This window comes from Myodes glareolus, chromosome 9 (assembly GCF_982192425.1).
Source record: "Myodes glareolus chromosome 9, mMyoGla1.1, whole genome shotgun sequence".
NCBI classification, from domain to species: domain Eukaryota; kingdom Metazoa; phylum Chordata; class Mammalia; order Rodentia; family Cricetidae; genus Myodes; species Myodes glareolus.
Genome location: NC_142034.1, coordinates 40,267,862 through 40,323,140, shown reverse-complemented (window position 1 = coordinate 40,323,140; position 55,279 = coordinate 40,267,862). Strand labels below are relative to the sequence as shown.

Genomic DNA, 55,279 nt, shown 5'->3' with positions numbered 1-55,279 from the left:
GGGCGGGAAATGGTGGAGGCTGAGAGCGCCACCACGGTCCAGGCAACATCCCCTATTCTCCTGAGGTGGAAATCCCTCCTGTGGCCTTTCACACTTCACAACTAAAGTCTTGTCAACTTTAGTAGATCACTGAAGCTAAAACGCAAAGAAGTTGATAGGCCCACCTATCTCACAGGGGCGGGAAATGGTGGAGGCTGAGAGCGCCACCACGGTCCAGGCAACATCCCCTATTCTCCTGAGGTGGAAATCCAAACCAGGAAACTATTGGTTTGGGTTGAGGCGGAAATTTTATTTAATGATTGGTTTGTGTGTTTCTTTCTTTCTTTCCTTTTTTTTCTTTTTTCTTTTTTCCCCGAGACAGGGTTTCTCTGTAGCTTTAGAGCCTATCCTGGAACTAACTCTTGTAGACCAGGCTGGCCTCTAACTCACAGAGATCCGCCTGCCTCTGCCTCCCGAGTGCTGGGATTAAAGGTGTGCGCCACCACCGCCCGGCTTGGTTTGTGGTTTTTATTCCATTAATTAATTAATTAATTTACTTTTGAGATAGGCTTTGGGTGTGTAGCCTAAATCGTCCTTGAACTTCGTGATCCTCTTGCCCGTGTCTCCCAGGATGTTGGCATTACAGGATGGGCCACCATGCCCAGCTGTCTTGACATTTTTTTTTTTCTGAGCTCTTTCCAGGTGTGGCCCCATCCTGGATCCTTCCTTTTCTATAGGCAGTTTATTCTGTCTGGAACTGTGGTGGACGGAATTGAGTCTCCGTTCTGCTCATGCATAAGTTGAAAGAATACAGAGCTTATAAGAAACTAATAAAAGTTACAGGAGACCAGAAAGGGAGAGCCCCTAGCAGACGGAATCGCTGAAGGAAGAACCTCCAAAGGGCACACCTGGTCCTTCTGTTTTCCTCTTTATCTTCCCCTCAACTGGGCACACGCAGAGGAGGAGCCACATAAACCCAGAAGATGGCTGCCTGAAGAGCGGCCTCACCAGAAGCCCACACTGCCAGCACCTTGACCTTGTACTCTCAAGTCCAGAGCTGTGGGGAAGCACAGGTCTGTTATTTAAGTCTCTCTTTAAACTTGGGTATTGTTAGAGCCTCCACAGACCCGGTTAGAAACAGGTCCACAGAGTTCAGGTCTTATCTTAAACTATACTCATGCATGCCTACATCCACTCATCTGACAAAATGAGTTGAGTATCTCTTCTCTGCCAGAGAGTGTTCTAGAAACTTTGCATAGACTCACTCAATTGTCCTTTACTTTCCTTACTTAGGGAAGCCTTGCCTAGGACATTGTTTTTCTTGATGTGTGTTTTCCAAGCATTCTGGCATTCCGCATTATCAGTCATGTCCCCTGGTGTATAGGAGACCCAGAAAGAATGATTGTGGAATGAATTACTGAATCAGGAATTGAACGTAGGATCCCTTGGTCCAAAAGCTACAGAACCAAAGCCTCTCTGCCAGCAGCGAGGTCCTTTGTCACATTACCTCATTGTTTGGACCTCAAGCGAGAATCCAGGCTTGGGATCTCACGAGAGCAGGGAATCCATCTACCCACGCACACACCCATTTACCATTCAGAAAGTGTGTGCTAAGATGGACACGGTGACCCACAACTCAGTTCCAGCTGTTCAGGCAATGAATTGCCTAAGTCTCAGAGTTTGAGTCAGTCTGAAGCCAGCTTGGAAAACAAGGTGAGAGAAACACCAAACACATGCGTTAGGGCGGGGCCTTTCGTTCAACACGGTAAGACCTGTTCAAGGTCACATAGCTGTACGTCCACATTCTAAAACCACAGCTCTATTTGCAGAAGCTATCTTGTGTGCCCCCGTTTGTGGCTTTTCTTAGGTATCTTTCAGGTGTGTTTTGAGATGTATGGGAGGTGCTGGGAGAACAGAGGTAAGTGGAGCAGAGCCATGGCAATGGACATTCCTGAGCAGCATCCTTGTCCTCTGGGAGCAGACACTGAGGGACAGGAGAGTTCTGTCTCTAGGTGAGGATAGCCTTTTAAAGTTGGCTGCGGAGAATCAAGCAAGGCTGGCTCCCAGAGAGAGAGAGAGCCCTCCGCCATGGTGCTTGCTACTTTTGAAAAGGGAGCTTCCTCTTGTCCTGGGAGAGATCTGGATCAAAGGAAGGTGGGTGACAGTCCTTGAACCCAGGGAATTCCAGGTCTGACCTAGTCCTTGTCCCAGGAGAATGAGATCTGATGGAGAGGAGGAGAGCTCACATCCACGGGAGTCTCCCTAGATGGGGGACTGAATTTATTCATCAGCGCAGACAGGGAGGGACAATCACACTCAAACAGCAGCCCCCCCCTGCCCCCACTCACCAAGTCAGCAAGTCCTGCTGGGCTGTCCAAAAGCAGGCTCTTTGGAGCAAATGCAGGCGCTATGAACAACTATGAAGAGAAAGGATCGTCCTCCACTCTGTTCTCCTCCTCCCTCGGCAGAGACTTTTCTGGAAGTCTCCAGAGGGACCTGGGCAGCTGCTGTGTGTCCAAGCCTATCAACCCCTCAGCTGTCACTCTGCTCCCAAAATAGCTGTAGTGGGGGAGGGTTGTTTTTCTGGGATGGAGGTGGGGAAGGGGCGTCATAAGTTTGCCTAGGCAGGGCAGGGCTCTCAATTCCTGTCTCATCTGGATCTTTCTCCCACACTTTGAGGTGTGAGTCCAAAGTCTTGCAAGACTGCCCCTGAGTGGGGTGCTTAAGGGCCAGAGGGTAGTCAGTCCTTCCATGTGGCTAAGGATAGCCAGTCCAGGCAGGGGAAAGGCCCCGTATCAATGACAGCCTCCAGGAGCACCTGCCCCTGTGGCCAAATATAGTCTGGAGTCACTGGCTGGGGTGATAAAGCCTGCAGGGTGGGGGCTGGGAACAGCAGTCAGAAGCTGGCTGAGGTGAACTGCAGAACTCAGGAGCAGAACCTAGAAGGAGGCGTCCCCTGGAGACTGTGAGTTGGCTGGGAGACTGGGCAAGGAGAAGACCCTGAGGACCTTTAGGCCTGCAAGGAAGGTGGGTGACACCTTGAAAGAGAGTTGGGAAACAGGGACTCTGACAACCCTCTCAATGGAGGTCAAGCTCCAAGCTTGACCAATGTCCTTTGCGGCAGGGGTGGGAGAAGTCGGTGGATTTGGGGGTGCTGGAGTGGATCCCTTCCAGGCAGAATCCCCACCCTTCACTGTGGCGAGGGAAACCTGGGGCCCTGGCTATCCAGCAAGAGGCTGACCGCACGGGGCTGCCGGTATTCCCACAGATGGCAGAGGCGGAAGCGGCACAGCTGAAGGAGGAAGGGAACCAGCATTTCCAGCGGCAGGACTACAAGGCAGCCACCAAGAGCTACAGCCAGGCCCTGAAGCTGACGAAGGACAAGGCCCTGCTGGCCACACTCTACCGGAATCGGGCAGCCTGTGGCCTGAAAACGGTCTGGGGATGGGGCAGCTTGGGTGGGCTGAGAGCAGTTAAGGGGGGAGACAAGAGCGTGGTGGTCTGATAGAAAGGAGCCACCATCCTCTCACTGTGCCGTCTTGACCCCTTAAGTTGGAAACCGCGCCTCTGACTTCCCAGGCCACTGCTCTGGAGAAGCCGGAACCCACCACTCACAGTTGACCTAACACAGGTGTTTTTCATATGTTGTTGGGCCACTGCTTTTAGAACAATCCCGCGGCAGCCCTTGTTCTTATTCACATATTTCAGTCAAGAAACCCAAGGTTCAGAGAGCGTGAATAGCTTGGCCAAATTCTCCCAGGTAGTGGAGAAGCCAGCCTTTAAACCTGGGGTTGCCTGATGCCAAAGCCTGTATTTTTCTGTGTCAGTCAGGGAGTGTATCCTGGGCCTCTGATAACCTGTAGCTCCCCGGCTAACTTCTCCCCTCACCGAGGGGACACTGGTTGTCTCTGCCCTGGGCCCCCACTAATGGAGTCTCTCATTCTTGCTTCTCAGGAGAGCTATGCCCAGGCGGCTTCCGATGCTTCCAGAGGTGAGCTCCATACTTCCCCCTTAAACTTTCCCAGCGTGGCTGTGCAGGAGTGTGGATCTGGCTGCCATTGTTCGGAGCTGCTATGACAGTCTGTGGGTTCTGAAGGTCAAGGGCCCTCTGGAGAAGGGAATGAAATGTCTGACAATGTTTAGCCTAGGGAAGGCAGCCACCAGTGGGATAGAGAGGGTTTAGCTTCACCTCAGGGGCTCTAGGGCCAGACTTAAGATAAAAGGGCAAAAGAACAGAGAGGAGTTGGGGTAGGAATAGGGAAAGGTTTTGTGATGGAGTTGCCTGGCTGCCTCAGAAAGAAGTGGGGACACCCTAGTTCTGGAGATATACAGGCACCAGTCAGATGGACCCCTGATAGGAATCCTGTGCTAGAGGAAGCCTTGGGGATCAGATAGAAGTTGGGGTGCATGTGCTGGGAGAGGTGTGGGGAGAGAGGACTTTGAAGCTTTCTGTCAACCTCGAGATTCCATGAATCTTTCTCTCTATCAAAAAGATGGTATGAGCCAGCTAGTTCAGATGGGTACCTCTAAGGAAGACATCCTTCCTGGGCAGCGGAAGAGGGAGAGTAGTATGTAGCCCAGCCCCCTGAGGATCTGCCTGTCTCCCGTCTGTAGCCATTGATATCAACTCTGCTGACATCAAGGCCTTGTATCGGCGGTGCCAGGCACTCGAGCATCTGGGCAAATTGGACCAGGCGTTCAAGGATGTGCAGCGCTGTGCCACCCTCGAACCAAGGAATCAGAACTTCCAGGAGACACTGCGGAGGCTCAACACCAGCATCCAGGAGCAGGTAACCCAGGCTCTTCCAGAGAACGTTGGCTATTTCCATCCCATTTGTGGGGTGTAGGGGGATGAGCTAGGAAGGTTGAGACCTGAGTCAGCCCTGCCTCTTCAGCTGCAAGCTGGAGACGGCACGGAACATGGGCAGTGTCCGGGAAACAGCCAGGCAAGTACACCTATCTGTGAGAGGTGGAGAGGATCTGCGGTGCTGGGTGAGGGCGCAGTCTACTTAAAGCTACAGCTCTTTTAAATTTCAGACGGAAGCTTTAAAAGAGAATTACGGTCACCTAGTGAGTCTACACTGGGACTCTAGGGGGACAAAGATATTCTGGGATCCCTGGGAATCAGTGATACTGTTGCGGGACAGAGGGTCAGAGTCTGTGGGAGCCTGAGATCTTTGCTAGGAATATGGACAAGCCATGGAGAGCCTGAGCCAGAGGAGAGGAGCCCTGCATCCTCCCCTGGCTGACTTCTTTCTTACTGGCCACTTGGACAACTTGGCTTCCTTCTGTGAGATCAGGAGGACAATAGCTCATCCAGTCATCTTCTCCAAGACTCAGTGACTCCTGTGTGGCTGGACCGTGGCACACCGTCCAGAGTGCAGATTCAGTGCTGGGGAAATGGAAAGGAGGGGCAGATGAGAAAAGGGGTCGGTAAAGGAGGAGCCTGCCCAGGCGGGCAGGAGCGAGGAGCGGTAGCTCCCAGCCAGAGTGGGTGCAGAAGTAGCTGGCCGGGTGATCATTTAGGTCACATTACAAAAGATCCAGAGTGCCTAGGGTTGGATGTGTGAGGGTCTAGACCTCCAGACAGGATGGACTCCGCTTGCTTGGCGGGATGCTTGAAAGCCGCTCCTGTTTTATGAGCTTGGAGACAAAATCTCTACTGTAGCCTCCACTTAAACGTCTGGTAGCTGATTACCTATGAGATTCTAAAATTGGGCTGATGTCTACCAAGAATGTCGTGATGATTATACGTAATAATGACTGTAACTAATTGGACTGATAGCTTTCTGGGTCAAAGAATTGATTTTGTTCACTTTTCTTTCTTTCGTTTTTGGTTTTCTGAGACATGCTCTCTCTGTGTAGCTCTGGCTCTCCTGGAGCTCACTCTGTAGATCAGGCTGGCCTTGAGCTCACAGAGATCTGCCAGCCTCTGTCTCCTGAGTGCTGGGATTAAAGGCATGCACCACCATCCCAGCTCCTTGTGCACCTTTCTTTCCCTGAACAGTGCCTGGCATAAAGTGGTTATTCAACTAACGTTAAAATTATTGTTCACATCCTCGTTATTATTGCTGTTATTATGAGGGGGTGATGAGGCCAGAGGAGGTGGAGGTTGGCTATCCATCATTTTATGAGGGTTTTGCGGATCATCTCAGGTCTCCCTGCTTGCTCAGTAAACGCCGTTCCCAGCTGAGACATTTCGCTCAGTAAATAAATAAATGGATGTGCTGGGGTCCAGAGTAGACCTATTATTTTCTATGCTGAACATACGAAGAGTAGACAGAAATGATGTGGACCCGCTGCCTACCTCCCTCAGGACTCCTTCCTCTCTCCTCAGCTCCGTGTGCAGTTTTCCACAGACTCCAGGGTGCAGACGATGTTTGAAATTCTTCTGAATGAAAACAGTGAGGCTGATAAGAGGGAAAAGGTGAGTGGTGCCTCATGCTTGTCAGCAGAGGGCGCTCTCTGCACGCGGCTCCCGAAAAGTGCTGCTTGTGCTTGGAAGAGGGCGGTGTCCATGAGAATGGGGAAAAAAATTGGCTCCGAGTTAATCCCATTAGAAAGCGGCACTAACCATAAGAAGGACCAAGCTTGGGGTGAAGTCACTGAGGCGAGTCAAACTGCAGGATCGATGACATCTTTGTTTAAGATCAGATATTTTGCTCAATGTGCAACGTTTGACCTTTGATTTTGACTCAAAAGTATTTCATTAAGCCTTACTTGTCTAGATATTAGGCTTTTTGTTGCCTCCTTACATTTCGCACCCACTGGGAATATCTAACTTGCCTCACTATCGTTTTGGTCCCAAGAAACACTGGCACATTCGAATAATGCTTTGTCTCATTTAGAAACACAGCGAAGAGGTCATGCTGACATATTAAAAAAATATTGAAGTATTTACTGGTAAAAGTCATTTTTTTTTTTCAAGACAGGGTTTCTCTGTGTAACAGCTCTGGCTGTCCTGGAACTCGCTCTGTAGATCAGGCTGCCTTGAACTCACAGAGATCCGCCTGTGTCAGCCTCCCCAGTGCCTCTGCTGTCCGAGGGCTGGCATTAAAGGCGTGTGCCACCACGTCTGACTGGCAACAGTCATCTTAACCAACTCTTTTGCTCTTTCTCATGTTCCTTTTGGGTCCTCGAGTGAACATTTGAATGTCTTGCCCTTATTTATATAAGAATTTGGCCGATGGCGCCTGTGAGGAAAGATGGCATATTAGTTTTGTGGTCAGTGAATTCACACGATACAAAAATGTACTTTGCAATTTCTCTGAGGACCTAGTGAGTTGCCGTGGATAAAGTAGTTTTGTCTGGAGAAGCTCAAAGCCCTAAGCTGATAACAATGTTCAGTAGTGTTTACCTGACATTCGTTGCCTACCCCCGGCTCCCCATTTTTCTGTCTGCTTCTCCCTCCTGCTCTTTCCTCAGCTGTTGGTTCTCTGGCCCTTTTCCTCCCTGCCTGCATCAGGGCCTTTGGAGGTTCATAGAGCTCAAGCGGAAAGACATCCTAGTAACAAGAGCCTTGGTGGCTTCCTAATCCCTTACTCGACTGCCCCATTTCTTAAATGAAGTATCTGGGGCTCAGCAAGGTGCTGTGATGGGAGCCAGGCTCTGGGCAGGACCTGGGCTCTGACGCCGGGGCTTCTGCATTGCACTCTGTGGCCACATCTTCCACCTTCCCCAGAGCCCCACCACTTCAGATTCCCTTGAACAGATAACAGGAAAACAAAATGCGATAGCCATGTTCAAAGAAACGATTTTAACCTATGAAAAGCTTTCTTTCATGTTCCCATCTTTCCCAGTCCATCTCCATCCACAGTGGATGTAGTTTTATTTTTACAACACCAAGGGCCGAGGGCATCTGTGACCCCCATCCCACCTGTTAGCATTGGTCCATGTGGCTGTGCTGTATCTGTGGCCTCACTCCCTGGCTGTGGCATATTGCATCAAGTTGGTCCTTAGGCAAGTTGCTTTGATATTATTATTCCTATTATTTTTTTCTATGTTTCCAGGAGCAGGACTGTAAGATCTTGGACAGAATTTACCAGTGTCCTGAAGATGCAGTTGGTGTTCTACCCCTGCATCCCTGCACTAGGTTTATGACCAAGGCTTCCATCCGGTTTCCTGACAACCTTCATTGCTTCCCTCTCAGGCTGCCAACAACCTCATCGTCCTGGGCCGTGAAGAAGCAGGGGCCGAGAGGATCTTCCAGAGCAATGGGGTGGGCCTGCTGCTGCAGCTGCTGGACACTAAGAAGCCTGAGCTGGTGCTGGCTGCAGTGCGGACCTTGTCTGGCATGTGCAGTGGACACCGAGCGAGGGTGAGGGCTGGGGGATCGGGACAGATGGTGTGGGTGGCCGCGGGTCCAGGAGGCAGAGGGTGGCACACAGTCAGGGCGGTGATAGAGCCTCAAAGGTCCCCTGCCTTCCAGCCTGGGTAATATGAAGCTTGGCACAAGAGTGCTCTGGGCTCTTTCCCTGAGAGCTGGAAGCGGGCTTGACTGAGCAAAGGCATTGTTGGAAGTGGATTACAGGAAGAGCTGAATTCAAAAGCATTGTAATGTACGTTTCTTCATAGTCAGCCTTTGAGTTCAGTGTATCTTCTACACTTATATCTTGGTGAGATCTTACTGCATTCACAGATTTAATGCCTCCTGGACTCCATTATGGGGTGACATAGCTCAGAGTCCCCTGAAGCAGGTTTCCCAGCCTGTGAGCCCCACTTCCCTAAAGCATGAAGTGGATAGGACAGTCACCACACACCTCCTAACCCAGGTGCCAGGCAGGAGGGAGGAGCAAGGCTGCTGACTCTGTTCCTGCTGGGGTCTAGGCTACAGCGATCCTGCACACAGTTCGCATAGACAGAATCTGCAGCCTCATGGCCGTGGAGAATGAAGAGATGTCTCTGGCTGTCTGCAACCTGCTCCAGGCCATCATCGACTCCCTGTCTGGGGAGGACAAGAGAGAACATCGAGGGAAGGAGGAGGCCTTGGTTCTAGGTAGGAGATATTCTTCTGTTCTGGTTCATGTGGACTCCCAGGCGGAGTCAGTTCCCACCTCACGTTGGCATCTCCTGCAGAGGTGGCCTGGTTTGATTTTAGTGTGTGTGCTGGGGTTGTAATGGTGAAAGTGGTACACGATACTGGGTGTAGAACTGTCAGCGTGTCCATCTGGAAGGTGCTGTGGGTGGGTGGTGCCAATGGCTCATGTTAATGTGGCTGTGTTCAATGCCACTCAATTTTATACTTAAAAGTAGTAAAAATGGTAAATTTTAAGCTATGTTATATTCATCATAGTGTAATGGAAGCTCACTGGGGAGACTTGGAAAGATACAGAAATCTATAAGAAGGAAAAATACTCTCCCCAACAAAACCCGGACTCACTCAGATAATTCACTGGATCCCCTCTGTCTGTTCTTATCCATGTCAAAATATTTACGTAAATATCAATTAAAAATTGGAATTCTGCTCTAGGTCCTTTTAAATTGTCTTACTGAGCAAGGCCAGTGTTACATGCATTGTGGTTGGAATGTGAAATGAACCCCACAGGAACGTTTCTGGTTGTCAGGAGCTGTTTTGGGCAGTTAGGGAACCTTTAGGAGATGGGGGTCTCAGTGAAGGAAGTGGGGTCAGGGAGGTTGGGACTTGAGGTTTCCTGGATGTTTCTCTGTCCTTTCTCATCTGTGTGTCCCGATCCACTCAAAGGAACCCCATGTTTCCACTGCCATAGCTGTGAGCCACCTTATCAATGCCCTTCCCACCATGAGCCACCTCAAACCATTAACCAAAATATAACCCTTCTTCCCCAACTTTCTTTGCCAGCTGTTGCGACCCAGTTATGAGAAAAGTAATTGATAAGCACATAATTTAATGTTATTCTTTCTTTCTTTTCAAATAGGGTCTCTCTATGTAGTTCATACTGTCTTGAGTTCTCTGTCCTCCAACCTTAGCCTCCCAAGTACTGGTATTGTAGGTGTGTACCACCAAGCCCAGCCCATTTAATGTTCTTAAAATTATTTAGCTTCGAGCAGGCAAGGCAATCAACACAAAGTCCAGCAAGGCTGGGCTGTCACTCCTGTTGGGGCACTATTGCTTTTCTTGTTCGTAAGGAGGACTTGGGGGGTGGTGCAGTGCTGGGAACTGAACCTGGGGTCTTGTGTATACTAAGCAAGCTCTCCCTTCCTGAACTGCATACCTGGCCCCTGATGAGAGTTCACTCTCTTACTGAACTACATATCCAGCCCCTGCTGAGAATCCCTGTGTATTATTAATACTCACCTTTTAGGGGCCTGGTTTCTTTTTTTAAAAAAATTATTTATTTTTATCTTATATGCATTGAAATTTTGCCTACATGTATGTCTGTGTGAGGGTATTGGATCCCCTAGAATGGAAGTTACAGCAGACAGTAAACTGCCGTGTGGTTGCTGGGAATGGGACCCAGGTCCTCTGGAAGAGCAGTCAGAGCTCTTAACCTCTGAGCTATCTCTCCAGGCCTGGGTTCTTGATTGACCCTAACTTACTACAGTAATGGCCAAGGAGTTGCTTGTCTTTTCTGGGTCAGACTTTTTAGAAGGCCCAAGCTGGCTTCACTTGGATGGTTGCTGGTTAGCTGGAAAGGTTGCTCAGAAGCCTTGATATTCCTCCTCCACTGCCCCCCTACCCCCGTGATGTCTCTCATGGCTATCTTGGATTTCTATATGATATGATAGCTGGATTAGAAATGGGCCAGCTCAGGGTGTAAATGCGTTGCAAACTTGGTTGTACCCTCAAGCCACATGGCCAACTCAGAGCTAGTGTGGCAGAGGGACCATTTAAAACGAGAATGAGCCTGCTATTACAAGTCCTATCTATCTGCAAACTACAGTGTCAGCTTCGCCTCTCCTTCCCTGTGTGGCGCAGTCCTCTCCTCCCTGTTGCTGATCTGACATATTGTAGAGACCTTACTTCTTATCTGTCTTCATACTCCACTCTAGAACCTCTAACATCTCTCTAAGTTTCAGGAAATTCGTCAGAGCAGAGCTGGGAAAATGCTCTTGCTCTTTACCGTCCACCCCAGGCAGGGTTAGTCCTGGCATCATAGACAGAAGTCCCAGTCCCAGTCCCAGACCCTGTCCCCAGCATGTCTGAATCTGTATGAAGAAGTGTCTGAAGGGAGTATACATGTCCTTCCTATAAGACACTTTTTAGACTTGTTTTATTCTGTGTGTATGAATGCTTGGACTACATATATGTATGTGTACCTTGTGTGTGCCTGATGCCTGTGGGAATCGGAAGAGGGCATTGGATCCTCTGGAACCAGAATTAGAGATGACTGTGAGCCACCATGTGAAAGCAAACCCTGGGTTCCTCCTCAAGAGCAGCCAGTGCAGCTGGGCAGTGGTGGCATACACCTTTGATCCCAGCACTTGGGAGGCAGAGACAGGGGGATCTCTGCGAGTTCGAGGTCAGCCTGGTCTACAGAGAAAGTTCCTGGATAGCCAGGGCTACACAGAGAAACCCTGTCTTGAAATATCAAGCAGAAAAAAAAAGTTAATTAAAACCATACGAAGTGTCCTTGGATCTCTGCCAGTCATTGCCTGGAAGTAAGGGGTTTTCCAGGAACACGGACTCTTTGAAGACAAAGGGAATGTGGGAGGAGACAGTGGTCTGGGGCCAGAATTCCCTTGGGGGTGTTGCTTGAGGATGAGGATTTTTTTTTTTTTTTTTTGCTTTTTTGGGTAGGAGTGTGAGATGAACAACACTGTCTTGGGAAATTCACATGCTTACTGTACCGGAAAACAGTATGAGGAAAGATCTATTTTGCTCACACCCTCAGATGGCTTATTGGGTGTTTGCTTGGCACGTCATGCACTTGGCAGAGCATTGGTATCATGCTGTGATAGCAGGCATAGGAGGAAGCCTCCTCATGGTGGACAGGAAGAGGGGCGAGAGGGGCGGAAAGAGGAGGGGAAAGGGAAGAGGAAGAAGAAGAGGGGAGGAGGAGGAAGAGAAAGAAGGAAGGAAGGAAGGGAGGAGCGAGATGGGAGGCACCTCTTGGGTCAAGAAACAGCTGTCCAGGATCTGGCCCATCTTCAACCATACTCTACCTCCTCCTGTTTCCAGAACCCCTCCAAACAGTACCATCAGCAGACAGGCATTCCACATAGGAGCCTGTCAGGAGGATGCTTCAAATTCAAGGGGGTAACACTCAGAAAAATAGTGGGTTCAGGCCCTGCAGAATCCTTCTAGAAGTTTCTGCCCTCCTTAATCCTCTCTATGTGAAATTTTCTATCGTCTCTACTTGCTCTTTTCCTCTGCTCTTCAGACACCAAGAAAGACCTGAAGCAGATCACTAGCCACCTGCTGGACATGCTGGTCAGTAAGAAGGTCTCCGGGCAGGGCAGAGACCAGGCACTGAACCTGCTCAACAAGAACGTCCCCAGGAAGGACCTGGCCATTCATGACAACTCACGCACTATCTATGTCGTAGATAACGGTGAGATGGGGGATGGGCTTGAGATTCAGTCATACTGTTAGGGGCAGGATCAGGATACTTTTCCTTGTGTAGAGAGAGGAGATGTTGTTTGGAGAGTGTCTTCAGTCCCCACTGAAGTGGGTGGCAGGCATTAGTGTATCCCCTAGGGGTTGTTGACACAGGTAGAACAAAGCTCTGAATTAAGGGCAAGAACATATTCAGAAAGTAGTTAGCACCCCAAAACATTGGGTAGAGCCACCTAAAAGACAGGGCTAAGTGTTTGTTACAAACAGGACTTTACCAACCATTGGGGTAACATGCCTGAAGTCTCATGGCTGGTAAAACACTTAACAGGCCTTCCAAAGGGGGAGAAGATGATGTCACACGTACTTTATAGCAAGCAAAGTGAAACGGCTCTAGCAGTCAGTCACTCAATCTAAGTGTGAGTTGTCTTCCGAATCCTCCCCATCTGTGCAGGAGTCGCACCCGTGGCTTTAGAGTCTGCTGTGGTTAATTCTCCCACAGGTTTTGTGACACACAGCCTATGACTTGTTCTACAAGGCCCAAGTCAGCTTCCATTAGGTACTGTGCTCCCCAAGCACTAACCCAGCACAGGGTTGTGTTCCCCAAGCACCCACCCAACACAGTGCTGTGCTCCCCAAGCACCCACCCAACACAGTGCAAGCACTTAGATTTTAACACTTGACCCTAGTGTCCAAGGACCGTTGTCATGTTCCCCTACCCCAGCTGGCCTCTGCATATATTCTGAAAGCTGGCCAGCAACGGTGACCCCCTTCTCTGCACTAGGATCAAGTATGTGGTTTGTGGGATGAAATAGGTGGGGGAAACATTTTTTTATTTTCTTCTTTGATTTGAATGCTGGGATCCAGCCCATGGGCCTGCAGTAGAGGCCATCTCATGGGACTGAGCTCTCAGTCTGAGGGGTCTGTGCCCACCCCCTGGAGAGTCAGAGCTGAGTTGTAGATGGTGGGGGTTTTCCTTAAAGTTGTAAAATATACACAGTATAACATTGCTGCCAATCACTTTCGGTTCTCTGCCAGCACCCAGAACCTCAGGCTCCCGTATTTGCCTTTCTTTCTCTGACTGGGGTCACTGATATCTCTCCACCTCCAAGCTAGCTCTGACATTAGATGCCCCAGAGGCTTCATGGTGTGACAGTTCATACAGTGGGCTCGACACCAGGCATGAGGTGTCCTCTGTGTGTGTCACTTGTGATCTTGTCTGAACGATGGAACTGATTGCTAAGAAGTAGGGTGATTGATTGCTAGGCTCAGTGCAGGGAGCATGCACAAGCCCCTTGGCACCAAAGAAATGCTCGGAACAGTCTGCCACTCATCTTTTGGGGACACGGGAGTCAAATCGGGGCCTTTCATAGGCTAGGGAAGCACCCTCTGTCACCGAGCTCAGTCCTCCTCTCCATCTGTAGTTCTGCTGAAGCCAGCTGCCTCATCAGCATCGTTAGCTTTCAGTACCCGTAGGTTTACACACCCAGTTCTCACGCTGTGTTGAAGGTAGGGCAGGCAAGGGGCTTGGTTATTAATCTGCTTATTAAACATGTGATCTTGAATTTAGTCTGGTGGAGGAATCCATCAAAGGTTCTTCCATGAGGATGCGACAAGAGATAATGGTAATAACTACCAAAGTAACGGCAGATCTTTGAGGAGTGGGTTACGTCTCCGGGGGTGAGAGGCCATTTCTGTACATTATCTGACTGAGTAGTCAAGTCTATAAAAATAGGGTGTGCTTTTTAACCTTTGTAAATGAAGAAACTGAGGCCTGGGGGAAAGATACTGTGAACTCGTATATAAGGAAGTTCATACACAATCCAGAAACGGCAGCGCTGGTCTAGACCCCTGAGATCAACTAGTGTTGAGTTTAGTATGGTGGAGATAATGGCTATGCAACAGGGGGATGGCTCCACAGAGGCAGAGGCAGGAGAAAGGTCAGGGCCTCCTTGTCCACTCTCCAGTGCCCTAAACTCTGTTGAGGCCGTGTACTGTCTGAAGCCATAGCTGGTGGGGAGCCAGGGATGAGACGTTTTTTGAAGGGGACAGAGCCCCTCAGGAGTTTCAGACCTTTTCCTTTAGGTCTGAGGAAGATCCTGAAGGTGGTGGGGCAGGTTCCAGATCTGCCCTCCTGCCTGCCTCTGACGGACAACACCCGCATGCTGGCCTCCGTCCTCATCAACAAACTCTACGACGACCTGCGCTGTGACCCCGAGCGTGACCACTTCCGCAAGATCTGCGAGGAGTACATCACGTGAGTTCCCCGGAGGCATTAGCCACCTCTGGCTGTGTGGCCAGTCGCCCTCCACCTTCAGTAACTTACAGAAATAAAAGTAATTTATTACCCCTCAGTGGGATGGGAATTCGGGACCTGTGTAGCTAGCTTGAGACACAGTTACGTTGGCCGGGACCGCAGCCGTCTGATGGCTTGATGGCTTGACTAGGGTTGGAAGCTATCTCTAGGAAGCTGCGCTAACGTGGCTGCGCACTGGTGCTGGCGGGAAAACTGCAGTTACTTCGGTGTGGACCTCTCCGTGAACTGCTGAGGAGCCTCTCTCCTTACCTGTCCCCCACCACGAATTTGATGCTGTGGTTTACAGTTAATTCCAGTGATTCTCAAATCTGTACATGGTCCAGATTTCTGAGACACTGCCCATGCCTCAAAATCTGGGGTGTGGCTTAGGAAACTCCCCCTAGAGGGGCCCTAGGTGGGCAAAGAAATCACCTTCACTTTGGGTTCTTTCTTTCTTCCTAGGACAGCATACTTTTTTTTTTTTTTTTTTTTTTTTAAAATAGGGGCCAGGGAAGAGAGAGTTTAGATCTTGTAACACAAACACATACATCTGTTTTTTTTTTTTTTTGAAAAGGTCTTACTAGATAGTTCCTACTGACTTAGAACTCTCTGTGTAGATCAGGTTGGCCTCTTGGCCTCGAACTCATAGAGCTCAGTGCCTCTGTCTCCTGAGTGCTGGGATGAAAGGCGTGAGCCACCATGCCTGGCAAATTCATACATCGCTCTCACCTATGTATTTTTTTTTTGAAAAATAAAAGCCAAATGAAGAGCTATTCTGAGCTATCCTGAGCTATCCTGAGCTCTCAAGCAGGCCAACTCCCTCCCAGTCCTGTACCCCTGCTAACCCTGACCTTGGCTCTTAAAGCACCTGTGGTACTTGTCTGCCTGCCGGAGTTTCAGTCGGTCTTTCTCACCCTATGAGTCCTCCTGTCCTTGGAGCTTGAGTCTTGGTTCCATAATCCTTACAAAGAAGTCTGGTCCTAGCGGGCTACAGGCAAAGCTGCAAGGTCCAGCTAAATGGGAGATGAAGCTCTGATCGAGTTTTGGTCTTCCATGCACAAGAGGAATTCACCCTGGTAGAGTGTTTGGTCCTGATTGGTCCATATCCCTGAGCTCAGCAGAACCACCTTGGTGATAGGCTGGGGCTCCTGGGATGAGGCCCGTGTGAGGAGGCCACTCTGCTCACACCTGTGTCTGCAGATTGCATCTCTGTGGCTGTGCCTCTGGACTGTCCTTCCAGGTTGAGAGGACTGGAGCTGTTGGAGTCTCTCATTGGTCCTTACCTCAGCTGAGGGGGCTTCTCACCTTTTCCTGTGTAACCAGCAACTAATGACTTGTCAATCACCTCAATTTGAAATGACTTATTTTTAGGGTACCCCAGCTCAAACTCTTTTTTAAAAAGATTTATTTATTTATTATGTATATAACATTCCTTCCATGTATGCTTGCATGCCAGAAGAGGGCACCATATCTCATTATAGACGGCTGTGAATCACCATATGGTCGCTGGGAACTGAACTCAGGACCTCTGGAAGAGCAATCAGTGTTCTTAACCTCTGAGCCATCTCTCCAGCCCCTCAAACTCTTCAAGGAAGAAATTTTGGGGGTGACTGCATTGCAGGCCAGTGCCTTCCTCAGTGCTGCTTCCTCCTCTGACCAATAATTCAACTTCTTGCAGGTCAATTCTCAAGGTCAGAGTGTGCTGCCCCAGGGCCATACCCTGTGACCAGCTGTGATGTCATTTGTCCTTCAGAAATAACAGTACTATACTCTTTATCTATAGACTAAAAAGCTGAGATTCAGAAAGGTTCCGTGAACTGCCCAATGTCACACAGCTCAGGTGTAGGGCAAATTCAAGCCCCCCCCCCTTATTCTACTCTTTCCGTCCCTTTGGGCTGATTCTCTTGACCACCTTTGTCCTCTGCCTTAGGGGTAAGTTTGATCCCCAGGACATGGACAAGAATGTGAATGCCATCCAGACAGTGTCGGGCATCCTGCAGGGGCCCTTTGACCTGGGCAATCAGCTGCTGGGCATGAAAGGTGTGATGGAGATGATGGTGGCCCTGTGCGGCTCGGAGCGCGAGGTGGACCAGCTGGTGGCTGTGGAGGCGCTCATCCACGCCTCCACTAAACTCAGCCGGGCCACCTTCATCATCACCAATGGCGTGTCGCTTCTCAAGCAGATCTACAAGACCACCAAGAATGAGAAGATCAAAATCCGCACGCTGGTGGTGAGTGGCCGGGGTGCTGAGTGCCAGGGACACCAGGATGAAGGAGACATGGCCCCCAGCCTTGAGGGGGGGTGTCTTAGTTAGGGTTACCACTGCTGTGATGAAACACTGTGGCCGAAAAGCAAGCTGGGGAGGAAAGGGTTTACTCAGCTTACACTTCCATGTTACCGTTCATCATTGACGGAAGCCAGGATAGGAGCTCAAACAGGACAGGAGCCGGGAGGCAGGAGCCGAGACGAAGGTCATGGAGGAATGCTGCTTATTGGCTTGCTTCCCCTGTCTTGCTCAGCCTGCTTTCTTAACCCCAGGACCATCAGCCTAGGGATGGCACCACCCACAATGGGTGATCTAATTAAGAAAATACCTTACCACTGGATTTTGTGGAGATCTTTCCTCAATTGAGGCTCCTTCCTCTCTGATGACTCTAGCTTATGTGAAGTTGGCATAAAACCAGCCAGGACAAGGGGTCACGTACTAGGGACCCCTCAGGCCCATCTGTGTACCCCTGCAGACAGAGTGAAAGCCAGGGTTGTGGGAAGAGTCAGGAGGATGACCCCCGGTTAGCGCTAGGAAAGTGCCCTCTGTGCTGGGGAGACAAACACGGACACCGTCCAGGAAGTACTTTCAGAGCAGACGCCAACAATGTATTTATTTGAGCAGCTGCATGCAGCAGAATTAGGTTTTTCATTTTTACTGTTTCCACCTTTCAGAATTGTTCTCATTCTCCTTTCTTCACCTAACAAAAAATTACGGAGAAGATTTGATTTATTCACCTGGATCTTAATTCACATTTTTTGTTGTTCTGTTTTTCTTTTTAAAAAGATTTATTTATTCATGTATTTTATGTGTATGAGTCTTCTGACTTCATGCATACCAGAAGAAGGAGACTGATACCACTCCAGATGGTTGTGAGTCATCATGTGGTTGCTGGGACTTGAACTCAGGAAGAACAGTCAAGTGCTCTTAACTGCTGAGCCATCTCTCCAGCCCCCTTTGTTCTATTTTTTTTTTTACTTTTTTAAAAATTCTTTTTTCTTTTTTATTTTTTTTTATTAGGTGTGTTATGGAGGGGAAGGGAAAAGGGGAGAAGGGGAGGGAGAGAGAGAGAGAAGCCGGAAGGGGGGGGGGGAGAGGGGAGAAGTGGGAGAGGCAGAAGCTGCCTGTTCCCAAGAGAGGGATAGGAAGCTTCTATTTTTTTTTTAAAGATAGGTTTTATCTTATTGTGGTAATATGTCCCAAACTGACCTCAAATGTGTCATCCTCTTGAGTACTGGAGTTACAGGCTCTAGCTCCAGACTTTTTATTCTTTTGATTGATTGGGTCTTGCTATGGATCCCAGGCTGATCTCAAATATACTGTGTAGGCCAGTAGTCTGGTCTTCAACTCACGAGTCTCCTGCTCACTCTGAGCTGGGATTACAGGCCTGTATCACTATTCCTGGCTCATATAATTTTTAAAAATCTCTCTCTCCGTGTGTGTGTGTGTGTGTGTATGTGTGTGTGTGATTGTGCCATAGCACACATGTGGAGACCAGTGGACACCATGGGTGTTGAACCTTGATCTTTCACCTTGTTTGAGTCAGGTCTGTAGTTGTTTGCCATTGCATAGCCAGGCTGACTGGCCCATGTACTTCTCGAGATTCTCCCGTTTCTGTCCCCCCACCTCCCTGAAGGAACACATAGCATATAGGCCTGTGCTATGTCCAGCTTTATGTGTCCTGGGGATCTGAATCCAGGTCTTCATGTTTGCTTCCCTCAATGAGTCATCCCCTAGCCCCTCATGTCAGTCAGTTTTTTGTTTGTTTGTTTGCGTTTGAGACAGGATTTTACCATGTATGTAACCTTGAACGGCTTGGAGCTCGATATGGAGACCAAGCTGAACCCTAACTCACAGAGATCCCCCTGCTTCTGACCCCTGTGTGCTGTGATTAAAAGTGTATGCCAACATGCCAGGCCCTCATATCAATTTTTTAGAAACTTTTTTTGCCACAGACGTGATGGCCCTGCTGCTCCAGAAGGCATTGTTCTTTTCCTGGCAAGGGTCTGTTTTTCCTCCGAGCTAGATTTTGTATGTCTGAATTGGTTGCCCACATGGTGTGACTTTGCCATCTCACACCATCTCGAGGTTTCTCACGGTGGCTGTAGATATTTAGTATTCCCTTGTGCAGCATTTTCAAAACATCTACGAGATCAAAGTGGTGAGCATCCTCCCTAACATAGGGCATTGGATGGGGCATCTCAGAAGAGGTAGAAGGGCGCAGAGGTATATTAAGCAGAGAAAAGGGGACAGTGCTGACCACAGGGCTACAGGACCTGACTTAGGCTTCAGTGTTGCTAACCCTTCCATATCCCTCTCCGCAGGGCCTCTGTAAACTTGGCTCAGCTGGGGGCTCAGATTATGGGCTCAGACAGTTTGCTGAAGGGTCAACGGAGAAGCTGGCTAAGCAGTGTCGAAAGTAAGAGACTGGACTCTCTGCTTCCTCATGGGCCTCTGGGGGGAGGGGGAGTTCCTGGAGTGTGTTTCAGTGACATTGGGTGAGAAAAGACCCCCCTCACTGGCCACCTGCTACCCAGAACCTGGGTCACTCTTGGCCAGACAGAGCCCTGGCTCCTTCTGCAGCAGTTTCTCCTCTCCTCCACTTCTAGGTGGCTATGCAACACTGCCATAGACACTCGGACGCGGCGCTGGGCAGTGGAGGGCCTGGCCTACCTCACGCTGGATGCTGATGTGAAGGACGACTTTGTCCAGGACATCCCTGCTCTACAGGCCATGTTCGAGTTGGCCAAGGCAAGAATAGTCCTGATCTCTGACCTCAGGAAAGGGTGCCTGGCCCTGGTCCTCAGGGCTCAGCTGGCTGTGGGCTCATCCTGGCTCCACCCTCCCTGGTGAAGCTGGATTGGCAGTTTCATTGGATGGCCCTCATCTTGCCTGGTTGTGGGTGGACTCCTGTCTGCCTGTCATCCTCTGGCAATGGGATCATGAGGGAACCCAGGCAGTGCCTGGGCTCTTCTGGAAGTGTGGGAGGGGGTCCACCAGGAACAGCCCAGAGGTTCCCACTCATCTACCACTAAAGTGGCTCCTTTGCGTTTCTTCCTGTCCTGGGGGCCTCCAGACCAGCGACAAGACCATCCTGTACTCGGTGGCCAACACCCTGGTAAACTGCACCAACAGCTACGATGTCAAGGAGGTCGTCCCTGAGCTGGTGCAGCTTGCCAAGTTCTCCAAGCAACATGTGCCGGAGGAGCACCCCAAGGTGGGTCCAGGGCAGCTGGGGGGGGGGGGTGGGTGGTGGTGGTGGGGGAACTGTGCTGCCGAGACCTGGGGAATGCTTTGTCCTCTTAGACAATGACAATAGCAGATTTCCCCCACTAGGTGGCACTTATGATTCCCGTCTTTTCATTTTCTGACGGGGGATGACTAACTATTTTGTAATTTGATTAAATAGAAACAGATGAATAGTTTGAAATATTTGCTGATGACTTCATGAATACTTGTGTTTCGTTTCATGCTTCCAAGTCATAAAAATATGATTTTTCTGAGGTATCTGAACTTAGGGATGAGCGCTGAGTAGGAACTCAGGTTTCTAAAAGTGCAAATGTCAGCACCCCTACCACAAAAGAGTGGATGGTGATCACCTCTACACAAGGATATATTTGTATACCATTTGCATATGAATTAATGTGGAAAAGTACTGCCAGCTAGTGGGATCATTTGGATTTTAGAAGTCACGTCTGTATTACAAAATAGAATGGTGTACAGTAGAGAACTTGGCCGTAAAGTGGCATCATTTCCACAGGACCACTGCTGGCACCACAGGACCACTGCTGGCAGTTTCTCGTGTTGCTCACAGGAAGGTTTTCTTTCTTTCTCCCCTGTAGAGTTACAATCAGAGTGTGAGTGTTGCCTTTGTGCCAGACTTTGGGAATATACTCATGTTGCCGTCTCATTCTTTCAACTACTTTATTTCTTTGTGATGCAAGGGTTTGGATTCAGTGCCTCATATGTGCTGAGCAGGTGCTCCACGGCTGAGCTGCATCCCCAGTCCTCCACCTAGGCAGGTGCTCTACCACTGAACTGCATCCCCAGTCTTCCACCTAGGCAGGTGCTCCATGGCTGAGCTACATCCCAATCCTCCACCTAGGCAGGTGCTCCACAGCTGAACTGCATCCTAGTCCTCTACCTAGGTAGGTGTTCCATGGCTGAACTGCATCCCAGTCCTCCACCTAGGCAGGTGCTCCATGGCTGAACTGCATCCCAGTCCTCCACCTAGGCAGGTGCTCCACGGCTGAGCTGCATCCCAGTCCTCCACCTAGGCAGGTGCTCCATGGCTGAGCTACATCCCCAGTCCTCCACCTAGGCATGTGCTCCACCCCTGGGCTGCATCCCAGTCCTCCACCTAGGCAGGTGCTCTATGGCTGAGCTGTATCTCAGTCCTCCACCTAGGCAGATGCTCCACAACTGAGCTGCAGCCTCAGTCATCCACCTAGGCAGGTGCTCTACCCCTGAGCTGCATCCTAATCCTCCACCTAGGCAGGTGCTCCACAGCTGAGCAGCATTCCAGTCCTCCACCTAGACAGGTGCTCTACCACTGGGCTGCATCCCAGCTCCTTCCCCCCCCAGCTCTAATCACTGGGTTCTGTTTCATCCAGACAGGGATATAGCACACATACATGCCCTGGGGTGTGTGTGAGGTTTAAGCACATTTCCAGATATTATACACCATGCCCCCCCTCCTGTCTACGCCTCACCCTGATGATGATCTGTCATAATGACTCAACCTGGGGCTGACTAACAAGTGGTCCCTTCCCCACACCCACCCTTGTGTCCCCTCCAGGATAAGAAGGATTTCGTGGACATGCGGGTGAAACGGCTCCTGAAGGCAGGTGTCATATCCGCGCTGGCCTGCATGGTGAAGGCGGACAGTGCTATCCTCACAGATCAGACCAAGGAGCTGCTGGCCAGGTGCAGCCGGGATGGGCTGGAGTGACTGAGAGGCGGGAGGCGGCATGGAAGATTAGAATAGCAGAGACTAAGCGAGGGCTTGGAGAACATGGGGAAGAGACGTGACAGGGCAGGTCGCTGCAGCTGCGTCAGGGAGGTGACTCCTGTTCCCTTTTGCTTATCTTTTCCTCAGCGATGAAGGGTAGACTAGAGAGAAAGCAGGCAGGTCTCAGTTACAGCAGGATGGGTAAATGCCATGACAAGGAAACACGGAGGTCTGACTGGAGTCCAGACATTAGGTCCCAACCACCCAGCTGGAAGGTTGGTGGGTGGACATCCAGGAAGGGCTCCTGATAGAGGTGATAATTCAGCCGAGTCCTGAAGGGAAGGGCTCCAGGAAAGAGCGAGCAGCATGTACAAAGGCAGGGGGGATGGAGGGGTAAAGAGTAGAGTTTAGTTTCTCCTGCGGTATGCCTGGGGTGTTATGAGTGGTGGTGGTATTACACGGGACCAGGACCAGATGATGTGGGTAAACAGGAGAGTTCCTCCTGGATTTGGGTAGCAGGGAGCTGTTGGCTGTCTCCAGACATAGGTGTGGGACGGCTCTCAGAAGCCTTGCTTAGATTTATTTCCTCCCCCACCACTTATGTGCATGGCAGTGTCCTTAAAGGTGGCTCTTTCCAGTCAAGGGCACACGGTCTGCCTTTCCACGCTTCCACTGTTGCGCTGAGGATTCCTGGCTCTGACTGGCTGTGCGTGATTCCTGGGAACGCTCTACAGGAACAGTGAATATTCATTCTCCCTTATCATTGCTTCTACAGGGTGTTCCTGGCACTCTGTGACAACCCGAAGGATCGGGGCACCATTGTAGCTCAAGGTGGTGGCAAGGTACTTAGGCTGTCCTAGGTAGAAGGTGATCTACTGGGAAGGAGCACACACACACATAGACACACACATACACAATGGGTTCATGCCTGCGTATCCTACATACACATTCATATATGTGGGTCCCCCTTGTCTCACTCCAAAGTCATGTGCTTCAACGCCCCCTACCTTCCTGAAATACACTCACTCAGTTATCTACACCGTCTAATTCACAGGCCCAAACTAGTTCCTTCTTGATTTGATGACGCTGTGGGATCTGCTTTGGGATCCTATGCCCCCTGCCTGCTATTCTGGCTGGTGTGAAGCAGATCTTGGGCTTCCCACAGAAGCCTTGCTGTGGAGCTTTGTTCTTCTTTTTTGTTTTGTTTTTCAAGACAGGATTTTTCGTGTAACAGCCCTAGCTGTCCTGGAACTCGCTCTATGGACCAGGCTGGACTCGAACTCACAGAGATCTGCCTGCTTCTGCCTCCCAAGTGCTGGGATTAAAACCGTGCACCCCCACCACCCCGCTGCTCTCCTTCTTTTTAGCTGTGCAAACCTGGGCACTTCACTCTCTCTGAACTGTAATTTCTTCCTCAGCAAAATGGAGAGGAGGAGTCACTGTCTCACTTCTCAGAGAGAGTCCTGGGAAGTAGGTTAGATACATTCAGGCCATAGCTGCTCAATAAACAGCGGCTGTTAGGATTAGATTTAGCTTAAGCAAAATGTAAAAAGATACATTTATTTATTATTATTTATTATTATTATTACTGTTATTATTATTATGATTTGAGACAGAATCTTACCATGTAGCCCTGATTTGCCAAGTTCTTGCCCAGGCTGGATTTGAAGCTGTTGTCATCTTCGTGCTTCATCCTCCTGCATGCTGAGATTTTAGGCCCATGCCACCACACCTAGAAAAAGTCAATTGGTTATTTTTTCTGAAATGTAGGGAGAAATGAAGGCAGGGACCTTTATAGTCACTGGGACCAAGGGTTGTGAATCCTTGACAGGTATTTCATAGATTTATATGGTGCTGGAGTTGGTCAGACTTTTGTCTTGTGACGAACATCTGGCATGAAAACTGTTGAGAAAGAGAGATTGCTTTGCGTTTATGTCCTTGGAGGTTCTGGTCCACGGTGCCACTGGGGATCAGAAATGAGGCAGGACCTCATGGTGGCGGAGTGTGAAGCCAAGCAAAGTTGCTCAATTTATGAGTCAGGAGTGAGTGTGGAAGGAAAGAAGAGGAAAAGGGGAGAGGTAAAACAAGATACACCCTTAAAGTCACATTCCGTGTTGTTCTCCTTCCAAGCAGGGCTTTCCTCCCAATAGTCCCTTCAGCTGTGAGCTCATCAGTGGATTGATCTGAGGGTTAGGTCAGAGCTCTCAGGGTCCAGTCACTTCCTCATCACACCGACAGCTGGAGACCAAGTCTTGCACACATGAGCCTTGGGGACTTTGTCTACATAGGAACACTGCTCCAGAGCTCATTAGGCTGGGAATCTCTGATGAGAGACAGACAGAGGGCAGCTGGAGCCAGAGGAGGGGGAGAGGGGCTTCTGGTTGTCTGTGGTTGGCTAGTGACTGTGCTCTCTCTTGCAGGCCCTGATTCCCCTGGCTTTGGAGGGCACAGATGTTGGCAAGGTGAAGGCAGCCCATGGGTTAGCCAAGATTGCTGCTGTCTCCAATCCAGACATCGCCTTCCCTGGGGAGCGGGTGGGTATCTGAGAAGCAAGGGAGAGGGTGCTCCATTGCTCCTAGGGCCCTGTCCCTGCACCTCCTCTGCTGAGAAAGGGTCATGATGCTGTCACAGGGAGGATAATGAGTCAGGAATACCTGGACCCCAGGATTGGCTCTACCTCTGATGAATATGTTTGTCCTCCTGAACTTCGCTTTCCCATTTGAACAGTGAAAGGGAACAATGTAGCCTCTGAGGATTGCCATGCAGATTCAACCGGACAGCGCATGGGAAGGGAAGGGCTTTGGAACTGTAAAGCTTCAGATGCAGGAGACTGAGAGATGCAATTATCTCATCCCCACAGGTGTATGAGGTGGTGAGACCTCTTGTGAGTCTCCTGGACACACAGAGAGATGGCCTTCAGAACTATGAGGCTCTCCTGGGACTCACCAACCTGTCTGGGCGCAGTGACAAGCTTAGGTAATTGGGGCAGGTGGAGAGGGCAGAGGTCCACGGAGGCGATCATGGAGCGTTTGGTTGCAATTTGTACCTATCATGTACTGACTCCTCTGCAGGATGACAGTGGCAGGGATAGGAGGGGCTGTGAGCAGGCAAACTATAAAAACCCACAGGGATTGTGTGAAGCTGAGGTTCCAAAGGCAGCCTCCCCTAAGGCAGAAAGGACCAGATGGAAGAATTAATAGAATTAATAAGAATTAATAGGTATCCCTTCTTGGGAGCAGAGGGGTGGTGGACTGTATTGTGCTGCGTTTTAAGTGGCAGACAACTTAGCCTAACTGGCTCTTTAATTAAAGAAATATACTGACTCATGCAAATTAAGTTTGGGATAAATCAGTTAGGTGTGGTTTGGTGCAGGGACTGAAAACGTTGCCAACAAAGCTACAGAGAAACCCTGTCTCGAAACAACAATGACAACAACAACAACACCCAACAGACAAAACAAAACAAAAAGTTGTCTGGTTACCTGCCATCCAGTCCCCTCTTCTTCCCTCCCTTCTGTTGTTTTAACTTTTAGATGGACTTTTCTCTTCTCTCACGGTCACAAGTGTGACACTTGACCTCATATACAGCAGGAAAAGGAAGAGAATTTTCTTTTCCAATTATTAATAATAGATATCTCCAGTGGGGTGACATGCTCTTCCCAGAGCCCGTTGCTGTGACTTTGGGAGACATGATCTTGTCATTGAATTTATATCCATTTATGTCTTCTGGAGGTGGGGTCAGCGTCCTGTACAGGCTGAGGATGTGGGAGGGGCCCCATGAAGATGGAGGAAGACCCCTGCACGACCAGCCTCATGCGCTCACGGTTGTGGGGAGGGGTACTCAAGGCCCTCTGCCCCTCACCCTTCCCCTTCACTCCAGGCAGAAGATCTTCAAGGAGAAGGCCCTGCCAGACATTGAGAACTACATGTTTGAAAACCATGACCAGCTACGGCAGGCAGCCACCGAATGCATGTGTAACATGGTGATCAACAAGGAGGTAAGGCTGGGACTCCAGGGGACAGGGTGACCAAGGTGTGAGCATCAGGCTTGGGATGAGACTGGGGCTCCAGGGGACGAGGTGACCAAGATATGAGTATTGGCCTTGGGATGAGGCTGGGGCCATGAGATGGTACTAAAGCAGCGTTTTGATCAGAGAATCTAGGAGTCCCCAGATCACACTTAGATTAGGGTCCTGTTTCTCCTTAGGAGTCCTAAGGAAACATATTCATGGTGTAATGAAGCTGAGTCTTGGTCCTAGTGAGGTGAAAAGTGCCATTTTTGTAAGTTAGTTAAGCCTGAATAATGTCATAGTATCATAGGCAGGCTGTGATCAGGGCTCTTGGAGGTCGAGAGAGGCTAGAGTGCTTTTTTTTTTTTTAAAGATTTATTTATTATGTATACAACATTCTGCCTCCATGTATGCCCACACGCCAGAGGAGGGCGCCAGATCTCATTACAAATGTTTGTGAGCCACCATGTGGTTGCTGGGAATTGAACTCAGAACCTCTGGAAGAGCAGCCAGTGCTCTTAACCACTGAGCCATCTCTCCAGCCCTGTTAGAGCACTTTTTGCAGTCATTAAAGATCCACGGGACAGTGAAGAGATGTGACAGTGCAGTTCTGAATCACTTTCCAACACCTCACTGTGAGTATCCACAGGCCCATGGCACCTGGACTTACCACCGGGTAATCATAGGGTATAAAAAGAAAACAAGTTGGGTGGTGGTGGCGCATGCCTTTAATCCCAGCACCCTGGAGGCAGAGGCAGGCAGATCTCTCTAAGTTCGAGGCCAGCCTGGTTTACAGAGTGAGTTCTAGGACAGCCAGGGCTGTTACACAGAGAAACCTTGTGTTAAAACAACAGCAACGACAAAAAACCAACCCCCCTCAAAGCCCAACAAAACAAAACAAAACAAAAACAACAAAAAAGGAAAAGAAAAAGAATTAGGAGAATACCATAAGGCTTCACAGTCAAGAAACAGGACAAATTGTGAAGCTCTAATGAATAACTTCTTCGCATGGCGACCAACCCTCTATGCTTACAGACATGACAGGTCCAGATCTGAAACACTTCTGGAATGTGAGCCCTGATGCAAGGACATGTGAGGCTGTAGATTTTTCACTTCTATACCTAATTCAAGTCTTAGACCCTCTCCTGTTACCAGAGTATTTATTTTTCTATTGCTGTGATAAAACACCAGAACCAAGGCAACTTATAAAAGGAAATGTTTGATTTGGCGTACAGTTTTGGAGGGTTAGAGTCCAGGATGGCAGACCAAGGGAACAACTGGGAACTCACATCTTGATCCACAACCATGATGCAAAGAGAGAGCAGTGGGAATCATAGGACTCTTCTGAAACCTCAAAGCCTACTCCCAGGGACATACCTCTTCCACTAAGTCACACCTCCTAATCCTTCTCAAACAGTTCCAGCAATTGGGGCCAAGTATTCAAACATATGAGCCTATAGGATCATTTTTATCCTGACTACTACATGGAGGAAAATCTAATTTATGAAAGCTTGCTAGAGTCAGTCAGCAAGGATTGAGTCCATCAGGGGATTGGCCTAAGGCTGAGCTGGGACCTTGCAATTATATGGAAAGAAAAGGGTGTGTCCAAGGAGTCAGAGATGGGGTGGCCTACAAAGAGGGTACTGTGAAAGGGGGGGGCAACCTTCCCTGTGGGAGCACCTGCTGCTGCAACAACAGAATCCAGCTACATAGTGGTCTTAAGGGACAGAAGTTCATTCCTGGCCATGCTATAGTGCCATTGAGTTGGGGCTTGTCTACACAGTGATTAGGAATCCAAGCCTTTTGGGGCACCAAAAATTGCCTCCCTCCTGCCACCCTGGAGTGATGATCTCTATCTGGTAGTGAGTAGGAACGACCATAGAAGGACAGAGAACTGTGCCACTTACCCAAGGTGGCCAGCCAGTGACAGCTCAACTCTGCTCCCATTCCATCAGCGAGAAGTAAGCCATGGCCACATTAAGGTGTAGGAGAGGAGAAGGCTGCAGTCCTTGGTAGTACAGCTGCTTCCAGTGACTTCTATCTGAGTCCCACAAGAGATGGCCATGCTGGCCTCTTCCTTCATAATCCCCCCCATCCGCCTCCGATGGCCCCTGCTCCAGATCCCGGGAGATACAGAAGGAGGCTCTTACCTGACTATTTGTGACATTTGTCTTCTTCCAGAGACCTACATTTTGGATATTTGCTCCAAACAAATGTCCTTAACCTTGACCAATTAGATTTTGCTGTCATGTAAAGTATGGCAGAAGATGTTATGGACCTGAGCCTTAATAATTCTTTGTGACAGGTCAGAGGGCTGGGTGTGCATCAGGCAGCGGCTTCTGCTTTCAGGTGTTTGGGACGCTTCAGTCTCACCTGGTGGAGACAGGACAACCACTCCCCAATACCAAGGAAATCTCACTGATTACCGCTGCTCCTGAACAAGTCCCCATGCTTTCAGGGACAGCAAATTCATTGCACAGTGGACCACAACAGCCCAGGACTGTGGGGGAGGTAGTCTGTGTTTCCCAAAGAGAAGCTGCAGCTTTTCCTAGAAGAGAGATGCAAAGAGAAGTGGCCAATCTAGGGGAGGTGGGAAATGTCCTTTTCCTCCTTAGCCTTTGGCTGTGGCGATTTGTAGCCCCTTCACTTAGGCAATTGTGGAAGAGCTTTACACAGCAACAGCTCAGAGAAAAATCTACCTGAGAGCCTGGGCCAGGGAATGCCAGCTGCCTCTTTCCGTCCTGTCCTTGGGAGGTGCGGGCTCACTGATTACTTGATCACACACCTGCCTGGAACAGGTTCAGGAGAGGTTCCTGGCCGACGGGAATGACCGTCTGAAGCTGGTGGTGCTGCTGTGCGGGGAGGAGGACGACAAACTGCAGAACGCAGCAGCTGGGGCCCTGGCCATGCTGACCGCAGCACATAAGAAGCTGTGCCTCAAGATGACGCAGGTGGTAAGAGCAGGCCAGGGGCAGGAGGGAGCTGGGTGAGGTGTACAGAATCTCCCAACCCTCAGACCATACTGTTCCCGATTCATCTAGGGAGGCTGGGCTGCAGGGCAAACTTTCCTAGTCGGGAGTTGGTTTCCCAATACCTAAAGAGGGGAGACTGTGCCTGGTGGTCATTACCAGTACTGCTACTGTTTGAACTTCCCAAGTACATTACCTAAAGTCCTCTTGCCATGGTTTTGTGGGTGCACATAACCCCTACTGAAGAATGATAATAACCCGAATCACATCACTGATGAGGGGATCGTTGAGTTCCTCAGTGAAGGGTGAAAGGGGCTGGGACACTGCAGGAAGCTGGTGGTGGTTTGGGAAAGTGGCTGTAGGTTCCCTGCCATGGACAGGATGATGGGCTGTTATGGTGAGGCTACGAGCACTTTAGCAGGTATAGTGGGAATCATTCTGTTGTTAGTCTCAAGCGTGAGACTTTTTTCATGTCCCCCACGCAGAGCCGAGCTCAGGGGCATTCATCTCCATTGGAGTGAAAAGAGCAGCTCAGTTCAAACCTGCTCACATCTGGGGTAGAGGTTGGCTCCTTTACATGGTCAACTGAAGTGTGTGTGTGTGTGTGTGTGTGTGTGTGTGTGTGTGTGTGTGTGTAGTCTCTGAGTTCCATGTATGTGTTTTTGTCCTGTTACCAGAGGTCTCTGTTGGGTACTAATTATCCTGTGTGAACTCTGGACTTGTCTCTTTTACTATAGCAAGCTCTTCCGAACTATCTTTCTTCTAAGCATCACCCATGGAGACAGAGCATGGTTTCTCTTGGTATTTGGATTCAGTAGATTGGGGTATGGGAGGGAACTCCTGGCCTGGATACCACTCCTAGAAACCAGTACTTTAGTTGCTTCTCCTGGAGTAACTAGACACAATGGCTCCAGAGGTTATGTGGTCAACCAGGACACTCTGGTGACTCTGCATTTCCCCTAAGTGGGATGCTGCCCTATGGGGATAAGTATATGTGTATGTGTGTGGCATACCCACATATTACTTCATTTAATATTCCCAATCACCTTGGCAGGTAGGGGATTAATAATATCCTCATTTTCCATCAGGAAACAGGTTTAGAAATGGCACTTGCAGAATAGCAGAGTCAGATGAGAATCTTGAGGCCTGCCACTTAGGTGAGGCCATGCAGACAGCAAGTGCTGAATGCGGCCTGAGGACTGCTCTCTCTGAATCCAAACTCACAGAGATGTTTGCTCTGCTCTGCTATCTCGCCTGTGTCCGTCCAAGGCCAGGAGTCAGGTCCTGGCTGTGCTGTCAGCTTTCTTCCTGTCTCACAGGGTGATGAGAGTGGCTGAGCATTGGTCCACAGCAATTGACTGTCCTCATGATTGTGCATGGTGGATGGAGAAGGAATGAGAGAATGTGCCTCAGATTCTTTGCTTATTCCAGTCGAAAGCAAGGCTGGAGAACATGCCTGGAGCTCTTGTCTCAAAGGGCGCCTGGCTTGATAGAAGCGAGCATTCTCCATGTTCCCCTCATAAGGACTTTCTTTCCTTGACTTTCTGTAGCTTCATTCTGCCGAGATGTCCAGCGGGCCTGTCCTTCTGCTTCTTAAGATGTTTAAAAAATAAGTGGATGGGGGCTGGGGAGACAGCTCACTGAATAAGGTCTTTGTTCTGCAAGCATGAGGACCAGGGTTCGGATACCTAACAACCATGTAAAAACCAGGCAGGCATGGTGGATGCCTGTAAACCCCAGCTCTCCAGGGACAAACCGGCTAGCTGATACAGCTCATCAGTGAGCATGGGGTTCAGTTGAGAATGCTGCCTCTCCAAATCAAAGCGAACTGCAAGCAGGGTGGTGGTGATGCACACCTTTAATCTTAGTCCTTGGGAGGCAGAGGCAGGCAAATCTCTGTGAGTTTGAGGCCAGCCTGGTCTACAGAGTGAGTTCCAGGACAGTCGGTGATAACACAGAGAAATTGTCTCGAATAACAAAATAAATGAACAAAAAAAGTGGAGTGTGACTGAAGAAGACAACTGACACCAACTTCAGCGGACACAGTCACAAGCATGTGCTCCCGCATGTATGTGTACCTATGAACATGCATACACACATGCATGCCACACATACAAACACAGGCAGAATATATATATGTGTGTGTGTGTGCCCATTTTAGTTTATTACTATTTACAGATATGTGGTCATTGTCAAGTTATTTAGCTGTGGGTATGATTGATACTTCCTGTTTCTCTTGTTGTCTGCCTTCTCACTGATTTCTTAAATCCTTCCTTACGCATTTCCACTTTCGCATTGCAGACAACCCAGTGGCTGGAGATCCTGCAGCGGCTTTGCCTGCATGACCAGTTGTCGGTGCAGCACCGGGGCCTGGTCATTGCCTACAACCTGTTGTCAGCAGATGCTGAGCTGGCCAGGAAGCTGGTGGAGAGCGAGCTGCTGGAGATCCTGACCGTGGTGGGAAAGCAGGAGCCGGATGAGAAGAGGGCGACTGTGGTTCAGACAGCCCGGGAATGTCTCATCAAGTGCATGGATTATGGCTTCATCAAGCCGGTGTCATAGAGGGGGTCCACAGGGTGCTGGGGTTGGTCCTGAGCTGTAAGGAGTTTTGACCTAGGCCCTCCCAAGGTGTCAGTTCAGCTAAGGATCACAGCAGTGGCAATGAAGTCTTGTCACAAAAGGAAGACTTAGTTGTCTCTTGAGTCGTCAGTCTTCCCCTTGGTCCTGGGAAAGTCTGAGCGTTCCTCTGGCTGCCTTACTTCCTGCCTCCCTAAATTTGCCAGGTCCCAGAAATTTCTAGGATAACTTCTATCTGTGATCAGGAAAGGGGAAGGAAATTCCTTCTGTCTCTTTTCTGAAGAGTAGAATAATAGACTGTAGGTTGGGTTTTATATATATATATATATATAATATATATATATATATTGAAAAATTGTAGTGGCAAGGTAGGAGCTAAGAGGTGTGTGGCCATAAAGATCAATGCTGTCGTTCAGCTCGGATGCTGATCTCTGCTGATTTCCGTGACCTCTCTCCCATGCGCTGAAACCATGTGTCTCAGCAGCAAGTATCCTGTTCAAGCCCCACACTCACTTCACATGACCCAACCTCACTGGAAACAGTTCATGCTCACAAGACTTGTTTGGGAAAGTCTTCCATGAAAGATGGATAAGATGACTGTCAACAAATCAATTCAACATCCTCTGAACAGAACTTAGATAAATATTAATGAATATATGCTAGTCATGCAGGGAAAAGTCTGATGTTGCTAGACCCAGTGGTTCAACGCCATTACCAGCATTATTCTCTCTCTCTCTCTCTCTCTCTCTCTCTCTCTCTCTCTCTCTCTCTTCTCTCTCTGTGTGTGTTTTCTTCCTCTTAGTTCCACATCTGGTCTCTGCATTCCTCTGAGGTGACCTCATTTTATGATGAGCTCTCTGCATGTGCTAGAAAAAGCAGAGCCTAGCAGCTCTGTTGTCCATAGTTGTTATGATTCATTACAGAAGAAGAGAAAGGACTGGGAGCCTTGTAGATCCCCACGGATGACTAGTGTACCTAGCTTGGGTCCTGCTTCATGCATGAACCGATCGTATCCAAAGGTAGATGTTCATTGCCACACCTGTGTCCTATATGTAAAATTTGGGCCTGAGGAGGAGCCTCACCTCGACCCAGCTGGCACAGACTGATTAGGGTTAGTAGGAATGTGTCTCACCACACAAGAGTGTACTTTGGACAAATAAGAAAGAACGTATATTCTGTGTATTATGCTTAGGCACACAAGAGCAGTGCATGGTGGAGATCTGTTAATGTGAACTTTCTGGAATGACTAAGAATGCTACACTAGGGCTAGAGAGCTGGCTAAGAGCACTGGCTGCTCTTCCAGAGGATCCAGGTTCAATTTCCAGCAACCACATGGTGTTTTACAGCTGTCTGTAACTCTAGCCCCAGCAGATCTGATGTCCCCTTGGACACTGCAGAGATGTGATGTCCAGACTTACACATAGTCAAACCACTTAGAAGTATAAAATGAAAACACAGAAACACAGAAAGCTGTTGTCACACATTGTCACTCTAGGATGTCTCAGTTCTACCCACAGTTAACGAAGGGTCAACAGTTCTGAAGCCAGATGTCACGCCACAACTGAACTACCGGCACGCAGCGAGCAGAGGCAGGAGGATCATGAGTTTGAGGCCATGCTGAGCTATATAGCAAGACCCTGCTTAAAACAAACAACACTTTCAACAACAACATTGGTTAGAAAGTGACATTTAGATTTTTGGTCCTCAATACAATAATTAAATTATTTTGGTGCAACAAATATAATTGTGCAATACCCATGTGTTATCAGCTGGAAGAGAGAGAGAGAGGGGTGTGGGACAGAGTGAAAGAGACAGAGATATTGTTTGATTGATGATTGGTTATTGGAATGTTGTACTGTCAGGATGTGTGCAAAATCTTAAGGCAGTGTTTCCTTCTGCTCTCAGAGAATAGGTACAAATATGAATGAGTTTCTCAGATTTTTTCTGTAGCAATGAAACTCACATTGACTCCTGACACAGACTTATTTTCCAATAGTGTTTATTAGGTCTGTTATTCTGACAGGATAAAGCTGAAAGTCAATACTGGGGTGCAACTCTTTTGAAGATACACTCTAATTAGCACTAAATGGCGTGCTTGACCTTTGCCCAGACTCTCATTTTGCTCCTTTCCCCACATTCAGGGGATGAGTGGGTACCGTAAGCTTCTCACATGAAACATTTCTCAGATGTAGACTCACAGCCTAACCTGTTTTCAGTCTCACGAGGTTATTGCCTACTCGGAGCTGGTTGGACAATCTCATCTTTTGAGGAGTTAGAGAGAATGCATTCCTTAGTGTGAACTTCCCGCCAGCAGTCCAAGAAGAGACAGGAAAAGCCAACAGATTTCCAGAGCAAAGGGAGCCCTGAATCTGGTTTTTGCTGCCTCTCATTGGATGAGGCATCTTTGTGTGAGTCTGTTAAGAAGTGTGCTGTGTGGGAGGTGGGTGCTGGAGAGATAACTCAGTTGGTAAAGCCGAGGACTTGAATGTGATCACTAGGGTCTACTTAGAAACCTGGGTGTGGTGGTAAATGCTTGTGTTTGGGGGCAGAGACAAATGGATCTCCAGGACTTGTTGTACAACCAACTAAGTCTGACTGATGAGTCCTTCGTCTCAGCGAGAGAGCCTGGGGGGGGGGGAGCCAGGAACTGGAGAGATGGTTCAGCAATTAAGAGCACTTACTGTTCTTGCAGAAGATCTAGATTTGGATCTCAGGACACCCACAAGGTGGAAACTGTAATTTGGATTCCCGGGGGGTGTGATGTCCTCTGGCCTCCTTGGGTATCAGCACCCATGTAGTGCACATAAACTTATGTAGGAACACACAGATGCACATACATTTTTTAAAGCTTTTTAAAAATTTCATGTGCCTGAATGCTTCGCATGTATGTCTGTGCACCATGTGTTTCCCTGGTACCACAGAGTACAGAAGAAGGTGTTGGATCCCATGGAACTGGAGATATAGATGGTTGTGAGCCACTTTGTGGATGGTGGGAATCGAATCTGAGCTCTCTGAAAGAGCAACAAATATTCTTAACTGCCGAGCTGTCTCTCCAGTTTCAGAACATAAATGTTTTAAAAATCTAAAAACATACAAACGAAATCAGGGTGATGACTCTTGAGGAGAAATGATACTGGAGGTGATTCTTTGATTTCCATGTGTATGCGCAATACAATTGCACAGTCACGCTGGGTGGCAGTGGTGCATGCCTTTAATCCCAGCACTTGGGATGCAGAGGCAGGTGGATCTCTGTGAGTTTGAGGCCAACCTGGTCTACAGAGCTAATTCTAGGATAGCTAGGGCTGTTACACAGAGAAACCCTGTCTCGAAAAACCAAAACCAAAAAACCCCGAAAACCTCAAACCAAAAAAACCCAGATTCATAGTCACCCACACATGTGTACCCCACTTCAATAAAATCGAGAGCAGTTTATGGCCTGCAGAGCTGGCTCAGCAGTGAAGAACACTGCCTGTTCTTTCGGTGGACCAGGATTCATTTCTCAGCACCCACTGGGCAAATCACAACGGTCTCTAGTTTCAGTTCCAGGGAATCTGAGACACACACATACATGTGAGTAAAACATGCATACTAAACATAAACATTAACAAATAAAGGTCTGTATATGTATATAAGTGTGTGTGTGTGTGTGTGTGTGTGTGAATGTCAAGGCACACATATGGAGGCCTGAGGACAACTTTGTGGTGTAGGCGATTACAATAAAGTAGTCCCACACTAGCTCAGAATGGAGTACAATAAAGAGGTTTTTATTTAGGGGTAGATTCCCAGATTGGCAGTCCTCTGCACGAGCAGGGAACAGAAACCGAATCCAGCAGCCAAGAGGCTGCACATGTTTTTTTTTTTACATCTGTTTAAAGAGCACATGTGGCCACACCCAGAGTGTGCCAGTATCTTAAAGGCTATTGGCTAAAGGAGTTCCCACAGCATTGTGGAGTCATTTGTTACTTTATGTGAGTTCTGAGGATCGAAACCTGGTCATCAGGCTTTGATGCAAGTGCCTTTATCCCTAGGCCATCTTGCTGGCCAGCTGTGACATCCTCATACCTGTGTATATTGTGCTTTAACTGTATCCTTACCCATTTTTCTTTCTTTTATCTCTTTTTCCTTCTCCCCCACTTACTCCTTTACCCCCCTTCTCCCCCCAAAACATCTGTAATTTAAAACCAGAATCCCCCACTGATTCATATGAACCTTAAAAATACTAAATAAAGCATCATGTCCGAGCGCTGTGGTGCGCTCTGCACCTCCATCAACATGAGCATGCTCTTTAGCTGAGCACTGTGCCGCCAAGGTTGGCTCCTGCTCTTCAGAGCCTACAGCACACACAGGACGACTCTTGGCTCCATCGAGGAAGCTTCACTTTTGAGTAGTGTGTGCCTCCTCTCCACAACTTCAAGATGAATGAATGTCATCTGGAGCAGTCTTATTTTTTGAAGGCTGTGTGTATGTAGAGGTACAGTATGCAAGAGGACTTGAATTCACAGGCAATTGTGACCCACCCGAGGGTGAGGACTGACCTGAGGTCCTCTGAAAGAGCAGTGTGCCCTCTCCCGCTGAACCGTCTCTCTCTCCAGCCCTCAGGAGCAGTTTGATGTTCACGGAAAGATGGTCTAGAATGCAGAGACTTCCCATATACCTCTGTCCCTGCCCAGGGGTGTCTGCTGCACAGGGGCACGCTTGTGACAGCTGACGCGCCCACACTGGCACAGCATACTCTTTCAAAGGATTCACCCTAGGTCATGGGACCTGTGGACTTTGACAAACACTGCCATTGCAGTATACACAGAACAGTCTCTTACTGCCCTAAAACCCTTCTGAGCACCGCGTCAGCAAGGCAGCGTCTTGGGCTTCAGTGGCTGTGGCACACACAGGAAGGATGCTGGTTAAGCAGCTGGTTTCCTTTTTATTGAGAAGTTGAAAGTTTCTCCAGCTGTTACAGGGCCTACCTTTTGTTTTGTTTCTCAACTTCAGGGCAAAAGAAAGCATCGTGTGTGCGGAAAGAAGGGACTGGAAGGGCGAGGAAGGGACAGTCCCTTCTCGAGCCGACTCCTTGTGCCTTCTAATGCACTTGGCATCTCTTCCATGGATGACTCCCGTGCTGATTCAAATCCCTCACTACGCTGGAAGCATTTTCTCTTCAAGGCTCTAAATCAAAACCTCAGTCTCCTTTAGTCCAATCATATATTAAGTTAATGAGTTTTAGCTTTGTGAACTTCTTTTTTTAAATGTGTACTTCACGGCTGAGTGATTTCTTCCTACCCAATAGGTTACAGGATGAACCACCTTAGTTATACATGTTCATAATATATATATTATGTTGTATATATACATAATATATATTATATGTATATATTGTATATATACAACTATATATATGTATACGTATATATATAATTTGTTGAGATCTTACTTATTTTTATTTTATGTGTATGGGTGTTTGTCTACATGCATATCTGTGTACCCTGTATATGTAGTGCCCTTTGAGGTCAGAGAGGACATCAGATCTCCTGCAACTGGAGCTACAGGGGGTTGTGAATGGCCACATGGGAGCTGGTAATTGAACCCAGGTCCTCTGGAAGAGCAGCCAGTGCTCTTAACTGCCGACCCATTTCTCCAGCCTCCCAAGCAAATATTTTTAAAATTTAGCAGGAACATCTTACAAACTACCAAAAGGTCTCCAACTTTACACTTTTGTTCGGAGACAGAGCCTAGAGAACCGAAACTCCCATGACTCCAATAAAACAAGGCTTTGATTTTTTTCTCTTACCGGAAAAGTCCTACTACAGATGCTTTAGCCCATGCTTGAAGTACCTTTCAATTTAGATAAAAAATGAAAAGGCTGTAAAAAGTGGTTTCATTAAAACTTTTCCATTTGTTTGGTTTATCTGCACGTGTAAGTGTATGTGTATCTGTCTACGCATGCGTGTGTCACGGTGTGCAAATGAATGTCAGAGGACAGCTTGGAGGAGTTGGTTCTCTGCTTCCACCATATTGGCCCTGAGTATTGAACTGGGTTTGGCAGGCTTGGCAGCAAGAGCTTTTACCCAATGAACCCTTCTGCTGGCTCAAACTGCTTTTCTAGTTAAGAACTATGGCACGCCACCTTTCATTCCCAAGGCCAGCAGCTGCCAGGGAGGCCTTTCTCCCTCTCCGCCACTGTGTTGCCTCCCTCATACTGATAGCATCCTTCTGATTATCATAGGCAGCTAGGGATGACCTCTTTTATTTTATTTATTTATTTTACATTCCTTTATAAATTAATTTTTATTAGCTACGTTTTTCATTTATTTTACTTTCTGACTCAACTTCCTTGTCCCCTCTTCTCATACCCTCTCTCCTCTGCCCACTCTTCCCAATCCACCCTTCCTCTACCTCTGTTCAGAAAGGGGGGCCTCCCATGGGTGCCCGATAAAGCATGGCATATCAAGTTGAGTTGGGACTAAGTTCCTCTCCTTCTGTTAAGGCTGGACAAGGCAATCCAGCATTAGGAGCAGGTCGCAAAAAGCCAGTCAAAGCAATAGGGACAGGCCTGCTCTCACTGCCAGGAGTCCCACAAGTATACCAAGGTACACAACCATTACTCATATGCAGAGGGTCTAGGCAGGTACCACGTAGGCTTCTTAGCCTTTGGTCCATAGTCTGTGAGCTCCCATGAGCAGGCCAGTTGCTTCTGTAGGCTCCCTTTTGAGGATCCTGATCATTCTGGCTTGTATAATCCTTCTTCCCTCCCTCAATAGGTTTCCCTGGGCTCAGCCCAGTGCTTGGCTGTGGATCTCTGCATTTGTTCCCATCAGTTATTGGATGAAGGCCCTCGGATGGCAATTGGTGTAGATACCAGTCTGATTACAGGAGATGGCCTGTTCAGGCTACCTATTCACTATTGCTAGACGTCTTAGTTGGGGCCATCTTTATAGAATCATGAGAGTTTCCCTTGCACCTGACCCTGAGATGCCCGCCCCTCCCATCAAGTCACCTCTTCTATTGCTCTCTCCCTCCATCCACCTCTCAATCTTTTCCCTCATGTTCCCAGTGCATCCCCATCATAGTTTTCCCTCCCCCACGCTCCTTTCAGTCCCTCCTCCGGTTCCCCCAGATCCACTCCTCCTCCATTCCCCCCCCCTTTTTAAATTTATTTATCTTTATTTTATGTGCATTGGTGTGATGGTATCAGATCCCCTGGAACTGGGTTTTCAGACAGGTGTGAGCTGCCATGTGGGTGCTGGGAATTGAACCCGGGTTCTCTGAAAGAGCAGTCAGTGCTCTTAACTGCTGAGCCATTTCTCCAGCCCTCCTCCATTTCCCTTTAGAAAAGAGCAGGCCTCCCAGGAATATCCAATGCACACAGCATAACAAATACAGTAAAACTGGGCACAAACCTTCATGTCAGGTTGGGTGAGACAGTCCAGTAGGAGGAAAAGGATCTCAAAAACAGACAAGAGTCATCAGAGATTCCCCTCCCCCCACATTAGGAGTCCCATAAAAACGTCAGGCTAACTAACCACAGTATGTATTCAGGGGACCTAGCGAAGACCCATGCAGGCTCAGTGATGGCCACTTCAGTCTCTGTGAGCCCCTAAGAGCCCAGCTTAGTTGATGTCTGTGGGCTGTGTTCTCCTGGTATCCTCGCCCCCTCAGGCTCCTACAGTTCTTCCTCCCCTTCTTAGGAGGTGAGCTCTAAGGGGAGGGACTCGCTAGAGATCTCCAATTTGGGCTCTTTCTCTCTGCCCAATGCTTGACTGTGACGACCTCTGTATTTGAGGGGCAGTTGATTCACAGCCTCTGTGTGTACTTACTGCCTTAATTCCCTGCCAGGAGAGACCACATGCTTTCCAGTTCTTGGGACTAGGATGAGGACGTCTTTGGAGAGCTACTTCTCTCACGACATTCATTCTCAGCAGATGACAGTCGTCTGCGGTAGGTTTTAGGGACAAAGCCTGAGCCCTGGTACCCCCAGTAAGTTGAGTTTAGTCACCTGTCCTTAAGGCAGCAATTGTAGAAATAAGTAATAGTGACAAGCAGAGAAATTTTCTCACTGTGGCCACACTGGGAAAAGGAACAAATACAGAGGCCCAATGACCACAAGTCCTTCTTCCAGACACTGGCTGACAGGCGGCTTAGGCTTAAACAGAGGCAAAGGGTGTGCATAATTAAGTAGTTCTGGTCAGGGTGTGGTCTTGCTAGTAAATTGATCAGTCATTGTCTGGGCTCCATCACGATCTGAAAGAGGTCTGACGTGTCAGAACTGTGTGAAATCTCTCCCTGAGAGTCAAATTCCTCCTCTGGCTACCACCAGCCTTTCCCCTTTTCTAGTGTGAGATTCTCCAGGCAATTTCGGAGTCCTCGGTGTCCACTGCCTTTGTGGTCTGACAACCCAGGGGGCAGGCACTCTCTAGAATATTTTTGCTTCTGCCCGGATGATTGCAGTCTGAGGGGGAAGGGCAGAAAGAAAACTCCAAGTCACTTTCGTTTCCTTGTACCCTCGGGAGCAAATCAAGTATTGGGCGGGACTTAGCTCCCTCAGCAAGACATCTACCCACTGGGACAGAAAAAAATGTCAGGACACTCTTGGACCCTAATCTTGGTGCTCTGAGGGTCAGGAAGCAGAGCTAATTCTCCCTTCTACTACCTATGGGACGTACTGTTCATTTAAACGAATGTAACTAGAATGTCAAAATTCTCCTGCTTGAACTTGTTCGCATAAGGTTTTATTCTACTTTGGTAAGCCTTGTAAGGAACATCATAAACATGTTTCTGAAAATTTTACTTTTAACTTGTTGTCAGGAGAGGTAAAGACGTCTGGCTCAGATCTGAGTTGCAACCCTAGACGCCATCACTCAGAGCCCTGGGGCTTGCTGGCTAGCCATCTTAGCCTGCTCGGTGAGTTCCAGGCCAATGAAAGGGTCTGCCTCAGAACACAAGGTAAATGATGCTTACAGAATGACAAATGAGAGGTCCTCTGGCCTACATGTATAAACACATGCGTGTGCATGCGTAGCTGTACACACATGTACAACACACACATATAGGGAAAGTGGGAGATGCATTTTTGCTTAAAAGGGAATATAATAAATTAGTTATTTGTATTTCCAAAAGAAAAATGTAAAAGGCCTGATCAGGCTCTATCTATCTCCTGGCTGCTATGAAAGGGTGTTTTCCCCGAAGTGCCCCCACCCCCAAAGGCCTCATTAGTCACGATGCCACAGAATCCCAACATCAATCTCTCTGAGACACCCTTGAGTTTTTTTCATGGACCAGGACTGACTGACTGCAGCCTCCAGACTGGGGAAGGAGGGAAAGTGCTGGCAGCTGAATCCCTAATTAATAGAGGGATTATCAGTAGCTTTAAGTCTCTTTGACAATCCCCCCACCTACTCCCCCCCTCGCCCCGCAACTTTCTTTATCTTGCCTCTTTAGTCTGTTGGGGAGAGAAGGGGAGGAGGGAGGAGAGACTTCCCTTGGCTACAGGGGTTCCAGGGCTGACCGGGTAGTGCATGCCTGACTTGTAAGAAGAGAAATACATGCTCGTCAGAATATTAAGAAGTGCATGGAGAGCAGAAGAGGCGACAGTTGGAGTCAGGACCAGAGCGAGCGAACGCTTTAGGAGTTCCGAGTGTCACAGGATCAGGAGATCTTGGCTGCACCAGGCGTCGTCCACCGCCTCCCCAGTTGCAGCATATCCCGCTCTGGATCCTTGTGAACTAGAATGTCCCGCTCCCGGCCCACGAGCCAACGTGTCCCGCAGGAGCCAGTGACTGGAGGGCAGAGCGCCTGCAGAAAAAAGCGGAGGAATCAACAACCTCGAATGTTTGGGGAAAGTAGAGACAAAGGAGAAATTTGATTTTTTTGCCTTGACTTCTTCCCGATGCCTCCATCACCTCCTCCCTCCTCCCTGAGGATCGCAGTCGCTTGGAGAGGTGAAGCCCCTGATGTGGCAATTCCAGCAAAAACCGAGGAACTTCCGAGAGGAGAGGGAACCTGGAACAGTGGAGTCGAGTGTCCCGAGAAGGCCCAGGGGTCGGGGAGGACTAGGGGGACATAGGACTACATCAGATTTCCTTCCCCGAGTGGTGGTAGGAACTATAAACGCCCCTTCGAAGTGAAAAATAAGAAAAAAAAATAGTCCTTCCCTTTTTTCTTAAAGTTAACCAAGGTTGTTGGCTGCACGGGGGGTTTCCTCGTCCAATTGAACAGGGGTGTTTTTTACACAGTGCCCCACCCCGTGCGATGTCAGCACGCTCAGCTGATATAAGGACAAGAGCCTGAAGGGTAGAGGTCTCCACTCTGGAACGCGGAGACTTCAGCTCTGACGCCAGGAGACAGACGCGCTGCGGAGGACAGACATTGGCCGGTAACGGGTCCCCCGCGGTTCCTTGCACAAGTTTTCCTAAAATCCAGGGTCATCGGGGTCGCTCCACTAGCCCCTCGGAGGTTGTGTGAAGTCAGGGGAGGGCGCCTGGAATTCCAGAGTTCTCTTCCCACTGGGTGGCTCGGAGCTGGGAGGCTTGGGAAGGGGAGCCCAAACCGTCCCAAAACCAGTTTTATAAGACCTGTTCTTGCTGCACTCGAGGGCAAACGTCTGAATCTGGTACCCGGGAGTCCTGAGGAAGAAGGCCAAGTGAGGTTCTGTCCCGGGGAGGGGAGAGATAGTGTCGGGTGTGTCACCAGAGCAGCCTCTAAGCTCCCCGCCCAGCACTGATGACAATGGGTTAAGTAGAATTCAGTAGGCAGGTCCGCAGAGTGTGATTTCCTGACTCTGACGTGATTCTGAATCCCTTTAACACGGGGTGGTTCTGAAAGCAGAAGTGAGAGAGGAAGGGAGGGGAGAGATGGAGATTTTTGTAGTAGTTTCTCAGGTCCTTTTCTGAAGGGTTGGGTGAGGTGGTGGCTGGTGGATCAGGGGCAAGCCCCTAAGAGGAAGTGGGTGCAGTCTTTGAAAAGTCGCCTGGCCCTCCCTACCCAAAAGATGAGAAATAGAAACTGATCTCTCTGTCTCTGTCTCTGTCTCTCTCTCTCCCCTCTCCCTCTCCCTGGATGTGTGTATGCGGGGCAGGCAGAGGGGAACTAACGGGTCCTGTGGCTCCATCAATACCAGAGCAGCTGCTTAGTGCCACAGCATCCTGCGCCAGAAGGAAGGGTTTAAATGCTTAGTGTGACATCATCCTGAGTCAGAAGGAAGGGTTTAAACGCCAAAAGGCATTTAAAAGCTTGTGCTGAGTTTTACTATCTTTGTGCAAACAAAAGAAGAGAGTGACGTGACCACGTGCTTTCCTGGCCGATCGGAATTGTGCCCACTAGAAAGCGGAAATCCATTTCCGAATTATCTTGGTGGGAGGACTTTCAGTAGTCCCTGTTGGGTCCAAACAACTGTCTCAGAAGCCCTGGTATCTTGGAGGATTACTTTGTTAGTGACAATGTGAAACAAAACCCAACAGAAAAAAACTACTCCCAAATTCCTTGAGGCGATTCCATCCTGCTCTTAAGTATCTGTAAGGGAGAACAGCTCTTTCTCCACAGTAGATTATAGCTGAGGAGGGTCTGAGAAGTCTAAACTCACAACAAACAAGAGAACAGGAAACAAAAATTGGAGGCATCTAAAAGTTCCAAAGTCTTAAAGTGATGAGACCTACTCCCTTAATCCCAGCACTGGAGAGACAGATGCAGGTGGATCTCTGTGAGTTTGGTCCGTGTGGTAAGTTCTAGGTCAGCCAGGGCTGCATAGCGAGACCCCGTCTTTAAAAAATGTCTCAAAGTGCAGTATGCAGAATTAGAGCCATTGATTTTTTTTAAATCATAGATTTAGTTTCTATAGAAAAAAAAATCAGTAGACTCATGAATTTCCTGGTGGGTTTTGAACTCATGATATCCCAAGAAATATTTTAAATTTATGTCTTCAAGATAATTTATGCACATAGTCTTAGATTTATTGAGGCATTACTGAATCCCAACCCAGGTCGGCTGGAAAGCAGCCACCGAGCCATCTCTCTAGAATCTCCTTTATCCATTGTAAAACGGGGTTTCTTCCTTCTTTTCTCCCCTCCCTCCCTTCCTCCCTCCCTCCCTCCCTCCCTCCCTCCCTCCCTCCCTCCCTCCCTCCCACTTTTCCTCCCTTTCTCCCATCCATCTTTCTCCTCACCCCCTTTCTTTCTTTAGACAAGGTCTAGCTATATGTCCCAGTCCAGCCTAGAAATCCTACCTCCACTAAGCATGGGGGTTCAGGTCACCAAGGTTGTTACCAAGCCTACCTTCCCGTTTTCTGGCTTTGTTTTGGTTTCTGGTGGTTTCTAAGAACAAACTCAGGGGCCTCCCATATGCAAGGTAAGTGCTGTGCCATATCCTGGCTAGCTCCTGTTTTCTTATTGTCTTTTGCATCTTTTGAATGTAATTTAGATACAAATTCTTCATCAGAAAAATAATTTGCAAATATCTTCTTTCATCCAAGTACTTATATTTTCATTCTCAACAATATCTTTCAAGAAGGGAAATTCTTATAGTTCAGTATGTTGTTTTTCTTTTCTTTCTTTCATTCATTCATTCATTCATTCTTTTTTTTTTTGTTGTTGAGACAGGGTTTTTCTGTGTAACCTTGACTGTCCTGGAATTGACTTTGTAGACCAGGCTGACCTTGAACTCAGAGATCTGTCTTCCTCTGCCTCCCTGAGTGCTGGGATTAAAGGTATGCACTACTACTGTCTGGCTTTCTTTTCTATTTTTTTTATTATATGACATATTTTAGTCCTTTAATTCAATTTGACTTTTAAACTGTTTTTTAAATTTATTTATTAGATTTAAAAAATACCAATCCAAGTTCCCACTCCCTCCCCTCCTCCCATTCCCTTCACACATCCTCCCACCCTACCCCCATCTAATCCTCAGGGAGGATAAGGCACATTATCTTGTGGAAGGTCGAAGGCCCTCCCTACTATATCTACGCTGAGCAAGGTATACATCCAAAGAGAATAGGATCCGAAAAAACCAGTACATGCAGCAGAAATAAATCCTGATGCCACTGCCAGTGGTCCCTCAGTTTGCCCCAGCCATGCAACTGTCAACCACATTCAGAGGGACTAGTTTGGTCCTATGCCTGTTCCTTCCCAGTCCAACTGGAGTTGGTGAGCTCTCATTAGCTCAGGCAAACTGTTTCAGTGGGTGAACCCATCGTGGTCTTGACCTCCTTTTTCATATTCTCATTCCTCCCACTCTGCAACTGGACTTTGGGAGCTCAGTCCAGTGCTCTGATGTGGGTCTCTGCCTCTGCTTCCATCAGTTGCTGGATGTAGGTTCTATGGAGATATTTAAGATATTCATCAGTCTGACTACAGGGCAAGTCAAGATTGCCCCCCACCTCAGTGTTGTAGCAAGCTCTTGGTCCCTCTTAAGTCCCCTCAGTATTGTAGCAAGCTGTGTTTCAGAGTTCCACCAAGGTTGCAGGAGGATAGGCGGGTTTGGGGGTGAGGTGTGGCTAGTAGTTTGGATAGCAGCTAGATGGGTCTGGGTTTGGGGGGATCCTAGCCCTCTTTCCTATTTTTAAAAAATGATTTATTTGTTTGGGGCTAGGGAGGTGGCTCAGCAATTAAGAACACTGACTACTCTTCCAGATGACTTTGATTGATTCCTAGCTCCCACATGGTGGTTCATAACCATCAGTAACTCTAGTTTCAAGGATTCTACTTCCTCTTCTGGCCTCCGCAGGTACTAGGCACACACACACACATACATGTGGACCAAACACCCAGGTACATAAGGTAAAAAAAAAAAAGCCGGGTTGTGGTGACACACACCTTTAGTCTCAGCACTCTGGAGGCAGATTCTTGTGAGTTTGAGACCAGCCTGGTCTACAAAGCAAGTTCCAGAACAGCCAGGGCTGTTACACAGAGAAATTCTGTCTGAAAACAACAACAACAACAACAACAACAAACCCCAACCAACCAAATGAATAAATAACTTTTAAAAAGACTTATTTTATATGTCTGGAAGTTTGACCTGCCTGCATGCCAGTTCACCATGTGTATTAGTGCCCTTGGAAGTCAGAAGAGGGTACAAGATCTACTGGAACAGGAGTTACAGACTGTTGTTAGCCACCATGTGGGGCTGGGATTTGAACTAGGTCTCTGGAAGAGTAGTCAGTATTCTTTCACTGAGTAATCTTTTCATCCCTTTCTTTCTATAGTATGCATTTAATGTCATTTATATGAAATGTCTGCCCAAACTATGGGAAGAATATTGACACACACACACACACACACACACACACACACACACACACACACACACACGGAGGAGAAAGAGAGGGAGAGAAAATACAATTTTGACTACACTCTGTAGCAACTAGACCACAATCCCCGATTGTTCAAAAGCTGGTTGGGTAATAATTGACAACTTCCCTAATTTTTCCTCCACTTCCAACTCAGAAAACCAGTAATGTTCCCCAAACTAATCATGAAGGACGATCCATTTCTAGCAGCTTGCCTCTTTCCCCACCGACAGCAATCTCAGTCAGACCACACCCAAGCCTTCCTTTGTGGTTCCTTAGCAGGCTTTCCCACTCCCCTGCCTGTCTTTGGGTTCTAGCCAATGCAAGTGATGGTGGCCAAATCCCTTATTACAGTGAGTGCAGAACCATCACTATGTTCTCAAGTGAGTGCTCTTATTAACTTGTATCCACAGTTCCTGAGAGGTCCCAGCAAGACGCTGTGCCACTACTTGTAGCTCGAGATCCCAGCCTTTGGCCAGGTGAGTGCCCACAGCGCCCCTTGGCCAGGTGAATACTCACAGCGCCCCTTTGGCCAGGTGAGTACCCATAGCGCCTCTTTGACCTGTGAATACCCATAGAGCCTCTTGTACATTATTGCTAGAAACTGTTGGTTCTGCACTGATGTAGTGAGCAGGCACTGACTCTGAATTCTTTTTCTTTGTATTGAGTTCGCAGCTATCTACTTTCAGTTTGGTACCTGAGTTTTGTTAGTGGTTCTTGTTTTGTGGAGTCCTTGCTAGGACCAGCTTATTCCTTTTTATCCCATTCTCTTTTTTGTGTTGCTCATAACAATGAGATTTGCAGGGCAGAACTGACTTTACAGATCAATGAATTTGCAGTTCTCTCTAAACTGGTGTCCGTTTAGACAAATAATCATAGGTCACTAATAAAACCAGGTATGGTTATTTATCTATCCTGAGTTTTTTTTTTTTGTCATGAGATTTTAGCCTTGATTCAAAAAGTCATCTATCTGGTTTACAGTCTCTTGAGGGTTCGCAAATTGTAGGGTCTGGGGTGAAAGGCTGGAGACATGAGATGCATGTGGAGGGCTACTTCTTATTCATCCCACTGATTGACAGCTCTTCAGGGTGTTGTAAGTCTAAATACCCCGCTCATCTAGAAAACTTTCTTCTTCTTCTTCTTCTTCTTCTTCTTCTTCTTCTTCTTCTTCTTCTTCTTCTTCTTCTTCTTCTTCTTCTTCTTCTTCTTCTTCTTCTTCTCCTTCTCCTTCTCCTTCTCCTTCTCCTTCCCCTTCCCCTTCCCCTTCCCCTTCCCTTCCCCTTCCTTCCTTCCTTCCTTCCTTCCTTCCTTCCTTCCTTCCTTCCTTCCTTCCTTCCTTTCTTTCTTTATTTTTGTTTTGTTTTTTTTGAAACAGGGTTATAGCTTTGTTTGTATAGCTTTGGTGCTTGTCCTGGAACTAGCTCTTGTAGACCAGGCTAGCCTCGAACTCACAGAGATCTGCCTACCTCTGCCTCTCGGGTGCTGGGATTAAAGGTGTGTGCCACCACTTCCCGGCTAGGAAAACCTGTTTCTTAAATGTTTAGAGTATACATCAAATGGATGTCCTTATTGTTCCAAATAGTCCCTGATTTTCTTTATGATTTATTTAGAGAACTCCAAATTCTTCCAGGTATAGCTGTAAGCATTCTGTTTCAAACTCCCTGATCAAATTTGCATTGCATGGATACTCTGTATGTGGGCATGCAGTGTCTATCTCTGTGTGTGAATATGTGTGTGTATGTGTGTGTTACTTTATGATACAGTGGAAAACATCTGGACCAGAGGATTCAAAATGATCTGTTCAATAGCAATGATGACAAATAACTAACAAAATTGATTGGATTAAGAAAATATACTTAAAAATCCCCCATTCTCAATCAGTGGACAGAGGCAAAGAACCAAGAAAAATGTCAAAAATCAGTATACAGCAGAGATTGCATTTGGCTAAGGAAGCTTCCTACCTGAAGCCCACAAGTACTACCAGAAAATTTCCTGGGTTTTGCAAATGACCCGAGAGGCTGCCACTCAGAGAACTTGACCAAAATAGTTCCCCAAATCACAGTGAGCCTCGCAGATGGTTCAGTGAGTAGAGGTGCTTGCCCATAGGCCTGGCAACCTGAGTTCTACCCCCAGATTCCATAAGGTAGGAGAGAACTGACTCCTGAGAGAGCTGTCCTCTGACCTCCACATGCATGTGTTGTGACATATGTATACACACACACACACACACACACACACACAACACACACATACTAAAATTGAAAAAGGAAAGCAAAATTGGAAAGAATAGTGCCCTGTGATCAGTTCTACGGTGAAAATGGGCATCTCACAGACTTAGCTTCTTTCATGAAGCTGGCCTCAGGCTGTGTAGGGATAGGGGGCCAGTTTCAGAAAGGTGTCCTTCTATCTGCTTCCCCGCTTCCTCATTCTCGTCCTGTCCTAATGGTTCTACCTTTCCCCCTTTCAGGAAAAACATTTCAACTAACGGCTGAGAAGATGAGTATCCTGGCAAGTCTGGAATTGAGCTTTGCTGAATATATCATAGATGGAGGAAAAGCCACCCTTGGGGTTAGGCAAAGGGCGGGAATGGACTCTGCACAGCAGATGAGACAGAATGAGGCCATCTTGCAAGCAGTGTGTGCTCTGCTGAATTCTGGTGGGGGCGTGGTCAAGGTTGAGATTGAGAATGAAGACTACAATTACGAGAGTGACGGAGTGGGCCTGGACCTGCCGCCATTGTTCATAAACCATGTAGATGAGATGCTGCAGGGAAGATTCTTTTTAATGTTTGTGAACTCGTGGAATGTGGCAGCCTCAGGTGTGCGGCTCGCCACCTTGTGTTCCAATCTGTACCATAGACATGGGACATCTACTGAGGTCATGGATTCTCTAGAAGCCCTATTATTCCTCCGAAGAAAGGTTCAGGCTTGTGGGAATGTTGATGATCCCAACTTATTAAATCCACAGGAACCTCCGGTTGATGATCAGGCGATCTTAGCTTCTGATTTCTTTGGTAGACAGCAGCTTCAGTACCTGGAAACGCTCAGGTTTACAGAGTCCCCACACGTTGAATTTCAAATGTTCTCCATGGACCTTTCCCAGGGCATTAAAGAGAAACTCCCCAAGTGTGTTTCTGCACTTGCCAATTCTGAAGGAGGGTATGTGTTTTTTGGTGTGCATGATGAGACTCGTCAAGTCATTGGATGTGAAAAGGAAAAGGTAACTCCTTCCACCTTGCGGACCACTATTGATGGCTGCATCAGGAAGATGCCCGTCCACCACTTCTGCTCACAAGTCCATAAAGTGCAATATGACATCAACGTCCTTGAAGTGTATGATAAGGGGGCTCTCCGTGGGTACGTCTGTGCAATCAAGGTGGGACAATTCTGCTGTGCAGCGTTTGCCAAGGTGCCTGACTCCTGGGAGATGAAGGACAATCAGATGAAGCAGCTAGCCACGAAGGACTGGGCAGCTTGGATGATAGAAACCGACTCAGGTCGGGGAACAAGACTGAAATATTAGAATGCTTGCCGGGGGGTGGGAGGGCAGAAAGAAAAAGGAGATGTGTAATTCTTTGGTATTTGAGGAAAGAGATTGATTCCTACAGATGTTGGGCCACTGTTCTTCCCCCTGACTGCTCATCTTGAATACTCTGTGTTCATCACAATGGCAGTCCCGCTAGTTGCTGGTGCAGGGGCAATCTGAACTAGTTACTTCTATTTGACATTCTTTCTTTTCTTGTTTAATTGAGGCAGGGTAGCCTAGGCTGGCCTCAGACTCAACACCCTCCTGCTGCAGCCTTCAAGCATGCTGGACGACAGATGTTAATCACCATGCTTGGCACTGCTGGCTTCACGTGTGTGGTGAAACCTCTTCCTTTCTGATGACCAGCTTGTATTTAATTATTCAGCAAATCCCCTTTCCACACCAAGAGCTCCGTCTTTTCTAACTTCCTGACAGTTTTCTCTTCCCATGTTTAAAGCACTCTTATAAAAAAAATAATTTTATTTTACATATATAGATACTTTACCTGCATGATAGCTGTGCAACATGCATGTGCAGTGCCTGTGGAGGCCAGAAGAGGGCATTGGATCCACTGAATCTGGAGTTACTGATGGTTATGAGCTGCCATGTGGGTGCTGGGAACAGAACCTGGGTCCTCTGGAAGAATAGTCAGTTCTCTTAAGTGCTGGGCCATCTCCCAACCCACAAAAATTATTCTTAATCCTTTCTTTGAGTTTTTCATGAACAGACCACAATTTTCCCATTTTCCCATTTCAGGACGCACAGTATGATAACCATAAATGGTAGGCAAGAGAGCAGGGATGTGACAGGCATAAGCTTTGGACAAGGAAAAATAAAAAAAAAAATTAGATGAGAGAAAGCCAATGGTAACTTCAAAAGTAACAAAACAAACAAACAAAAGGGTCCATTTCAGAACTGCATAGCACTCTACCCCCACCGACCTTCTCATCTTCTACTCACATATACTTAAAATAGCATTCTCAAAATATAAAAGATTATATTTCAATATGAGTAAATATTAAGGATTTGGAGAGGCGGCTCCGAGGTTAAGCGCATGGGTGGTTCTTGCAGAGGACCTGGGTTTGGTTTCCATTCGATCTGTGCTGGAAATGCAAATACCTGCAGATCCCAGCTTTGAGTTAACATGGCTCAGCTAAGAAGCAGGATCTGCCCTCTGTATAATCAACTCTTGTTTCTTGTTTTCTCAGATCTTTCCAGTTTTCCTCAGATGGTCGTCTCGAGGAGGACTGTACACACCACACCCCGCAGCAAGACTGTGTACATACATAAGAGTTTGAAAAGTGTGGAAGAATTGCAGAAGGATTACTTTCCAGGTAATTGTCATCTCTGGCCACCAAAGGACATGTTGATTGTTTTTATATTTAAAGAAAAAAAAACCCTTGATTTTTATGTCCATATAAAACCACTCATGGGGAAGTTTATAAAGGGGTTGGAGCTATGACTTAGCAGGAAAAAGCACTGGCTGCTCTTTCAGAGGACCCTGGTTTGATTCCCAGAACCCACATGATGGCTTACAACTGCTACCACAATGGGTAAGTATATTGCAAAATAGTTACAGAATGGAACATAGCAGTGAAAATGGGTGAAGCATGATTAATAAAAACTCAGAGACAGATATTGGGGTTATTCAAGACAGGGTTTTTCTGTATAGCCCTGGCTGACCTGCAACTCACTTTGTAGACCAGGCTGGTGTAGAACTCACAATTAAAGGCATGTGCCACAAGCCTGGCACCTTTTCTATTTTAAGAAGTATGATACACATTTTCTATAAATAATCAATGTGTTCTAAGGATAAATTCTGAACAGTAATGATTGTTTATTCATTTAGATGAACATTGCCAAAGTGCAATCCAAAATATATGCCCAGACCCATGTTCATCAATGTGGTCTTACCATGGTGATTTTCTTCTAGAATCTTAGAAGCATTTTGTTATATCAAAAAGAGAAGAATCTGATATTATTTTGATAGCCAATATATGTAATTAGTGAGCAGATTTGGAAATAATTGTCAATTTTACAATAGAATTTTTTTCATAGTTCAACATGGATTGCCTAGTTGACTACACACAACTTCTCTCTTACATTTGCTTAACAACCTACTATCATTTTATTAACCTTGAAAGACAATATTGCTAATTAAACTATTAGATATGTGACTAGTGAAACATTGAAGTACATTTACAATCAATGAAATGTGGCATATGTCCCAATCACTTCAAAGCTTTATAACATTGTTATTTTATAAGTTAATGTCATTTTTAGAGTGTGTTCTTTTATGGTTTCTTATGGTGATCTGCCCATATTCAGGAAAAGCTTATGGTTTTATTAAATTCTTACTTAATAAATGTATTAATTCAAAGAGAAAAGATAATTCTGAGTAACTTTTCCTGTATTTATGATCTTTTATTTCTTTAGTTCATTGGTTAATTATTTCAAACACAATGTCAAATTAAAATAACAGTAGAAAAAAATGTAGCAGGATACTACTGGGTCCAGTCTAGTATTTCTCTCAGCCCAGACGTACTTTATTGGTGCATCCAAGCTGTCTGTGTATCCAGTTAACTAAGCATCACCAGGATGTATCTCCTGTTATGACAACCTTCCATTTTTCTTTAGAATCTGCATATTGCTGTGTGTAAGCACCTTAAAAATTAATGGCTCAGAGTCTGGAAAGACAGCTTAGCAGTTAAGAGCACTTGCTGCTCCTATAGGGACCCGGATTTGATTCCCAGCACCCACACAAAGGCTAACAAACATTGGAAACTCCTGCGCTGAGAGATCAGATGCCACCTTCTGGCCTCTGCAGGCACTATATACACACAGTACACAGACATTCATGCAGACAAAATACCCATGTACATAAAAAATAAACAAATCTTTTTTTTAAAGAAAAAGGAAAAAATTAATTGTTCAAAATTCTATCTCTTGGAGTGTTCATTGTGCATTCTGTCAGACACAGAAATATGAACGCAACCTTGGTTCTACTTTGTACCTTGAATTTGAAACACAAATTTTGGTTTGAATTTTATTTTTTTTTAATTTCTGTTTTTGTTTTTAGACAGGGTCTCACTATGTAGTCCTGGCTGTCCTGGAACTCACTATGTAGACCAGACTGGCCTTGAACTCACAGAGATCCACCTACCTCTGCCTTCCAAGTGTGAATTTGATTTTTTTGAAGTGTATTTATAGTTTGTGTTAGATTCCAGTCAGGGTTTATAACACCCCAGATTCTAAGAGACGCATATACATATAATATGTACCCAGTAGGTATACATCATTTATTAATAGTATACATCCAAAAAGTTTTTATAGGTGTCTTGCATCTTTATATATACTCATATATACAACATACAAAAATCTTCTTAAAGACTTTTAAAAATCAGAATTAACCTCTCGAGGTAGACATTTTTGTGGTAAATTTGGGATGTTGGCACACCCATCATTCTGTGTAGCCGCCATCACAGTCAACACACAAAATAGTTCCATCATTCACAATGGAAACCTCCTTCATGCTGCCTCTCCTGTAACCAAACTGCCCTAACTCCTAACCCGTGGCAAGTGTTGCTCTGCTCCCTAAGCCGGTCAGCATGTGGCTTCTGCCAAGTGTCCAGACGGCTCCTGAATGCTTTCCCTCTACCACCATCCCCCTCTCTTTGTCTCTCTCTTCTGGAAACACAAACTGGGTGAAGTTATCTGACTGAGCCGTGGTGTTTGCTGCCTCCACGTTTATACAGGCTTCTACTTTTTATAGGCAGTCTTACTATGTGGCCCTGGTTGGCCTGTAACTCAACAGAGATCTGCTTGCCTCTGTCTCCTGAGTCCTGGGATTAAACACATGTGTCAAAATTCCTAGCTCATGTTTCTCTTTTTATTATCTCTCTAGTCCCACACCTTTTGCTGGCTAACTAGATGGCACCCTCCGAGGCTCAGCTGAGCTGTGTCTTTTCCATAAAGACTTGTAAAGACTTGCAATTGTCTTTTTTTTTTTTTTGCTAAACTGTTTTTTTTTTTTTTTTTTACTAATGTTCACACAGTGCTATTGAGGCTCTTTCTTGCTGCCTTTGCTACTTTGTACTCAGAGTTGTTTGTGTCTATCACAACTGGTTACCGGCTTCCCCAGACACAGGATGGCTTATCTTTTTATTACTAACTTAAAACTGATCCTTGACACATGGTAGGGCCCAAAGGCTGGCAGGATCTACATCATATAATGATGAAGTAGACTAAGGTAGAAAAGACCAATTATTAGATACTGGTTTATCAATTCTTTTAGTGATTTACTTAAGGCACTGCTTGAACTGCTTGTTTGCCAAGGAGGACTTTGCTTACTACCTGAAACAGAATGACCTGGAGAAATAGCTGAAACACAGGTCATGGCTCTTAAAATCCTGTTGACAGCCCTGTACCCTTCTGTAAAATCTTGCTTGCTTGCCTAGTCCACCTTGTAATTTTAGAGTATAAAATGCACATATGGATTAGACCTGGGATCTGAAGGTTTTCAGGAGCTGCCCTGGTGACATTTCCTCTCTTCCCCTTTCATTGGTGTCAGAGTGCTTATTCCAGAAAGATTCCCACAGTAATTGTGATTATTAGCTTGTCCTGTGAGTCTCTAACTTATTTGAATTTTTTTCCTTGCCTAGTGTCATCCGACAGGATTACATATACTCCAGAATGGCTCTACAAGGACCTCATCTCAGAGCACAGAGGACTCAGAAACTTAATAAACACGGAAATGCGCTCTTTCTCTCAAGGGGTACTGATTTTCTCCCACAGCTGGGCTGTGGACCTGGGTCTTCAAAAGAAGCAGGGTGTCATCTGTGATGCTCTTCTGGTTTCCCCAAACAATGTCCCAATCCTGTACACCATTTGCAACAAGTGGGATCTGGGGTACAGGTGGTATTCTATGACTGTCTCCCGGACCCTGAAGCAGAAGCTGGTGAACATGGGCGGATACACTGGGAGACTAGGCGTCATTCCCTTGGCCTTGCAGCTGGGTCCCAATCAAACAGTAAGGGCCAACTTAGAAATGCCCATTTACCCTGAATCCTATAACTTCACAAGCGTGCAGCAGATGGAAGCTCTGTTGCAATCCCTTGTGATCGTCTCGTTAGGGTTCAGATCCTTCCTAAGCGAAGAGTTTAACTCCGAGGTGGTGATGCTACTCACAGACCAGCAGTACCAGCTGCTTTTAACGGATCTTTGCAAGAACAGAGAGCTGTTTGTTCACGGCACACCTGGATCAGGGAAGACCACTCTGGCCCTCAGGATCATGGAGAAGATTAGGAATGTGTTCAGATGTCAAGCTGACGACATTCTCTACATCTGTGAGAACCCGTCTTTGAAGAGGTTTGTGAGGTATGTAGCCTGACTCCCTTCGTTTCTTTCTGTTGGGCAATTTTAGTGGGTGTGGCATTCACAGGCTAAGCTCTGGATTGTAGTAACCATGTTCAGGGACTGTAACTATAGTTTAGGTTGACTTACTTCTCTTGGCTGAAGAAACCCGACTGTGTTTCTTACACTTTTAGCAGGAAGAACATCTGCCAGGCAGTGACACGGACAGCCTTCATGAGAGACACCTTCGCTAACATTAGACACATTGTTGTGGATGAAGCTCAGCATTTCCGAACTGAAGATGGGGACTGGTATGCAAAGGCAAAAGCCATCATCCAGAGAGGGAGAGATGGCCCAGGAGTTCTCTGTATCTTTCTGGATTATTTTCAGACCAACCACTTGTGCTGCAGCGGCCTCCCTGAACTCCAGCACCAGGAGCCGGTTTTGAAGCTCACTAGGATGCTCCGCAACGGAGACAACATAGTCAATTACCTACAGGAGATAATGCAGAAAATCAGAGACAACCCTCCCCCAAATGTCCCCCCAGAAGCCCTGAACATGGGCCAAGAACTTGAATTGACTCCAAGTGTCACAGGCAGTTTAGAGGAAACTG

At 47.5% G+C, this 55,279-nt stretch overlaps 2 protein-coding genes across 7 annotated transcripts in view; both read left to right on the top strand.

The window, feature by feature from the left end:
• The first annotated feature begins 1,540 nt into the window (after positions 1-1,540).
• On the top strand, positions 1,541-33,274 carry Unc45b (unc-45 myosin chaperone B). Of its 3 annotated transcripts, none has more exons than XM_085695551.2 (20): positions 1,541-1,692; positions 3,248-3,415; positions 3,934-3,970; positions 4,594-4,769; positions 6,317-6,406; positions 8,129-8,296; positions 8,806-8,974; positions 12,279-12,449; positions 14,537-14,708; positions 16,678-16,978; positions 19,339-19,433; positions 19,624-19,765; positions 20,091-20,231; positions 21,813-21,940; positions 22,741-22,807; positions 24,386-24,499; positions 24,826-24,941; positions 25,845-25,962; positions 28,773-28,928; positions 31,245-33,274. In XM_085695551.2, the coding sequence occupies exons 2-20, from the start codon at positions 3,248-3,250 to the stop codon at positions 31,503-31,505; spliced, it is 2,790 nt and encodes a 929-aa protein (XP_085551677.2). In that variant the 5' UTR covers positions 1,541-1,692; the 3' UTR covers positions 31,506-33,274. The 3 variants fall into 3 exon arrangements, with proteins under 3 accessions (XP_085551677.2, XP_085551679.2, XP_085551676.2); XM_085695550.2 differs by lacking the exon at positions 1,541-1,692 and adding an exon at positions 2,688-3,006; XM_085695553.2 differs by lacking the exons at positions 1,541-1,692; positions 28,773-28,928 and adding an exon at positions 2,686-3,006.
• A 7,736-nt stretch (positions 33,275-41,010) lies between these two features.
• Positions 41,011-55,279, top strand: part of LOC146893224 (schlafen family member 5-like) — a 16,185-nt gene continuing 1,916 nt past the window's right edge. Inside the window, exons 1-6 of one of the 4 annotated variants that reach the window (XM_085695556.2) lie at positions 41,011-41,886; positions 46,203-46,268; positions 48,257-49,285; positions 50,523-50,648; positions 53,976-54,690; positions 54,864-55,279. The exon at positions 54,864-55,279 is cut by the window's right edge and continues 1,916 nt beyond it. In XM_085695556.2, coding sequence (XP_085551682.2) covers positions 48,286-49,285; positions 50,523-50,648; positions 53,976-54,690; positions 54,864-55,279 — 2,257 coding nt within the window. In that variant the 5' untranslated portion in view covers positions 41,011-41,886; positions 46,203-46,268; positions 48,257-48,285. Of the gene's footprint in view, positions 41,887-44,104; positions 44,212-46,202; positions 46,269-48,256; positions 49,286-50,522; positions 50,649-53,975; positions 54,691-54,860 lie in introns of those variants that run through there. The other 3 variants (XM_085695554.2, XM_085695557.2, XM_085695555.2) reach the window with 3 other exon arrangements.

Excerpts from the sequence above, each read along its gene's own strand:
- Unc45b (XM_085695551.2), top strand. The coding sequence starts at position 3,248 with ATGGCAGAGGCGGAAGCGGCACAGCTGAAGGAGGAAGGGAACCAGCAT. Across the intron at positions 19,766-20,090 it reads CCATGTTCGAGTTGGCCAAG|ACCAGCGACAAGACCATCCT; the intron begins GCAAGAATAGTC and ends GGGGGCCTCCAG. Across the intron at positions 25,963-28,772 it reads ACATGGTGATCAACAAGGAG|GTTCAGGAGAGGTTCCTGGC; the intron begins GTAAGGCTGGGA and ends TGCCTGGAACAG.